The sequence below is a fragment of the Plectropomus leopardus genome, chromosome 9 (genome assembly GCF_008729295.1).
Source record: "Plectropomus leopardus isolate mb chromosome 9, YSFRI_Pleo_2.0, whole genome shotgun sequence".
Taxonomy (NCBI): Eukaryota; Metazoa; Chordata; class Actinopteri; order Perciformes; family Serranidae; genus Plectropomus; species Plectropomus leopardus.
In genome coordinates this window covers 2837145-2909233 of record NC_056471.1, presented here as the reverse complement: position 1 = coordinate 2909233, position 72089 = coordinate 2837145, and positions in this window count along the sequence as shown.

The following is a 72089-nucleotide window of genomic DNA, read 5'->3' as shown; positions in this document are numbered from 1 at the left end:
CCTCCCTCCGCCTTTGGGTGGGGGGACGGATCCTGACTGCTGTTTGTGCCTATGGTCCAAATGGCAGTTCCAGAGTATCCACCCTTTTTGGAGTCCTTAGAGGGGGTGCTGGAGAGTGCTCCTTCTGGGGACTCCCTCGTTCTGCTGGGGGACTTCAACGCTCATGCTGGCAACGGCAGTGAGACCTGGAGGGGCGTGATCGGGAGGAATGGCCCCTGATCTGATTGTGGGAGGAGTTCAGTGAGGCCATGGAAGACGACTTCTGGCTTCGAAGAGGTTCTGGACCACCATACGGCGTCTCAGGAGGGGGAAGCAGTGCTCAGACCCTGCACCAAGTGGAGGAGTTTAAGTACCTCGGGGTCTTGTTCACGAGTGAGGGAAGGATGGAGCGGGAGATCGACAGGCGGATCAGTGCGGCGTCTACAGTGATACGGACTCTGCACCGATCTGTCCTGGTAAGAGGGAGCTGAGCCGAAAGGCAAAGCTCTTGATTTACCGGTCGATCTTCGTTCCTACCCTTTCCTATGGTCACGAGCTTAGGCTGCTGCCCCCGCGACCCAACTCCAGATAAGCGGAAGAAAATGGATGGATGAATTGGCATTACATGTTAAAAAAACATTTTCTAAAATGTCATTTAAAAGAAACAAACATTCACTGCAATATAAAATGTTTGCCAATAATTTGAAAAACTGACAAAAAAACAACAAACCCTAACAAACAAACAAAAAACCCAACAATTCAAGTGTTTAAAGGGACAGTTCAACTCATTAAACATTTTTTTTTTCCAAGTGCCATCTTGTTCCATTACACTGGGGAGATGGCAGACATCTATATGCTGATATCTCCAACACTCCCATATATATTAACCCTTGGAAACCTGGATCTACATCACTTTTCTTGTGCTGTGTTCGGACGCCTTCATAAGTACTTAAACCATCGCAATTAGAGCAAATTGGTTTGCTTTCTTTTAAGACCATGTGGGAAAAGGCAATGAGCAACAAGGCAAAAACTGTTTTGCAAATTGCAATGATTAGTGGATTTAAAAAAAAAAAAAGCAACATTTGTCAAAAAAGAACATTCATAAATATCAGAATTAAATATGAAACAATATTTTACAGTTATTATTAAGGATTTTTTTTCAGTCCATCCTTTGTCTTTGTTTTAAACTATTTTCTTTACCCCCCCCCCCCCCCAATGTTTAGATAATTTTCTTTTACGTTTTATGTTTTTGTTTTTTTTTTTATTATTTATTTTTGCTTATTTTATGGGTCATATCTTACTAAGATGCTCATCGTCTTTTTTTTTTTTTTTTGAAATAAGTCAAGCAAATTTGCTTAGGTTTCAAAAGTTTAATAAATAGCACTGCAGGTAGGAGGGAAATGTGTATGACTTAGGAGTGATCTGTCCATTTAAGAAATGTCATCATTGTCATAACTAAAATATTAAGTCGTAAATGCAATGTATGGATTATGTAGTGTTTGTTTTCATTAAGTTAAGTTGCTTTGACTTGTGGGGACAAGCAGTATCTGCCATATTTACTGCTACCGCTGATCTTTCAGTTGGTGAGGTCTATGAAATACTAATATTTCTATTACCATATAGCATCAATTGTTACCCGCACACATATTAGTACATCATGCAGTGTCCATCATATCCAAGGTGGTCGGAGATATCAACACTCAGCTGTCAGTCTAATAGTAGCAGAGGGAGAAAAGGGTGGAGGTGGGGGACATAATCAGTGTGTGGCTGGTTAGACATGATGGTATTTGATGCCTGTATCCACAGGTAAAGTATTGGGAGGGAGGAGAAGGGAGGACAGAAGGTACGGCGGGGGGACAGGAGGGATCACAAAGCTTGGCGAACACAGCTGGGACATGTCAGAGCACTTTGTGGCTACCCTGACAGGCAGACTGTACCTATCACACACACACACTGTCTGCAGCGGATGTGAGCGAGGGACAGTGGGGTAGATGGGTGATCCGAAAAGGTCTTGGCAGCTCCGGCCTGGTGTGTGTAGGCGAGTGTCTTCAAAGGTATATGTCAGTGTGTGTTTGTCAATGTGTGTGCATCGTTTGCTGAAGCGTACATCTGTCTGGCCACTGTACAGGCTGCTACACCGTGTATGGAAAGGTAAATGTGAAGTGACAGTCTTCTTTTGACAAACGAATCTTTGGTCAAAGCACAGTCATACACTGAACATACATCTGAAATATTAAATGTACATTTTTGTGCTATAAATGACAAATAACCCCCTAGGCAGACGTCTGCAGTTCCTTAACATGAGCTTTTTCAGTGCTTCAACATTTTATGTCTCCAGCGTCCCTACAGTGAAATCAGTGGACCTCGATATCCAGCCTGCTCTCACCCGAACTCGCCAAATATGTCCACTCTGTCAGTGCTCTCAGCTTACAACTGTGACACCAAAAGCCACATAGCACATACATTACAATTTACATTACGGTTTACAATGTGCTTTGACAAACACAGCAAAGCAGAGGCAGTACAAAAATAATGTCACACAAAGTCAATCAGTCATTTTCTGTAACCGCTTGTCCTTGTAAGGGTTGCGGGGGGGCTGGAGCCAATCCCAGCTGTCATCAGGCGGAATGCGGGGTACACCCTGGACAGGTCGCCAGACTATTGCAGGGCCGACACATATAGACAGACAACCATACACGCTCACACCAAAGGGCAATTAGAGTCACCAATTAACCTGAGCTGCATGTCTTTGGACTGTGGGAGGAGAGGACACACAGACATGGGGAGAACATGCAAACTCTGCACAACAGTCTGCGGCCCCCGCCCGCGGACCGTTCCAACCGGGTTTCGAACCAGGGACCCTCTTGCTGTGAGGTAACAGTGGTAACCACGACGCCGCCATGCTGCCCTTTTCATGTAAATACATACATACATACATACACACACACACACACATACCCCCACCCCCCAACCCCACAATCCATGGTCAAAGTTAGAAAATGTGTCATAAAGAAAAACTCAGTAAGAGAGTAAAAAACAGGTACTGACGAACTGCGGAAACACTATATTAAATTCCTAATGAGGAAACACTGGGGGTAAGTTTAAAATAAAAAAAATAAATAAATAAAACAACTCAGTAAAATATGCTAAAATAGACTATAAAACACTAAAAGATGTACGTAAGAAGTACTCACTATTCCATCTGTGTGTGATACTAGTTTGTGTGTGACAATAGTGCCTCGGCCATCGGTGTGTGAAGGTGTGTGAGAATAGGTGAATGTGGCATGTTGTGCTTTGAGTGGTCTGAAGCCCAGAGAGCTGCTATCCATTTAACATTTCCCAATCGGAAACATGGCCAATTATAAAGCAGCAACCAACAATGTAAGAAGCACCAAAAAGACTTAATTACAGCGCACAAATTAAAAGACCTGACAGGATCCAAGTCAATGAAATACCTTGAATGACTTCATGGTGACAAATAAAGGATTATTTAATTTCATTTCTTATCCGCTCTATAAAGAAGCATGTGTGGAGTTCTTTCTTGATGAAAAAATGTAACAGATGTCAAAAAGTTGTGTGAATCAGTGTTTGAACTCATCTGGCACATATGGTACTTCAGCTTTGCGCGTCATTGACTGCATCAAATATAACAAATCATCTTAAAGTTATTTGATTAAAGTAATGGAAGGTCAGAAATAAAAACACTTTTCTTTCATCTGGGAGCGATGCATCTTTATTTGACCAAGTGCAGCTAATTTATTGTAGCACCCACTCACATTGGACATGAAAAAAAGAAAGAAAAAAAAAACATTAAGAAAATCTAACAAAGCCATTAAAACTGTGGCTAGATCTTTGGTGTTATTAATTAACTCACCCTGAAAATTGGATGAAAAATTAGAAACTTGGATCAGCAGCATTGTCCTTCCTTTCTTAAAACATTCTCTACATTAATGTCGCAAACCTAAAAAAAAGAAGTTGTGTTGCCCCATGTAACTAATAATAGACAAAATCTGTACTGGCATGTTACCTGTTTACCCAAATAAATGATTGACGTCTTTTAATTATAGGAGTAAAAGTGATGTTAAATAATGGAAATGGGTCAAATTATTCTGAGCTATAATGGGAATGTTAAATTAACATGCCAAGGAGTCAACAATGTCATTGTCAACAAGTGCATCTTCACTGCAGCTGGAAGCAGTTTCTCTTGGAATAGTTAATGACATACCGCAAAAAAAGTTAGTCATTATCTAAAGAATGCAGCTGTAGAACAAGCAGGTATTTTGTCACTGACAGACAGACAGTAGCTTTTGTTCCATTAAACTACTGCAGAAACACTGATATGTGTAGATCAGTTGAACCATTTGAAACTTGGCTTAAAAGCATGACCCAAAAATTAGACAAAAAAAACTACAAGAAGATTACCTGAAAATCAGTGGGGCAAAAAAAATAACCTGCAAATGACCTGGAAATAGAGCTTAGAAATGTATTACAATATGTAACGTTATGTTAACTATGTAATTTAAATAGATACATACAGTTTTTTCTAGATTTTCTTTCCTTTTTTTCCCCTTGACCGTTTTTGCCCTAGCTTTTTAAAAAACATTTTCTAAATTTACTAATTTTTTACAATTTGTGGAACATTTCTTCCCAAGGTCCTCATTGCCTTTTTTTAATGCCTTTTTAAAGGAATCCTATCCATTACCTCAGGGTTCAGAGGGTTAAATACTGGTGAAAGGCATCTGAAAGCAGCATAAGAAAAAACTGATGTCCCACTGGGTTACAAAGGCTTAACATATTGAAAAATATATGAAGCATACAGTCCATGACTTCCATAATCTATGATACGTTAAGAATATGAGCATATTGTGTTTCTTCCCTTGAAAGGATTTGTTCATAACCATTAACAGACACCAACTTTTTTGTCAAGATAGAAATAAATGCTGTAAATGCTGCAAGTTGATGCAGAACCTGGGCAGTCACATAAAGTAGAGGCAGTCATATAAGTCCAAAAAACTGGCCTTTCAGAGCATTTTGCCCTAATTGCCAATTAATTCCCAAATGCCACTTACTACAGTTTTCTCTTTAACTAGTCAGAGAACACATTAATACTTAACATGTCAGGCAAATTCGGTGTAGTAAAAGTATGGTAATTACCTTAGATTTTTGTGTCCACTTAGTAGGCAGAAAAAATGCTAGTTAACAACTTCAACATGTAAAGACTCAGGGCCCTTCCACACCTACCTCGTTTGGTCCAAACTTTTGGAATTTTCAATTTGATCTGAACCAAAATTACAGGTGTATGGGGAGACACATAGGTGATGAGGACAGGACATCTGTGTATCATGTAGACTTATATTACTTTATTGCCCTCCAACACATTCTCATCGTCAGTGACCTTCTGCGTCTACTTATGATGTTTTAGTTATCCTTATGTGTTTGCTGTTTACGCACCGGGATGCCATTTACGTGATGTTGTTTACATGATGTCATTTACATGTCGACGAATGCACATGGTGGGGATGACGAAGCCCATTACCAGGATGTCAAGAAATAAACATGGTGGGATGACGCCAAATGGTCCTTATGTTTGGACAACAGCACATGGAAACCAACGCGGACCATCAAGATGGTTAGGATTATGCAACAAAGTCATGGAAAGTTAGGTTTAGGAGTAAATGAAGCACATGGTAGGTTTAGAGGTGTTGGTTGCTTGTGGAACCCGTCTACCTTCCTTCCCACCCAACCTATTAATGTACCCACGTTACCCATGTTGTTACTGGTACGATACTACCTGACACTGTCCTTCAGCGTTTTATGTGCACGTGACCAGTGCTGTATAATAACAACGCCACCAGGTTTGTCTGAGCATGTTCTCATCTGACACCATCAAGCCACATTCCAGTTGGATGTGAAAGGTTTTGTTGTCCTCATATGCTGAAAGCACTGACATTATTACAATAAGTCAGGTCAAGTCAATTTTATTTATAAAGCCCATTATCACAAAACATGGTTTGCCTCAGAGGGCTTTACAGTGTATGACATCCCTCTGCCCTTAGACCCTCACATCACCCAAAAAAAACCACCTGAAAAAGAACCCCTGTACGGAGGGGAGGGAAAAGGCAGAAACCTCAGGAAGAGCGACAGAGGATGATGAGGGATCCCTCTTCCAGGACGGACAGACGTGCAATAGATGTATTGATGAATTGAATTACAACTATGACAAAAAGGAAAAAAAAGATAGAAGGGGGAGGGAGAGAGAGGGGGAGAGATGCACAGCAATAATGGAAACAGACGCATGTCATTACAATAATGATAGGTGTAAATTACTAAATGCACTCTGTGATAATATTGTGGGTGTGAGTCCCGTGCTTATATTAATAGTGGAGGCATGGCTAATAACAATGGCAATAGAATAAGAAGTCAATGAAATGGGGTCAAACGTACATAATGTAACAAAAAGGTGAACCTTGGTCCAGACTTTTCAGTTTGATCCTAACCAAAATTGGAGGTGTTACAGCCAGCTCTGTTGTATGTAAATTTGGATGTGCAGTCCCCTGCCCTGGATTGTTTCTTCCTCTAGAGGGGTCTGCCCTCCTTGAGGTGAAGATTGTGAATGAAGCAGGGTCTTATCTAGCACCTTAAATCAGATGGGTGCAGCGGAAGCTCAAGACTCTACATTTGCCTGACCAGTCTCACTGTCAGATTGACTGGATACCTGCTGCCCGCCAGCGTGCCTCTTGTTCATGTTGTTAAGATATTGTAAGGTAGAAAACTTTGATCTGTTAATGTTCCGAAGCGCTGGAGGCTTCAGTATTAGATTAAAAAAGTGACTACACACACAGAGCATAACTCGTTGTGTTAGATACACTCAATGCACGGGTGCTGTTTTAATGTTTTTTGTTTTCACCAAGCCATTTAGATGGTCTAAGTGGCATTTAGACGGTTTTCATTTCCACTTAATATTTGTTAAATAAGGTTAGTAGCTCTTGTTTTGAAGAGCCCTCTTTTTGGGTTATTTATTTCTTTGAGCAGCACTCACGGCACTCTTCCTTTGTAGTTTTGCCTTACATTTTGTGTGTCACAATAATTGTAATTTCTTTTGATGATAAATAACTTTATTTTACCCAAATCCTTTGATTTAATTTTTTGTCCCTTTCTCTTTACCAGCTAGGTTATAACAGAGGTGTGAAACCCTCCTAGACTATGGTCCAGAACAACCAGATGGAAAGAGGTGGTTTTGGTCTGGTGGTTTTTGGTAGATCATTTATCTACAAATCAATCAGTGTCAACTATAGGGAGATGCAGCTCATGTAGGTGAAGAAGGCAGGACATAGGTAGTCATGCAAGCCAGTACCCCAGGACTGAGTCGTAAAACTAGGACATCTGTTAGCATTTCAGCTCATCTTGTCTCAAAGTCTTTTTTTTCAGTGGGTTTTTGATTAGGTGTCTGAAATAAGGTCTGTGGTTAACACAAACTAAAGAGACTTTCAGATTTTGCTCTATGACATAAAACACATTTGGGAATAACCCAATAAGAACTTTAGAAGCTTGCATGTGTCTTTGAAAAGGCAATTGTGAACAAGTGAGTAAATACTACAGGGCATCATCTCGCCAAACACAGCTTTAAAGCCTCATAGTGTTGGCAACGCAACAGTAGTTTAGTTAAGTTATAGCTTGATGTTAACTTTTTATGTCTGGCAACTGCATTAAGCCTTCAAGAATGCTTAAAGTGGTGTTCATTTGTAAAGATTATCTTGCTGAATAAAACTTTTAGGTAATATAAACATTTGTTTACCACATTTGTTTTAAATTTAATCAAAAAGTCACAAAAATGCAAAATTTGGATTGGACTTCCAGGTGGGAAAAGGCCTTTTCATTCATTAGGTGGCCTCTCTCCTTTTAGCTCTGAGTTTGGTCCTCACCAAAAGACAAATAAATCTCTCTTTAGCTGGTAAATGCCCCACTATGCTCACCAGCTAGCCTCTACCTGCTGTTTCTGTTTGCTGCTGAGCAGGGAGTGTACAGTGTACAGTGGCTTCATCAGAGCCTTTTCTCTGAAATCAGCTGCCTGCTGGAGATCAGGCTGATTAAAAAGGAGATTGTGGACTCAAAATCGGAAACAATCAGGGCAAAGGAGGTTAGTAGAGATGAGTGGGTTTTTTTTTCATTAATTGTTTGATGCATTTTGGTTTGGTATTATCTTATTCAAGTTTAATCTCATTCAGAAGTGAGCTGTTGTGATATCATTGTGGGTAGATGGGGGTTAATAGGACAAATAAAAGACAGAAGGAAAGGTTTTAAATCAGGGAAATAAACTCTTTTGCTAGAGCCAGGAGATGGTTTGCTTAAATAAGCATATAGTGTTGATGTCTTTGCAACCTCAAGTTGACAACAAGACTCACAAAGCCAATCCCTGCATAAAACTGGTTTCAGGGCATAATTCCCTGTAAAACCACAACTTATAGTTTCTTCATTTCCAATAGACAACAAGTTCTCATCCCAGGCTGTCAAATATCAATGTTTTGTATCAATGCCCCTCCACATGTGAATCCAGTACCAAAGGCACCATTTTACATCTATATAAGATGTAGCCTTAAGCGTCTATGTGAGGTACAGCTCACATAGACAGTCTCTTGGGTAAAACCAACCTGTTTTCTTTCAGATGTCAGATCTTGTTGTCTAAAACCAATACTTTGTCAGTGATTTTGGGGTAAGATACTGATGCAAAATTAGTCTTTAATTGTGGTATGTTAAGCGTGGCCAGCCAGCTTGGCGCAGCTGTATGACTCCACACTGTTGAACACCCTTAGTTGGTAATGTAACAGGAAAGCACCTGGCGCGGCTGTATGATACACATAAGGATGGCGTTTGTTGATATCATGGCTGGATGGAGCCTGTCATGATACGCTGCTGGACGTCATCAGGATAAAATGCTGCTGGTTTTGACATAGGAAAAGTAGTGAAAGGGTCACTATATAGCAGACGAGAGGGGCAGTGGATTGGTCCAAAAAACTCTGGACTGTCACCAAAAAGACTGTTTTTTGCTTCCCGTGTGAAAATTGAGCCAAACTTGATATAATCTAGCAGTTGTTTTTAGGACCCACAATGCAGACGCCAGAGGTAGTAGTAGTTTAGTCAGTTTAATGCTCAGTTTGTGATATCTAAACAGGGTGGCAACAGGGTCTCTTCTGTCCCAAGTGTGAAGATCCATAGACCCTCACACTGTGGAGATGTTCTGCAGAGAGAGAGGCAGGAGGGAAAGCTGGGTGTGGCTGAACAGGGCTGGGGAGTTTGGCAGATCTGAAGCATAAAGAAGAAGACAGGTTCAGGCAGGTTTCCAGAAACATAGCAGACTTACTACAATCCCACAAAATAGATCAAAATGAAGGCTGAAGTGTTGCCACTGAAGGGTTCACAATGACCTGGCAAAGGCTGACGTGAAGGCCTGGCTTAAATCAGGTAGCAGGCAATCAGAGCAAATGATCAGCAGGTATGTGAGGACCAGCAGGTGTGTGAGGAGTTCAGCTGGAGAGCAGAATGGAGGTCAGCCACGCCCAGAAGAAGATGAACACACAGACAGACAGCAGAATTCACTGGGGACAAACATTCAACAAGAAGGGAGGGGAAAAACACTGGAGAAACAAGGGGATACAGACAGAGTACTGCAGATGCTGACAAAAACATGATATTTTCTTCCTAATCCTAACCACATGCTTCTATTGCCTAAACCTAACCATGAACTTTTGTTGATATCCCAACGTTGGTTGCAGTGCCCTGGATCGTCAACTGCAGGAGCATAATATGTAAATGTGAAAGTCCACTGACAAAGCAGCAATATTTTATGATTTAAAGAAAAAAATTATGCAAATAAGTGATGAATGAATATAAGTTCATATGAGCCATATAACCTCTTGAAAAAACTCAACTTCAAATTCAATTCACAATGCATGTTCCCGTTTCCACTTCAGCTCTTCCAGCCTGTGTTTTACATAGCGTTGACTGGCAGATTTACTGTGCTTTTTAGCAAGCAAAGCTGTCAAACTTCACCAGCTTTTCAAAACAGTGCAACAAAACCCTGCAGCTCTACAAAGACGGCTGTCTGCGAGGACACAGCCTATCAAGTGCACATATTTACAGAAAGGCCGGGAAGCCTGAGCAGAAGGAAGGTCATTTTTTAAAAAATTGAAACATGTCTATAGTACTGAGAGGTGGATTTGTAAGTGCAAATTGTCCATGACTGCGCCCATAATGTTTGCATATGTTATTTGCATTTCATAGCAATTCCCTGTCCACTTGACAAAACAAGCATTGTGTTTCTAAGCTTACATTAATTAGAGTGGCTCCTAACGCAGCTCTATCATACAGTAATTAGGTTAGTGTAAGCTCCATACCCATTCCAAGGGTACAACTCATTTAAGCGCTAGGAACAGCATGCACTTTGCTTTTCTGTGCAGACTAAAGTGAGTGGGCTAAAGCTGTCTGGGTGTTCCTATTCCCCATGTTGAACACATGCACACAGAAAGAAAAGCAGTGGATCGTGGGATGTTTCTCTGTGTTGGGTTAAAGTCTGTATGTCCCCAGTCAAGTGCCATGGAAATCCCACTGGGACTGAGCATAGCTCCATTCACTGCAGCCTAATCAAGTGGTATCTGAGCTCCAATCCTCTTATGCTGCTTGACTGGACCACACTTCTCAAAGGCTGGATTGTAGTTGCCGGCTGGAACTCCAGAGAGAGATGGAAGGCGAGAGAAAGATGGAGTGCCTTTGTTTCTCTCTCTGCCTCACTCTTAAACTTCGCCCCTCCACTTGTTAATGCATGCGCGCGTTGGTAACACGCACCAGGAATTATGCATCTGTGCCGGCTTTTGTCATGACTTGATCAACACGGCTATGCAAAGCAAGAGCAGGCTGGAAAGAAGTCCAAAAGAATCCCTTCTTTCTCTCACACTCCAAATCTGAATACCTCATCTTTTTTTGTCCGACTCCAATTACCTTTGTGCGAGGTACAAAGGTTGGCCCTGCTACCCTGATGAGCTCTTTTCATATAGAACGCCGTAACCCTGAAAAGCACAGATACAGAAGTACACGGCTCTCGAGGAACCTCTTGGACCAAGCCACTTCAGTGAAAACAATCAAGCTCATTTCATGCTTTTTTATTGTGTAGAAATGCTTTCACTTTTTGAGAGGCAATAGAAAGGCATCATTTGAGGTTCAGGGCCCCCTGTTCATAAAAGCTGAAAAAAAGCATAATAAAAAGACATGACTCAGGTTTGGGTCGATGCTTGGATGAATTGGAGGTAATTAGCATTCCCATGGATGGAAACTATGGATCCCATGTTGCGTCCAGATGTCGGGGCCAGTGCTTGAGCTGTTAGCTCACTGGTCCATGAGACTTGATCCATAGATGGAAGACAATGACCCCAGCCCTTATTAGCTCCACCAGTCAAGTGTCCCTAATTGGATTATGGGCCTGGCTTTTTGGGAAACTGTGTATCCCACACAGAGCAGGAACTGACAGGGTGCACAAAGGGACCCTCAGTAACACATTCAAACACTTACAATCATGTGGATTTCTCAACACATTACACTTAGTTTTCTCCTGGTGAGATTTGAAAATGCAAAGTGCAAAACTACAGAGACTGCTCAGACTGGTGTCTTTATTTCCATTTGTTACTGAAAAGCAGATAGCTATCACATGTTCTGCAATGACATACTGGAGATGCTTGTTTGGCATGCAAGCTAAGCTTCTCTTTGCCTCCAGAAAACAAAAGACGTTTCACTGAGCCGCAATACACTGAAAAGGAAACAGCTTGCACAAAAGAATGAACAAACCATTATATAGCACTGCATGCTTTATTCATCATTTGTTTGAACATGGCAAGGTAAACAACGGAAATTTGTGTCTATTCAATGGACTATAGAAGAGAGAGATTAATGCAGTGTGAATGCAGTGACAGTGGTTAAGAAATGTTGCATATCCTTCTTTTTTCTGGTGTTTGTGTGCATTATATCACGGGATTAACAAGATCATAATTATTCCTTTTTACTATCAACTGTAAGTTAAGGATCAGTAACAACTGCTTCACTAAGTGAGTGTCTTTGCATCATGCACAGCAAGGCTACAAGTATGCATGTGTGTTCAGGGAATGGTATTATCTTTGTGTTATTTACAGGCGCATATGCACTAGGGATTTGTGACCAACTCTGTGGGTCTATGTTAGGGAGAACCTTATAGAAATGTGACTGTTTGGCCTGTTTGACCACCATCTGAACTTTAAATCTCATATTACAAAATTCAGTCATTCAGACATGTTCTTATATAATAGCATTCATTTCAATGTCTCACTATGGGATACACCTCCTTGTGTACTCCTCAGAAGCATTTATCTTATTGCGTCAATCCTGATTGGCTGTGATTTTGACATCCATGTCAGGTGATACCACCTATCCTTAAGTAGCTTGTACTGACACAGCATCCTTTGACATAAGCACCTCTTTTTGCTTCACCCCAGCAAGAAGGGTTGTCTCATGCTACTCCAAAAACCGGAGTAACTTGCATAACTCCGGTTTTCATAACAAGTAACTTTTCTTTTAATTGTTCAGGGTAGAAAGTGCCACAATACTCCATGACAGTCACTGTAATGACAGTGCAGAGACACTGACATACTGAAGGGGGACAGATGCTAAACAGAGCCATGACCCTACGCTAGGTACGATTTGTGGGCTGTGACTGTCTAATCGGTCTAAACCAGGAAACAGTAAAGAGAGTGCTGTTAGTCAACATCCACATTACTCTAATTTAAATTAAAGACACATCAGTATTGCTACATTTTACCCTGTCATGCTCACTAATCCAGCATTTTAGCAGACATGAAACTGAGCAGTTTTATTTTGAAAAGACTCTATCCTAAATTCAAAAGGGAGTAACGTGGATGTAGCCTTAATAAAACCTATCACTAGACATTTGTCACATCTTTAGGCAAAGCACTACATCTGCTAAAACCAAAAAAATCCCCCACTTTAATGCAGGGGTGAGGAGGAGGCCACTGTCCAAAGACTTCTGTGGGCTGGTAAAGAAGAAATACACTGTATATCTGATGTAATGTGGAGCAAGACCATTATATTAGTGATCTGCGAGTGCGTGGAATCTGACCCCACTTTCCATGGTGTTCATTTCGTTGATGTACACACTGCATGTGTCAGTGAGCTTTGCACTCTATACCATATAGGCTAACACTCCAGTACCATACTATGTCAGTACATATTGCATTATGCAGTAGAGAAATCCACTGGTAGTAAGTAACACTATTTTTTTAATGAATCACACTGACATGATGCTGTGAAAGTTTAGATCAGAGTTCTTCAAACTTCAACAACCTGTGCAGCACCAAACACACTGAAAACCTCAGAAGGTATACCAGATGAAAAGGCCAGCAGGCCCTGGTCTCATGGTTAGCAGACTTTGCCTGCCCCTCACTCACATGACTTACAAGACGTGTACATTCAAGACCACCCAATTACTAAAACCTCTGTGAAAAGCATTTATATGGTAATTACGATCAGTCTGGTGCAATTACTTACACTGATTACCTCAGTCCTCAAACATGCATTCACACAAAGGTGCTTCTACTCTCAATGAGTGAGTGACAGCGTGTTGAGGGCTGAGCTGCCCATGACATGGTTTGGGGGCTAAAGGGGAGTTGTGCTCTAGTAGTGTTTTTCAATACATATGTGCTGGCTTGGCTTGACTAAGCGCATTAGCCCAGCACAGCAGGGGTTTGTGTCTCCATTACAACAGGGCTACTCGTTTGAAGATGCGTCTTTGACTGTCATCGACTTGTCTTGAGTCAGTAACGTTTAAAAGGACAATTAAAGTTCCCCATTAGTTTGCTGTAAAAGAAGTGTTCCTGTTGGAGGTGAGCTGGTTGTCTGCAGTTCTTTATCAAACATGTCGTTGTGGCTATTTCTGCTTTTACTCCTTCTCCTTGGGGTATTAGCAGATTTGTTCATTACTAAAGAAAATCCACCATCAAAGCACAGCTAATTTGGTGATAAACACATTTGATTTCTTATACATTATTCATAATAAAAGTCACGTTATGTTTTTGTGTAGCAAAATCAGGAAATGTTGGGTGTTCATCAGCAATATTTTAACTGACTTCTGTAGGCTGAAACTAAACATGAAACAGTATAATATCGAAGGTAACAGCACATTATCACCCCAACTTGTCACATGTTGCTGCTTTGTCAGCGGAATTTTGCGTCAACATATTACACACTAGTTATCCATCTGTGTCTGCTGTTGATGTTCCGGGTTGCCACTACTGAAGCTGGGATGTCAACAAAAGCACATGGTGGGATAATGCTACAATAGCATATGATTATGTTTAGGCAACAAAAGCACGTGGCAACCACCAACAGGCCATCAACAAAAGCACATGCTTAAGATTTGCCAACAAAGGCACAGATGGTTAGGTTTGGGCAAAAAGGAGCACATGGTAAGGTGTAGAAAAAAACCCCATCACATTCAGATTGGACGTGAACACCCAAAACACCTTCCACCCTCCCTAATGAAGCTTTATTCTCCTAATACTACATTGTTACTGTCAGCCTTTCGACACTTACACTGTCCTGCACCATATCTTACAGAAACAACAGTTTCTGATCGCATGGCACAACTTGTTTAAACTGAAGATGGAAACACAAATCTGCATGGCATGGTTTGACATGGTGTAGCCAACAGAGAATGGAGAAGCCATACAGAATATATACCTTTGGCCATTGGATGCTGCAATCTGTCCAAAAGACTTTAAAGACGATTTCTTTATGCTGATGTTAAAGAAGTGATGGAGTATTATTATTATGATAGCAGTCAACACATGTTTGACTGTCCTGAGTTTATTGGCATTAAATAAGTACAAGGCCCTTCATCTTTTCATAGATAAATAACCCAATTGTATTTTGTTTCATGCAGCTTCATTTGTGTCTTGTCATCATCAACATTAAAAGGGTTTCCTACACAAAATTGGAAATGTGAGTCACTTGAGAGGATAAACAGAGTATTTGCTCTGATGAAGGCCTAAATGGCTGAAATACTGTACATAGTCTTGTTTTGAATTACTGAATAGCCATGAGATAGTCAAAGATTAACCCTTTTGAGTGCCTCAGATTTCGACAATTTAGAACTACCTGGATGCCCAAAGTGAAGAGCACCACTGGGACTAATATTTTACTTTCAAGCAGCACAAGCATACTGCTTTGTGATTGGGATTTTAACTCTATTCAGGTTTCAGTACAGGTATGTCTTTGTCTCTTGATCTTCCACATGCTGATTGGGCCTCATTTAAAACCAGTCATTGTTCTAACTGGGGATAGGCATTTTAATTTCTGTCCATTATGTATTTTAATTGCATGATTTCGATTTTTTTTTTCAGCTGATCAAAGACAAGAATGAGATACTCAGTCAGGGACAGAACATTTCTTCACACATGAAATCCTTCTCTCTGTAATACAGTGTGCAAGTCAGAAACCTTGGCATTAACTCTGTAAACAACTCAGTTTTTAAAATTGCATTGTCAATATCACAAGAACAGCTATTTATCACTGCTGTAATGCTTGATGTCTAGGGTTATCCAAAAAATCAGTCCCACAGCCGCAAGACATTTAGAATTCAGCAGCCAGTTTTCTTAAACATAAAAATTTTAACATATTACTGCGGTACTCAAATCACTTCACCGGTTCCCAGTACAATATAGAATGTTTCAAAATCCTGCTAATAGTTTATAAAGCACTTAATAGTTTGGGTTCCCAGTACAAATCAGACTTGCTCACTGATTATAACCCTGTGAGGCCTCCCGGGTCATCAGGCAGGGTTTTCTAGCTGTGCCCAGAAATAGATCCAATTCAGGTGCAGGTGCCTTCAGTTATTGTGGTTGTGCGCTCTGGAACAAGCTGCCTGCTGGTTTGAGGTCCAGCACCATAGTGTCCACATTTTAAAGCAAACTTCAAACTTGTTCTTCATTCTCTCAGGCTTCTGTTCTTTTATAGTGCTTGTATTCACTGATATGATCATGATTTTTTTTGTTTGTTTGTTTGGTGTTGATTGCTAATTTAAGGAATTCCCATATCTGAGCACTTATTATTTTTGTTACCTCTATTACTTACTTATTATTATACAGGACTTGCCCCCCCAAAAAAGAGAAAATAAAGAAATTCTAATTAAAGTAAAGTGTTGTGAATTGCCAGCGACGGAAATCTTTGAAATGTATTTGCCGTGTTAAAAACTATATCATTGTTTACAAACGGTCACATGACTCGTGCAGTATAATCCCCAAGTTTCAGTTATCCAGTCATACGCTCAGTACCTCTCAAACCAACATGTTCTCATCTAAAAGCTGTCACATGTTGCCACTTTGCAAGTCAACATCCACATCTACATATTATGCCTATTATGCTCTAGGTATCCTTTTGAGTCTGCTATTAACATTCAGTGATGCCACCCCCAATGCCAGGATGTCAACAAAAGCACATGGAGGGATTATACCACAAAAGCATGCGATTATATTTAGGCAACAAAAGCGCATGCTTAAGATTAGGAACAAGGAAACAGATGGTTAGGCTTAGGCAAAAGGTGCGCATGGTAAGGTGTTGAAAAAAAAAACAACCCCAAAAACATCACAGTCAAATGGAAGGCGAATACAGGTCTCCCGGGTGAAAGTCTGGTTTGTTGGACCCTTCTACCACCCCTCCCACTGGCTCCATATGGACCTTTAACATTACATTGTTGATGACAGCGTTTTCACCTGATGCTGTCCAATGGTGTATAATGTGGTCGAGACAGGTTCAGTCCGGCCCGCATTCTCAACTGACGCCGACTGTCCACGTATCATGCTAGAGTGGCAGGTGCCATATGACCATAGCAACACTGCAAGCAGTTCTGTCCGGCCACATTCTCAGCTGCGACGCCTGCTGCCTGGCTTTTGGCATCAGGATCTTGCACCAAAATTACTGCAAAAGCTACAGTATGTGACTTCAGAATGTAAACAAGCTATCCAAACACATGCATTGACACTAAAAAAACTCAGCATTGGATTCTGACTTTGAATCAACCATAGATATGTCTCACTTATAGTTCAGTTTTAAAAAGTAGCTTAAAGTGCATGTATGAAAGGGACTTGCCTCTCCTCCCATGGAATTGAAGTTAAAACCTGCCGAAGCAATTAACCTGTATAGGCGGAGAAACTGTGAGGATTTACCTCTACTAGACCGTCAGATTCTGGAGTTATTGTCAAAAATGTGAATCTATGTTTAATAGCAGCACTGTCTGACCTTCCTGACTCATTTTTGTTTTGCCTGTGGGGTGAACTGAATCTTTTTTTTTTTTTTTTTTTAAATGTTGCCCTTGGACTTACAATGTCTGAGTAACAGCTCATTTAGGGAGACAAGAAAAGAGGAAGAAAAAAAATACAGCTTGCTGATTTGTAGCAAGTGTAAAAAGGGACGATAAGTTGAAGAAATAAAATTTAAAAAATAAATTAAAATAAAATAAACTAATAAAAAGTGTGCTTTTTTTAACCTTTGATGAAACTTCACATAAAAAGCCAACATTGAGTTGGTTTGTTGTCGCCGTCATGACACAGCAAACAGATGCAATAAAATGGAAAATAAAGTACTGAGGATGCCAATGATTCAAGATATGGGTGAACTGAGTTCAAAAGACATCAGTGCAGACTTCTTAATCAGAACACGTTACTCATGCTAAGAAACATAAACCCCAGTCTTATTCGCCCCACAATGGTGTGGAGGGCACCTGAGAATGTGTGTATATGACAAACATGTATGTGACTCTCAATTGAAATTCAATAACTTATGGTACAATGCTAGTCAGTTAGTTGCAAGTGACACATATAACAAATACTTACAGGGACTGACAACACTATATCAGCTGAGCAGGCACTCAACATTTAATACAAACCATGGAGACTAACATAATGGAATGTTGCATGTGAACATTCCAACAGCGTTGTGTTTAACTTGTAGTAAGGCACAAAAAACACTTGGTTTGAGTTCTGATGTAATCACACACAAGGGACTTGAGAGTACATCAGTTTGTGACAACCTAGATTACACAACAAGTAGTTCAGATAAAGTTTCTGAATGTAATAGCTAAAAAAAATTGTCAGCAGATGTCTTAGTCAAAACAAAACTGAACAAGCTTAGCGCATACTTTTGTTTATATCTGGTGTATTTATTCAGTATGGGATCTCAAGAAAGCACAAGCACAAGTTGGCCAGTGGATTCAACAGGGACTAAACAGTGTGTCTACAGGTCGTTACTAAGGTTCGACCTACTTACTGAAGTTGTAAACTAGGTTTCATTACATAGTTTTCTACTGACTTGACTGATTGTTTTCCAGTTATTAGTAAGACTCTCTATATTTCCATAGAAACTAAGGGTAACAGTTGCAAACAGCTTTTTATTTTGAGTGCTAATTGCCCCAAAACATGAACACATTCTGACTATACATTTATATTTTGTTGGAAATAGTTGTGAAATTGCAATATTACACTGGAGGTTGTGCTTTAACGTCATTCGAGCATGACAGTGGTAGCCTACTCACGGACCTCGGAGCAAACGCCGAGGTCCTAACCACATCATCGTCTTGCTCAGCACACCCTCAAACATAATATTGCTTAAATGAGAATGTGTGACTGCGCTGCGTAAGCAACTGAATACAGTAAAACTGCTTGCTTACCATGTTGTGAGCCAGTACGGATGGCTGTGGCTCAGAGGTAGAGTCAGTCGTCCTATAATCGGAATGTCAGCAGTTTGATGTCCGGCTCCTCCAGGCAACGTGTGGAAGTATCCTTGGGTAGGATACTGAACCCCAAATTGCTCCCGATACTGCGTCATCAGAGTGTAAGTGCGTGTGAATGATTACTGAGTAGCAGGTGGCACCTTGTGCAGTAGCCTCGGCCACCAGTGTGTGAATGTGTGTGTGAATGGGTGAATGTGACAGTGTAATGTGAAAGCGCTTTGAGTGGTCAATAAGACTAGAAAAGCGCTATATAAGTACAGTCCATTTACCATTAATTTTGTTCACCAGTCTTAAACACTCATGTACATCTTACATGTGCTGTAAAGTGGTCTACAAAGGATGATTCATGAAAAAGCTGCACTTGCTGTGTATTTGAATGCTCTTGACCTACAAGTCCAGACATGAGCAAACAATGCACCCCCCGCTACAAAATCTCCAGGTCGTGTTATCTGGGCCAAGGGTCTGCTGGTTTGGACCTTTGGCAGATGGCTGGGTCTCCACAGCCTGAGGCAAGCCCCCCTCTAACACACAAGAGGCCCTGGAAGAGCGAGGAAGAGGAGCGCTGTCATGATGAGGCTGATAAGCTGCAGCATGTGGGCTGCAAAGGGACCAAGAGACCAGCAGGGCATGAAAGATTTGGGAGCCACCGAATCTTTCAGCTGCCTCTCAAAACTTGTGGATGACATCCTGCACAACTGGGATAAGAGGCAGCAGTGGTAACAGGCACTCTGAGGGGCTTTTAACTCATCCAGAGTGAGCCACAGATTATGGCAAGTCACAACTAAAAAGCCTGAATTCCTCGAGACACGGCCTAACATGGGACCTGTAATGCCTTACATCACGGAGTCATTGTTCATATGAAACACATGGGCTAATAGAGCGGAAAAATGTCATTCTTAAATGTTGGATGTATCATAGAGTACATTCTCACAGGGAGAACAGTGCTTTCACCAACCTGCTAGTACATGTCAAAAACACTCTTGCTTAAGAAATGTATGACTGATCATACCAGAAGTGAAAGCACTTCCTTTACTTAAGTACTACTACCACACTGTCAAAACACTCTGTTAAAAGTGAAAGTCCTGCATTAAAACTGTTACTTACGTAAGTAACTATAATCAGGAAAATGTACCTGAAGTATGAAAAGCACCTAATATAGAAAAAAAATCCTAAAAATCCGAAAGTATATAAAAAAAAAATTAAAAAAGCTTACATGATTCTTAAGATAATTGGTACCCAATTCAGAAAAAAATAAAAAATAAATAAATTAATTAAAAAAACACACACAAAAACTCAAAAATATTTAAAACAAAAAGAAAATGTCTGAAATATTTACTAAAATAGTTGCAAAAGTACCAAATTTAGAAAAATTCTAAAGAGACTCTCAAACTCAAAAACAAAGGGAAAAAAGTGAAGGAGAAAATGACTGATATTTATTTAAATAATTGCCAAAGTACCTAATTCAGAAAAAGAATATGAACACACCCAAAAACTCAAAGCTATTTTAAAAACAAGAAAATGACTGAAGTGTTTTAAAGTAGTTGCCAAAATACCCAATACAGGAAAACATGAAGGAAGACTCCAAAACTCAGGAATATTTAAAAAAAAAAAAAAAACTGTGAAAAAAAATGAAAATGACTTATGTGTTAAAATAAATAAATAAATAAATAAATAAATAAATATAACAAAAATCCAAGCTATTTTAAAAAAGGGACAAAAAAAAGTGTAGAAATTTCGTACAAACGTAAGTAAACATGAGGAAATGTCCTGAGAGCATGAACACACTATGGTGACAATGACAGTCTGGCAACTGAATGGATGTAACACTGGGCAGAAAATACACATGGGCTGATTACTGACTACACTACAGGTGAGTGAAACAGGTGGACCACATAAGGCAATCAAAAAAGGCAGGAAAGCTGAGGAAGTAAAGGTAGCATTAAATACGATGAGAACACATTTCGAAATAAAACAGGAAGTGGACACAAACACATGAACATTAATTAGACAACACATCACACAATGAGTAAGTGTTTATTCAGATAATTTCCAAAGTATCCAATAAAAAAAATGAAGAAAAAAAACACCCCTAAAATCTAAATCTTAAAACAAAAGTAAATTTAAAAACAAGGAAATGACTTAAATGTTTATCAAAATTGATTAATTGGCTAATTATTTCAGTTGTACCTCTGTATAATATTGGGTAGTTGAATTTATAATATAACATAATATTTTATTCTCTCCTTGTGTTTCTTTAGCAAAAAAGTAACTAAAGCTTTCAGATAAATGTAGTTAGATAGAAAGTACACTATATCCCTCTGACATGTAGAGGGGTAAAAGAATAAATTGGTATGAAAAGACAAGACTCAAGTAAAGTTCTGGAAATTTGCTCCTAAATACAGTACTCTGATTACCACTGGATTATAATCATCACTGTCACATCATGGTTCAAATGAATAAGATGGCTTTGTATTTCATGCGGGAATAATGTCAGTCTAAATGGCCTAAGATCCAGACTCTTTTCTTGTAAAGTTTTAAATAAAGATGTTCCTGTTTGTGCCTATCGGAGTGTGTTTTATTTACCTGGACACATTGGTTCCATTTGATAAATCTCAATCACTGTGAGACTGAGCCTGGTTTCCACGCTCACAGTGTGCCATACACGGATGTAAACAAAGCCTTGATCATCCGTTTGTACATAGGCTGTCCTGCCTGTTCCACCTGTCAAAGAAAAGAACTGCAAAGAAGTCAAAGTTCTCTGATGAATAATCAATGATTTAGTTTATAGCGTTCATATCCAAACAGACTTTACAAAGTGCCTCACAAGAAGGGATCAAATGTAAAGAGCACAAACAGTAGGGAATAAGATGACGTCTCTGATGTTAAAGACAAGAATCATAATCAGGCAAAAGTCATTAATGCACTTTTGATGGAGATTCTACAGAATGCTGTGTAGACAAAATGAATCACACTATGAAATTGGTTTAACAACCTTGAAAGACAGGCAAGATGCGGTTTTATTATTTAGTTTTGTCCATCGTTTCATTTTCTCTCTTCACCATATCACATTATATCTGTATATTGCTTGAGAAAAGCATGCACACACTTTGTATTATAGAGCAGTGAGTGCAGTCATTCTCGCTGCACAATCTGTTTTTATGCACAGGAGGGAGCTTATGCACGCCTCTTGTGCCTAGATACATCTGGCCCCTGGACTTTAGCTGTAGGCGGTTTAAGTATCATTTTATGGGTAAAAAGATAGATGACAAATATCCAGGTGCTGTGAGGTGCTTTTCAAAGCTGGCTATGTAGGGAAAAAGGGTACATGTAACCCATAATTCACTGACTCCAGAAAACCATGCACTTACCACATGATGGTAATTCTGGGTAACTTACTGTATGGCATGAAGCAACTGTGCCATAAACCTGTAAATTAAGAAAAAAGAACCACAACTTAAACCCTACCATGGGTTCAAAGGGCTAAAGACTGGAGGAACTTTTTCATAGTTCTAAGAACATGGTTGTAAGAACCCCCCTTTGTGTGTTGCAAGAACTGGGAACAATTGTATTTCTTTGAACATCGTTGTCAACTTTTTTTGGCTCCCATTTCAGAATACATACTAGAGACTGCATACAAATAATGGATGTAGCCACCACGACGTCGCCCATTGGTTTGCATCTGTTTTTTTGTAACCAGAAGTGGCAACGGTTGGATGAGAGGTTGGAGCTGTGAAGGAGCGAGGGGTGAATCTGACTCACAAGGTGGGTTTCAATTATAGATCTGTGCAAAACTTAAGCGATATTTTCAAAATTTAGATAAAACACAGTTGCGTTGACTGATATTGTGCAACTTCTCTTGCAATGTTAAGCAACCTTCCTCTTGCTACATCGTCCATGAAGCATTTCGATGGATGTCCAAAAATTGGCAGGTTCATTTCTATTGTAGCCACTCAGTAAAGCCAATCTAATATCGCCATTATTTCTTTGTCTCTTATAAGAATTAAGAAATCTCAGTCTCTTCCTCCATCCACCTCATGCAAGCACAAACATTTATTACGATAGCTGGGAGTTTCCTGTGTCGGTGATCTTCTGCATCTACTTATGACGTTGTAGGTATTCTTCTGTTTCAGCTGTTTATGCTCCAGGATGCCGTTGCAGTGATGTCAACAAATGCACATGATGGGATGAAGCAGCACAGTGCAAGGGGTTAGACAAAAGAGGCACATGGTAAAAAAAAAAACAAACAACAAAAAACATCCACACGGGAAGCAAACTCTGGACTCCAGACGAAAGTTAATTTTTTTTGTGGGACTCATCCACCTTCCCACCTGCCCACTCTATAAGCCCACTCATACACCATATATTGAGTCATTACTGGCAGCGTAATTACCTGACTACACTGTCCTTCAGTGCTTTGTGTGGCTCACCAGCTCTGCCTGCCACAATCACAAGTGACGCCACCCGTGTGCATTGCCTGTGGACGCACCAGGTGCCATGCAGCCATCCGCCAGCACACAATAACCATACAACCAGTTCTGTCCAAGCGTGTTCTCATCTGATGCCTTCTGGCCGTGTTCTGGTTGGAGGCTGAAGGTGGCTTTGAGAGCTACTTGTACGCCGAAAGCAGTGACAGAGCGGACATATCTATTTAAGAGTTCGGATTGAGAACGGGCTGACGGTTCATGTCCCTTGCTCTTTTGTTTTCTTGACATGATTGGTGTTAGATCAGATCTTGCTGGGCCAAAGGAAAATGAACGAGATGGGTGCGGGGAGGATCACAGATCACAAAAATGAGTTCAGACAAGCAGAGCCACATATGATAGAAACTCTGGCTTTGTTATGGCCTGCAGGCTTCTCAGATTTCAGACTTGATCTAGCAGAGATGACACCTGATATTTGTGCTGCAGCTTCCTCCATCATGTTAATAAGCCGCCGCCCTCCGGAGTTCTCCTAGAAGGCCGTTGCACGCTGGCTGTCACTGCGGGGACCGCTGCTTAAACAAGCTCACAGGATGTGATGTCAGAGGCACAAACGCACCGCAGGAAGAGTTAGAATTGATAGGCGACCCCTGCCTGCCTGTATAAATGACTCTGATTACTCTTGGTGGAAACTCAGCCTGAGTTAATTACATACTGTTGTTTTTTTTTAAGCTGCTGTTGTTTTCTCATCCTTTTTTTTTTTTTTTTTTATCAATCATTACATTCCCCTCTTGCTGTGTCAACACCCCCATTCGATTCCACCCAGCTGATCCTTGTTTTGGTGTATAATAATTTATTTTCCTTTGAAAGTTCAGAACCGGGTGAGAAAACTACAACAGCGCGGCTTACTCACAGGGTGCAAATCAAATACTAATTTGCTGTGTGAATTCAGCCTCAGTGGGATGTGTTTTGCCTCTAAAAACCAGACTAATGCACAGACTTCTGTTGGTGACAGCAGGAGAGGCAGCAGCAGCAAACCCACGTAACAGCTCTCGTTTACGAGCTGTCATATCTTCCTGTTTGGCTGAAACTGTGACAATTTAAAGACTTCCTTTAACAGCGAGCCGCTGCAGTAAATATGGCTGATGCTGGGGTAAAGTCAGAGGTTTCTCGCTATAATAAGATTTGTTTCTGCGGATTTGTGGCTCTTACAATTCCTCCTCACAGGTTCTTCTCTCGTCCGTTTGATCACCTAACACGAGATTACGTTATGGCTCGGGATTAGCTTCAGAGGGAGCGGCCCGGCATCCTAGGTGTGTCTTTCTGCACCATAAGAGGCTTACTGGAGAAATATGTGCTGGCTAATAGCCTTATTTTTTCAGCTTTTTCTTTTTTTTGAAGAGAGAATCAGATTTCTCTTCCTCCTCCCTCCCTTAAAAGTTTGTCACGTAGACGCTGATTTGTCATAGACACTGCAAATCCAGTTTTACTGTGTAATACGTCTGAACATGCCGATAAAGCTTTGGCTTTAAGTCTGACTACACCACAGGAGAGAGGCTTTGCCGCAACGCAGGCCTGTCAAACTGAGAGTTTGAGTATTCTCATGCAAGCAGAGGAGAGAAAAAAGCTGCGTGTTGAGTTCTCTTTCAGGGCCAAATGTTCACCCTCGGGTCATGCTACTGCATGAAAACGGTGAATTTGCTTGTGCTATAAGAAAGCTACAATCAAAAATATACGGATACTTGAACAGAGTGGCCACCTGAACATACACTGTAAAGTATCGGAAAATATCAATAGCTGTATTCTCTATGTGTGCAACATCAGTTACTACAGCCTGTTTTTAAAAGTTTTATGTTAATTTGCTTTGTCCCTATCAAATGAACAAAATCTGACAAGTTAATTTTATTTAAAAAAAAAAATATATATATATATATATATATATATAAATATATATATATATATATATATTATAGTATATATATATATATATAAGTAAAGTTATTGCCGTTTTATTTTAAGTGGATGTAACTTTTAGTCCTAATTTACGTTTACTTGACATGTAATCGTAAATTTTTTTGATTTTTTTTTTCTTAATGTTATTTATTTTATAGGGACAATGCAAACCGACACAATACAACTTCAGCCTTTTACAAACAAGCTGTAGTAACTGATGTTTCACATCTAGATATTATAGCTATTGATTTTCCAACTCCTGTCCCTAGTGAGGCTTTTAGTGAAGAGAAAGAAAAATGAAAATGTTCCAAGGTTACGCACAACAACATGCAAACAATAACAGTTACGGTAAAAGCAAGTTTCAAGTTAATGCAGCAGAACCAGAAATATCTCCTTTTTTAACTCCACACATTGTTCTTCTGTGTTAAAACCTGGCAGTTAGGCATTTAGGGCATTTGGGTTGGTGTTCTGCTCGGAGCAGGTGAATGGAGCCTGGAGCCAATAGCCTGCAGCAGAGATGAGCAGAGGGCTGCAGAGGTCAAATGAGATCACTTATGTCTCCACACCTGCAGATTGTTTTCATTTTAAACTTGTAGTCTTCAGACCCAATGGAAGCTGTCTCGTGTGACATCACTTAAGGACAGCCTTCACACATCTTCCCCAGGACCAGCATTGCCAGCTCCTCTATAAGGACAGCTATTGGCTCTCCCAAAAGTTGTTTGAAGTAGCTAGATGATGTAATCAATTAATTTGCATAATATGAAATTCTGAGTGAGGCAAAACTAATAGAAAAGGCTAACCAGGTAGTTTACAAACTATCTACCGACTTTATGTATTTACACAGTTGTTTTTGTTGCCATATAACTACAATGTTATTTTTTTATTTATCTATTTTTTATAGTTACCTAATGAATGCAGAGTAAAACAAAAACATGGTCTTGTAGCTTGTATTTGGATAGAAGTGAAGAGGGACAAGAAACTGAATGAGTGTGTGAGGGATTTTGGGGTGTAAAATAAAAAAAAAGAGTGAACACTTAAACAAAAACGTAACCTCTCTGCTGTACAAAATCATCATCTGTGACTGGTTGTAAACTGCACACGCGTGATTCATTTGCCGGACAGGCAGCTCTTCCTCAGAGCGGTCACGGAGTCCACTGCAGGTTGGGACTGCAGGGCTGCTGGTCAGACTGGCTGCATGAGTGCTGTGTGAGTGGTGAGGAGGATACGGCAGCCGCCCTCGCTGTACTTGGTTCTCGTGAGCTTGGTTGTAATGTGAACTGTGGAGCAGAGTGTGTTAGATGCTTTTTGTTGAAGCTTTGTCAATACAAGTCGCTAGATTTGCTTTGTCAACACAATCATTCCCCAAATGACCAGAAAAAAAGTTGCTAGATTTGTCGCTGGTCGCTTTTGACCAATTAAGTCGCCAAGTGGGTTTGGAAAGTCGCTAGATATAGCTACAAAGTCGCCAAGTTGGCAACACTGCCCAGGACACCCCAAAGCAGAGATAATCATTGCTCTGCTTGGGGGCCACTTTTGCAAAATGACAGGACGCCAGAGGCCAGTTGCAGCGGCCCCATGCATGTTTCTAGAATCCAAGGTTTTCTCCAGGATTTTAGGACATTTCTAGTATCTCAGAACATTTCTAATATTTTAACATGTTTCTAGAATTTAAGGACGTTTCAGGGATTTTAGGATGAAACTGGGATTTTAGGACGTTCCTAGGATTGTAGGACAGTTCTCTGATTTTAGGACTTTTCAAGGATTTTTGGATATTTCTCAGATTTTAGGAGGTTTCTGGTATTTTTAACATTTCTAGGATATTAGCATATATATAATATTTTGGGATGTTTCTAGGATAATAGGACATTTCAAGGATATGTGGATGTTTGTAGGAGTTTAGGACATTTCCTGGATTTAAGGACATTAGGGTCTAAGCTAGGACCTCTGTTAGGGGGTGTGGGGGATCCTCCACTGGCCCCTTTTTTCGATAAACAAGCTCTATGCTGATGCTCTTTTTGCCCTCTGGCACCTTATGTATACTAAAAGCACAAAAACAATTCCCACTTTATTTTTATTGTAAATGAGAAAATGGTTTTGGGGGGCACCCGGCAACCAATCAGGGGCCAGATTTGTCTTGCGGGCCCAAAGTTGAGTATTACTGCTCCAAAGGCTTCATAACACTAGTTCACATATACAGTAGAACTCCATCACACCTGGAAACACACTGTGTTGTGTACCATTGGTGGAGTATTCCTTTCACTTTTGTCAAAGCAGTGGAGCATCATCTGGCAACAAACTGCATCAGCAAAGCAAATACATAGATAGACAGATAGATAGAACTTTATTGGGGAAATTTGTGCGTTACCGCAGCTCAGATACAGATGAGAGAAGGAAAACAGCAATTTAAAAGAGATATACATAAGAAGAGTAGCATTATATACAGCAATTTAAAAATAAAGATATCAAAGAAAAAAGACACAAATATACATCGTTAGCTGAAAGTAATCTATATGCATACACAGTATGCATTATGGGCAAAGGGTTGTGGAAATATGTAGATAATAAATAAGTATACATATGTATATGTACTATATGAATCTATGTAATATAAATATGTGCGTGGGGGTGCACTGTGTGTGCGTAAAGTGGGGACAGTGGAGGTAAAGTGTTCGAGTGGCTCAAGGTAACGCAAAGGTAATGCAAACGTGCTGCTAGATTACTTTGTGACATGTACTTTATAATTATAATGTTTATCACTAAGACATTTTTGGAATCTTATTAGCCTTCAAATGCATGGATCTCTTACTTTCAACTGTATCACCACTACCTTAAAATGAATGACGCCACTGATGCTGGTCCTAAAATATATGGGCTGTCCATATACTTTTGGCCATAAGGTTTATGTGACTACTGTCCTCTTTTTTCCTCCTTTCTCCTCCTTCTTCTTGTCATTCAACTATTTTTTTCTATATCAGCTGCCCATTTTTCATTTATGACCCCCCCTCACCTCCTCCCCCTCTTCGCTTCAGCCTCACCATCCCTCTTCTCTCCCTTCATCTCTGCATCGCCAGCCAGAAAGCGAGCCTGCCTCGTCAGCAGAATCAACAATGGCGGGGCCATTTTGCAGCGGGTCCCATGCATTGCTAATCAGCCTCTCATTCAGTGTGGATGGGATTAGGCGGCAGGTACATGGAGCCCTGTATTGTACCAGCGTAAATCAAGGTCCCCGTCTAAAAAGCCGCAAATTACTGGCAAAGCGGCCTGTTTGGCGAACCTGGGGAGCGCGCTTACACTGCTTCACGGTGACATCTCCTGAACTCACAGGCGCATTTGCTCAGGAAAAACACTGAAAGAGCACATGGGCACACGGGCGCTCTGCACTTGCAGTCAATGTTTCGTCAATATAGGCTCATAACAGCGGACATTTATGAGCCCATGAATTATACGATGGCCTCTGTGCACGCTCTCAAAGGCAGAATGCAGTTATAAATAGGCCCATACACGGGGTTGTGTCACAGCAGGTTTATAACCAGCCAAGGATGCTAGAGGGCTTTTGTTCCTGTTGCTTTCTTCGTGTATGCTCACCGTTGTGACATTTATCCTACACGGAGGAACAACCGAGCGAATCCCCCCACCGCCCTCACCAAGCACCATCACCGCCTTCAGGTCACACTTCCGTCCTCAGTCAGACTCAAATGTCAGCCATGATCTCTCTGTCTGTCTGCCTCTGTCAGGCCTTGATGACTGGGATCTCTTTCCTGCCACGGCACTGATGCAATGGACTGGATTCCTCCGGTCTCTGACATTAGGCTAACATTTACCTGATGTCTGATGAACCCAGGGGAGGATTTCACATCATAGTGGACCTCTTTAAAAAGTTTTACTCACAAACAAGAAAGATCTCTATGACAGTAAAATAGATAAATAAATTAAAAACAAGAAAAAATAGGGGGCAATATTCTGAGAAAATAAACTTCAATTTATCAGATTATCGCAAATGTTCAAGAAAAATATTGGCTATTCTCTGAATTTATAAAGTCGCAATTTTTTTTTATTAAAAAAAAAGTCAGAAAAAATAGTGTGGGTTTTTTGTTTTGTTTTGGGTCAAAGAACCACACCCCTTGACAAATTTGCAACTTCATAAACTCAGGGTATTTTTTTGTTTGTTTTTTATCACAAATTTGTAACATTAAATCCTCAGAAAGAATCTTCTGAAAATTATCTTGCTTTTCAGGGCGTACACTGTTTCAGATTAATACAAAACATTAAACCAAACAACAAAACTATACTACAAACACATATCAATGGTTATTTTGAACAAACTACCTGTTCAATTGAGCCTGTGGAACTCTAAATCGTATGTGTGATGGCAAAAAAAATGTTGTTAGTAAAGATAGTCAGACACAACATTATTTTAGTATATGCAGTTTGGAAACTTGACTCGAATGTTTGACTTGCAACCTTTAAGCAGATCTGTGGAAGTGGAACAAAGAATAAGAACAAACAGTACCAAGCACTGACTCCATTATGCACAACACTTATAGAATTATAGATTGGAAAAAAACAAAACAAAAACAATGACAAGTCCTGTGTATTTGCTCCAAATGACCTCAGTCTCTCAGAACATAAATGTGTTCGGCATCAAGGATAAAGCAGCACAGATGAAATATTTATAGATGGAAACTTGTGTGATTTGGACAGTAACTGGTAGAGGAGACAGGAGTTCACTGGAAGACTAAAAGTTATTAATGTGTGTTTTCTTTGGATTAATATTTGAATTGTTGACACAATTTCACCAATCTATACATACAATATAGGACCCTCTTCAGTGCCAAATGAGGATAGCAGTGTAGCATCATCAAGTTTACAGCAGCCTGCGGTGCTCCTTCGTTGGTAATGATGGACACAGAATATGTCTAAATACATTTGACCATCTGTACTTGTAAAGAAATGAATGGTACCACTGTGTCAGATAGTGATTACCGTCTAGTATCATCATCTATTTCAATAAAAGCTCTGGCTCAATTGTATTAAATGTGGATTTTGCATCCATGAACAGCTGTAGTCTCAGGCTTGTTTAATGCTTCAAGGTGCATCTTGTGCAATAATTCTGCTTATATCTGCCAAAAAGTCTAGTTGCCTACCTGCACCATGGACTTGGTGACCTAATGAATCATAATTCTTTTGAAGCTATGGGACATGTTATGTCATGTTAGGTTCTTTAGGAAATGCTTTCTTTGGGTAAGGTAGGGTATTCTATGTGGCCTGATCACAGATAACAATGAGAAGGTCTGCCTGAAAGAAGAAGAGGGCCTGACCCGCTGGTGTCAGGACAATAAGCTACTCTTAAATGTCAGCCACTATCAGAAAATAATAGTGGACTTCAGGAGACATCAGCCGAGGAACTACACACACCTCAACATCAAGGGGTCCTTCACGGACATTGCAGCACATTATCACTCCGAACTAAAAAACCTAACTGTCTGTGACTTTGTTGCCGAATCCTAAACCATCATTATTATCCATGTTGGTTGCCATGTTCTCATGCTGTGTAAACTTACGGACCATGCTGCCTCACCCCACCATGTACATTTGTTGACATTAGGCTAATGGCACCCCTGGGCATAAACAGCTGATGCAGAGGGATACCTGAAATATCATAAGTACATGCAGGAGGTCACTGACAGAGCAGCACCATGTGAAGAGTTGGGATGGAATGGTGCAATAAAAATGTTCATAATTGACCTTGTTTGCAGTTGGAGGTGTCCGGTCAAGTAAACATCTTTTTTATTATGGTGGTCTACGGGGGAAAATGCTTTCTGCACTAATAGGGATCTTTATTTTTTTTTTTTTTTTTTGCTGCAATAAAGTAAGTGGCCCTGGGAAAAATTTGCTGAAAAGCTGAGAAGCTTTCTGAGAAAATATGGTCACTTCTGGCTCCAAAAACCAAGGTGGCAATGGCTGAAATGCCAAACTCGAGGTTTAAAGTGGCAGACAAACCAGTCGGTGATGTCATGGTTGCAACGTTTAGTATTTCTGCAAATTTTTTATCATACCTATGAAACAATACTTTTACTCATTATCTGCCACTAATGCTCTCTGCGTGGCAGACAGTCCCATCATCCCCTTCATAATGGCAGCATTTTCCAATTTTAGCTTGTGCGCTGTCTTTGCTTCCCATAATTTCTCCCTCAAATCTTTTTTTTACATGCTTTAATTCTAATTTCATTATCAAAAATACCAAAACTTCATTAGCTCCAGCTTCTTATATGTGAATCTCTGCTTTTCTTTGTCTTCTGTGATATTAAATGGAACATCATTGGTGCTTTGGGCCGTTGGTCGGAACATAACAAGATTTTGATTAAAATTCATATCAAAATGTGATCGTGTCAAGTCAGGGTCTGGAAAATTGTGACGGACATTTTTCACAATTTTCTGGCAATTTATAGACCAAACAATTAATCATGTAATGGGGAAAATAATTGAGATTAATTGATAATGAAAAATTCATTAGTTGCAGCCCTAATTGGAATAAATGCACACTCTATCTCAAAGCCCAACACACACACATGCAGTCTGTGTCAAACACCTTTTCACGGACATGTTATAAGGGCTGTGTTAGGTGGCAAGTTAATATGGAGCACAGTTCACTGACTGATGTCACCACCACACAGTATCACTCTCAGCTTTTCACAGCGTGTGTATCTCGGTGAGCGGGGCCTTTTCACTCCAGAGTCTTCCACTGTGAGGAGTGAAAAGCTCAGCAGTGGTCATTCTCAGGATGTCTTTCCGTTTCAAAGGATCCTCTCGCTCTGGCTGACCAGCGGGTCAATGATTTCCCGACACGGCCTCGTCGCCATTGTGCTCGGGGACTCGCGGATCCAAAAAGTAGGTCACTGTTTCCTCGACGCTCTGTTCCGCACGCTGCTCCAACTCGTAAACATCATCCTCCCACGAAAGCCACAGCCGTCCCTGTGTACGATATGACTAAAGCATCTCAGATCAAGTGAAGGATGACAAAAGGCAGGGAAAAAAGGAGGATGTTTCACTCTGACATACCAGGGGAGTTGCTTTGTTTACCTGTGTGGGCTTATTACTCCGTGGTAGGTAAGGCATAGAAACAACACCAGGCCCAATAAAGCGCGCTGGAAAGTCATGCTTTCTTCTTGACGAGCTGCATCCTCCTCACCGCCTTTTGAAATGTGTAATTAATGCGCACAGAGTTTGTTTATACATAGGTTTATTTATCTGCTTTTTTGCCTTGTGTATTAGTTTTTATTCCCCCTGAGTTCTCTGGAGGTTTGAATAATTGAAGTGATTTGTATTCTCTTAAAGGCGGTAAAGGAAGGGCCCGGGGGAATGGCTGAGATTGAAAATACACAGGGCCTAAAGTTTATCTCCATCCGCCTCCTTAAACACCCCTTTTACTGTTTAAATATCTCTTATGAGTTTTTAATATGAAGGGGAACAGAGGGGAGAGAGCAAAGGATTGTAACTGACATGTTTTTCAAGAGCCCGCATGATAAAAAGGAATAATAAACATTTGTTTTAAAAATAAATATACACTTTTTCCTTGAACCCTAAATATAGACATGGCTTTTTTTTTTCTTTTTTTTTGATGTAGTAAGCTGTATATCGTTGCCTGCCTGGGAGCCTCTCCCTGCACAGAAGGTAAAATGTTGGCAGAGACAGTATTATTCAAATGTTGCTCGGAGCCTCTGCAGCGTTTTGAAAGGTTAAACAGCACTTTAAACGTAGGCTGTCCAAATGTTAAAAGCACAGAAATATTGCTTGCCGCAGCGTGCTACATGAAAAGCACAAAAACAGACGAGTGCCCACACAAACAGGCTCTCAGGCGAGAACCGCGAGTCAACACGCCATAATGTGTTAGAGCCGGTGACAAAGGTAATCATACACGCCGCCCGTTAATAAGACACATTTAGTGGAGAAGTAAGACATGTCTGGAGTACAGAGCAGCAGTTTGATACTACTTTAAACAACATCCACTTAACCCTTAACTACCTACCTACCATACCTAAAGTGTTCAGTGACTGTTGCACCCCGTTTAATGTCATTGTTTTTAATAAGGTTCTAATGTCAAAATGTCGAAAATGATGAAAAGCATTGTTTTCCTATGTTTTCCTCTGAAGAGTATGTAAGTGTTGATTTGTTAAAGGCAGTGTTGCATTTTCTATTTATGGTATGCTGCATCAACGCATTCTCATTCCAACTCCACACATATCACCGCTTTGTCAGTGAACTCGCTGCTATGTTACGCTGTAGGTGTCATGCATCTGGCGTTGACCTTCTGGGATGCCGCAACCAATGTTTTTTTTGTTTGTTTGTTTTTTTTGATTGATTTCTTCATTTTGTACATTTAAAATATAACAAAAATAGTGATAAAAGTCACATCAGCAAAAGAAAGAAAAAAAAGGACATAATGAATTCCATCTGCAGATTGCATCAATTTACAATTGTAAAAGGGAGTAGGAAGTACAAACTTATTTAATCCGACCCCTTTGATACAAGTACATGATTAGGTTTAGGCAACAAAGGCTCTGGTGGTTATGTTTAGAAAAAAATCATGGTATGGCTCTATATTCACACAAGATGTGAATACCAGGCTCCTGAGTTAAAGTCCGGGGTTTGTTGGACCAGCCTATTCTAATTTTGAAGTTGTAAAATACCACCACTTTGACAGTGCTTTTGAGTGGGCTGCAGAAATTACACATACCAGTGATACTCAACTTACTGACCTCGGGCCAAATCTGGCTCTGGATAGGGTGCCGGCTGGTCCCACCAGATATTTTGGAATTCACAATAACAGTGAAGTGATTCACACTGGGAAATGTTTTTAAATCCCATAAACATCTTAAAACTCCAGAAACATCATAACTTCCTAGAAATATCCTAAAATCCTAGAAATATCCTAAAAAAGTTCTGAAATCCTACAAACATCTTGAAATCCTTGAAATGTCCATAAATCTTAGAAATGTCCATAAATCTTAGAAATGTCCTTAAATGTCCTTAAATCCTAGAAACTCCCTAAAATCCTTAAAACATCCTAAAACTATAGAAAAATCAACATCCTAGAAGTTTCTAAAATCAAAGAAAAACTCTCAAAACCTAGAAACTGCTGCTGAAACTGACCCCTGCCCCCCTGTCTTTTTTCAAAAGTGCCCCCCAGCAAACTGTTTTAGATGTGCAGAGAAGTGTTTTCCTCGATTATGACAATTTTGACAATCAGCAGCTCTTTTTTAAAAATGAGGTCCATCTGAGGCCACTGATGATAAAGATTTTCTTTTTTTTTCTCTTATTAATCAGTTAACTTAAAATCAAAACTTTGAGAATAAGAATAATGATGCAGCTTAGACCACATGAACTCTGAACAAGTAGGTAAAACTGATGAGGAAACCTCATATTGTTATCTCAACTTTCTCAAACTTGCTGCTTGCTACTTGCTGCTCCTTTACATCTCCTGGCCAAATTTCAGACTTGGCAGGCCAGAAGATCTTGCAAGCATCACATGTTCTATGCAAAGCTCAGCCTCCAGCTGTTGTGGCCATGCCAAGCAACATGATTTTAACATATGGCTTCTTCTGGATAAGTGCCAGCTCGCTAAACACCCGAGGTATGTTGGAATATTTTAACAAACAACCGTGCATGTTGTGAGATGTGCAGTTTGCAATGTTTGCATCTTGACTCATGATTAAAGCCATTTTCAGACAGACAACCTTGAAAGCCGCCCTGATGACCAAACTGAATTGCTATTTCATGCCAACTTATTACTCATTCTGACACTGTGTTCATGTTATTCCATTTTCCAAGGTGGTTATTTTCCCCTTACCAATCAGAGTCAAGTGATGGGTTTTTAGATGTTGCAGTAGCAGCAGCTATAACCCCCGTTCCCCAACTGGGGTTAAAAGGGGATTAAGACTACAGGGCCCTGACATACAGACGGCCAACAAACATAGCAGAATGAATGAAAAAAAGTGCCCCAGGGACGATGTTTTTCTGTTGGCTGATACAGAAGTTAGCTTCACCCTGGTTCCCTTGTCAAAAAGCCTGTGAGATTGATCCATTGGATTTTGGATTGTTGCAGGAAGTAAGCTCTGTGTCAAACAAACATTTATGATACATACATGTTTTCTTCAACAAGGTAATCTCCACAATCAAACATTACTTTTAGGATTGTTTTAGGGCTAAATGCAATTGCCAGAAGCTAAAATCTATACATGAACTAACCCATGGTTGCATGATTGGACATTGCCATCACAATGACCCTGTAAAGTCATTAGAGTGCAGCGTAATGACATTCTGTACTCTCATTTGGCCTTTTGTAGCAACCACATTTTCATAGGCTTGAGCAGTATAATGATATTATGGTATACCAAGGTATTTAGAAATCCCGAAGGCATCCCATTAAGCATTTTTTTGGTTCTGAGAATAGTATGATGCAACCAATACAATGTTTTAGTAATGGTTGGCAGGTTTGGTGGCAGGTTTTCTTTTAGTCGCAGAATGATCTTAAAGCTAGGGTAACATTCTCTAAAAACATTAAAAAATAAAATAAAATAAAAATAATTATATATATATATATATATATATAATATATATATATATATATATATATATGTATATATATATATATTAGGGCTGGGCAATGATTAAAAGCATTAATCATGATTAATCCCAGGGAACTTGTGTATAACAATGCGATTAATCACGATTAATCGCATTGTTATACGCATAATCCATTTATATATGTTTACACATAAACACACTATTTCTTTCTTACATGCACTCAGACAGGATAGTTAGAAAAATGATGTAAAATATACCTGCAAGGCTACAGTAGCGTTTCCAGCCTCTGCAGTTTGTCCATTTCAGCTGTAGTTGGCATGGCAATCTTGGTGTGTGTGGTGAGGATCCCTCAGTAGCCGTTCGTTTCTGTGGATGCTTTTTATCATGCCCAGAGTTGAATTCCATCTGGTTGGAATGTCTTGCACAAGCGACTCTTTCTTTTGTCCATGTTCAACTTGTTGTTGCTCTAATTCTGCAGCATTTGCTGGACTGTGTTTACAGTGCCCCACAACTTTTCTGCACTTGGCCAGGATTGTCCATCACACTGTTATGCAGAGATACTGTGATAGAACGCTGGAGACTGTGCGACGCAGGGGACATGTTCGTGACGACTCGTGTATTCTTCTTGAGATGGTGCATCTTGAGGGAATCTTATAACTGCCGTCATTTGTTGCGATTCTGAGAATGTTTCTCAGACCGACATCTTCCACAACATTAATCAGCCTGCAATTTGTAGCTATCTACTATTAATTAATTATAATCAATTAATTAATGAGTTAACGCAATAATAATGCATGACCTCCTTAACTGTGAGGAAGTTTAATTCAAAAGGTGCACAGTTGTATTTCTCTTTTTAATAAAGAAAACAAGTGTGAGGATATTAATTTTCTTAACATTTTGTGGGTTTCTATTTTGTATATTACAGTGTGTAAAGCAGCAGTAAGTAGAGCACTTGCCCTCGGGTGGGTGAGGGGGATTAGCGCTGCACACTTATACTGTCATATACCATATACTGTAAAATATCTAAAAGGTATGAAGGTATGAAATATTACATAATGCACAAGCCTTTACTATTAGTTATGTCACATGCTGCAACTGTCTTAAGTGAGTTTTTATCTTTCTTAATCTCATTTCTATTTTTTTTTTCACTTTAACTTTTTTTTTAATTGGTGAGATTATTTTATTAATTTTCCTGTTCACTTTCACTTGTATTTTTGTGTGATGTACTTTTCTCAATGTCATTGTAAATTAGAGCTTGCTCTTAATGATCCATTGATACTAAATAAATATTGAATTAATTAATTTCTGACAATTCAATGTCAGAATTTAGAGCTTTTCCCCTGGATATGAGCAGTTATCTAAAAATTTTCAATGTCAGTTTTAAAGTTTCATTTCTTTAAACCTGCAGTAAGTGAGCAGTTCTTATTGGATAAGTGGTAGTTCAGGATTTCAAATCTATTGGACAATACACAAGTGGGAATTGCTATCATGGATGCCACAACCCACGCACCACAAACTCAGCATGAGCAAAGAGACACAAAGATTATGTTTAAGATACCCATGTGCTTTATATTACAGTGAGACATACAACTTCTCAAGTTCACCCAGCCTCATCAAATTAAACAACAGGATTTTTCATGCATTTAATTATAATGTCAGTCTTAACATGGCCTTGGATGGTCAGTGTCTGATGAGCTCCAGCTGGCAGTCAGTGTGCAGGTCATTCCAAATGTGTTTTGCTTGAGGTTAGAGCCCAAATGATAAAACAGTCAGCAGATTTTATGGATGGATAGTGGCCCATCACAGATATATTGGCATTGGCTTATTTGTTGTATGATATTAACAAATAAAATGTTTACTTTTAACAGAACATAGTGCAGAAAAAGATGCCTTTGAGAAAAACAGAATTATCAAATTTCCATTGACTCCCTATTGTGTGAGTCCACTGATGTCAATTTTGATAATAAAGTTTATTGAAACACTGTAAAATATCCTGCCACTATTAAATATCCTTGCAACAAGTATTTAATAACAGTGTCTGAGGGATAATTGCATGTATATGTACTGTATTGTAACATATCATATTGTATCATATTGTATTGCATTGTATCGTATTGTATTGTAATGCATTCATCATTTCATATCGTATTGCATTGCATCATATCATATTGTATTGCATGGCATTGTATCAAATTATTCTTTAGCTATATCATATTAAGCTGTTATTCACAAAAGAAAACAAAGTAGTAATGTCATCTTTTCTTGATAAAAGGAGACGTAATCCTGAAACACCAAATCTATATCTGGCATATTTTACAACTTCTGTAATATCATGTTTGCCGTAAAATGCATAATCCTGTAAAATCAATTGTTTGTCAAATTCAGTACCGAGAACTTTTTTTTACTGGGGTGGCCCAAGGGGACGCTGACTTATGCGGGGGTGGCATGAAGTACACTGTTGTGGGCACATGCATCAGCATAGCTTTCATTTACCATTTTTGTAAATTCCTATTTATAGTTTCATTTAAAAGACAAATAGACCAACCAGTTACAACACAACAGTGACATCACAGAAATGTAAAAATAAACTCCAGGTCAATGTAGATCTTCTTTCTCTTTAGTGGCTTTTTCGGCAGGTTAGACACTTCTCTGGCACATTACTACCTCTCAGGTTCAAGACTGAATTGCACCTATAAACAAAAATTCAGTTTACTCATCAAACAGTTCAAACTGACTGGGCAGGTAGCCAGTCATCTTCGGGTGGGCAATCAGTTTTCAGGGGTGGCCCGAGCCACCGCAGGCCACTCTTCAGACACGCCCCAGCAGATTCAAAGAGAATGTGATAAGCTGCCAGTGTTTGGAGAGCACAACACAAACGCTGCATGAATGCAAGGCATACATAAAGAGACTGCCAGAGCACTGTGACTATAAAACATCTCCCATTGATTTCCGAGGCAGCACTCCTTTCATGGCAGAGGAGCAATAGCCGCCGTGCCGCCAGGCTCTGACCCCGCAGACGCATCATAGCGTCGGCTGTCTTCACCCACTCCTCTCCACTGTGAAGCTGATATAGCAAATTTTGGCCCGAATAAAAGCCAGAACTGCCGCCACCACTGGGACCATTGGGATGAGTTAGGCCGTTCCTTGTGTGCCCCCATGTATAATCCTACCCATAATTTATAGCCTAATGGGACACGTTAAATATTACAGCCCCATGATTTCTACAGTTTCCAGCAACCGTGGCTCCCCTCTTTTTTTTAGATCCTGTTTCTGTCATGTCATCTGCCAAGGCCTGAAACAGGGACAAAAAAGAGGGGAAGGTTTGTGTGTGTGTGTGTAATATTCAGCCAGCACGCAGGTAGTAATACTATACCAGGAGAAAAGCACCTTTCACCACAGCGATTTGGATTGGAAACAGCCTCAGTTTAATGTTGGAGGCGACTATTATGTGCACACACACACTTACAGACAACTGGTATGACACACACACACACACACACACACAAGCTTGAATGATAGTTTTACCTGCAGTGCAGCTTTTATTGAGCAGTGTGGTTTCAGTCAACCTGATTTCTATTGATGAGCACTCTATCTCAGAGAGGAATAAACAGACACCACAGATGGTGTTGACTAACTCTGCTGCTGATGATGGTGTGTGTTTCTGTGCGTACATGCACACACACACTTGTGAGCCCTGATCTACAGTGATACAGTGTTTTTGCCGCTTTCATCTCAGACCCATCACAGTAAACAGGACAAATTAGACCTTCACATTTCACAGACTTTCACATTTCAGCTGCGTTTGTTTGATTTGCTTCACAGTGTTGGGTTTTTCCAATGGCACGGCTCCCGGCAGCAGGGGAGCAACAGGCACCTGGCACCGCTTATGGAACCTCTGAATGTATTTATTTACAGCTGTGTTAAGAACTTGAAACTCACCAAATGTTACAGAAACATGGTTCGTTTGTGACGGATCCTGAGAGATTCTGCGGCACCTGCATCTCTACTGAGGCCTTTTAGTTAGAGTGAAATGTGAAGGTGCAGAAATTCATAAAGTTTCAGACTTTCTGGAGATTTGTACAGAATTTTGTATGTTAGCTTACTGAAATAGTGACTCTTAAAGCTGTGGTGGGCAGAAATCTAGAAAAGTTAAGAAAAATAATACATTTGAAAATACCATGTACCATATTATTCAGACATTTCCTATATTAGGGTCAAAAAGGGGCCCCAGACTTGCTCGAAAACATCTTCTCTACCCATAATTCTCTGTGTAACACTTTCAAAAGTGGCCATTTTTGTCATCAGTTCAATCCATTCCCTAAAATAGACATTTCCACTGTCTCAGTACTATTCTCCATTCTGATGGGTTTTTTTTTGTAAAGCGACCTTGAGTTCTTGAAAGGCGCTATATAAATTCAATGTATTATTATTATTATTATTATTATTATGATGATGTTGTAGGCAGACGGACCCATAACCTCCTCTGTTCATTCATAACAATGTTTATTGTTTTGTCTTTTAGTTGGTGTTTCAAATTGTGTCAAATCATGTTTGCACAGTATTTTATGTTTAGTCTTATGTATTATTAAAGGCCTATCTAGGGACTATGAAATGCTGTGGTATGTTGCATCAGTTTTATGCTATATACTTGTCCCTATACCGATAAACATGAAATAGAAAAAAAGTAAATAATTACATTTTATAGTAACAAACCTAAGATGGTTGTTTGTACTCTGAACTAAAAAATTATTCACGTTTTGCAGCTGCTGCTCTGCAATAATTATACATCAGAATCTGAACACCCCTAGCTATTATTAAAGTTATTAGTTATTATTAAATCATTGTTGCAAAATAGCCCCCTTTAAAGCAATCTGTACATGGACATGGAATTGACATTAAGTCTGATGATCAAGCTTGTATTCAGTAACCACAGTCCCCAGAGGACAAATATGTGTTATGTGTTGATATTATTGACCTCGTGGAAAGGAAGTGGACATTTAGGGTGAAGTTGCAAAAGCAGCATAATGACAGCATAACATTTTTGGGAGCATGCAATTTTCAGTGTGCGGACCAAGTGTTCGTTTCCTGACCTTTCCTTCTGCACATTTTCACTGATACACAGCACACATTAGAATCTAACAGGACCACACCCATTAAATTTGCGGGGAACATTTATTTTTCCTGAGCAATTTGTATGCTGCTTTTAGAGAGAGAAAAAAAGTGTAGGAAAAAAAAACAAAAGAAGAAAAAAAAAACAATCTGCTGTATGTGCTGTTCTCCAGCAGATACAACTGAAACATTCATTTCCTGTCAAGCACTTCGCAATCCATAGATATTTGATCTGATGTGCTCCGCACATGTACGACATGAAAGAGAGACTCTGTCAGAGGCCAGGAGAGAGACGGAGTGAGAAATGAGGAATTAATTTCCAATGCACCAAATCATTAGCAGCAGGCTGTTCTTCATGAATTAATGAACACAACAACGTGTTGCTGTTGGAATTCAATTACAAACTAGGTCAATAGCACATCCCAAATAATTAGACCTGCACACTAATAGATTATCTAATATTTCAGTGTAATTTAATCAAGAGCACTTTGGCATGTCACACAGAGGTTGATGTATCTGAAGAGGAAAATTCCTCAACCTTTATTTGTTTATAACTTGGAGGGTTGACAAAGCAGGTAGGGGCTCATCGTAAGGTGTTAATTTTAACACTCAGTCAGGCTCAACAGTCTCGGTGGAATAAAAGAAGTTATCAGATTGAGGAGAAAACAGTGAGAGTGACATTGAAAGTGAAACAAAGGAAAGCCAATCAGCCTGTCTTTGAACCACAAAAACGTAATAATGTAATCAACCACACTCCCATCAGGCTGGTTATTATGGATTAGAATGTGTGTCTGTGTGTGTGTACATGTGTCCTTTTCAGTGTGTGTTTATAGGGGTTTGGTTAGCTCAGTGTGGATGGCAACTAAATAAGGCTCAATAAAAGTGCTTGGCGAGTGCACACTCACCTGCTCTGCTTTGATAAATGCCACGGCTAGCTGCGGAAAATTGCCTGCTAAGGACAGGGTGACTAATTCCCTTGCAAAATGTTGTAAGGGCTTTTGTGCGCCCATGCATGTGTGTTTATGTTTGTGTATGTGCATGTGTGTATGTGTGTGTGTGTGCGTGTGTGCATGAAGGACTTACAGGTTGTTTGAATGAAAATGAGAACTGTTCAATAATACATAAGGCTGTCTGCAGAGCACTATTACCAATGAATATGTTTTATGAAAGCCCCTGTAAATGGTGGCGCTGGATATTTCCACGCTGCCATATATTTTACAGATTTGACAAATTGCAGACAGGAGTCGATATTGCATTTGGGTTTCACGCTTGGCCGCTTAATGTATTCCCTCAATTCTAAAAACATTGAAAAGGGGCTAAGAGAAAATATTAAGCACATTTTTTTCCATTATATTACATTATTCTGCTGGTTTGTAATCTATGACATCACTTTACATCATGGCTTCCCTTACATCAGGATATGGAAATGAAACTGCTAGTTAGCCAGCCCTCTCACCTGGGTTGTAAACCTAAAACCTTCTTGTCCTGTTAATCCATCAAACACTTGTATCTGTTAAGTTGAAACACCTTTTTTTGTCTTTTTGGCTTTGAACTTTCTTTACTTTAGCATTGCCACTGAAAGTTCAGCATATAAACAGTAGTCACATCTTGTACTACAACATAAATATTACCAACACGTTCTCATCCCAGCTTGTCACATGGTGCCACTCTGTCAGTGACCCTTTGTGTCTACTTATGAAGTTTTAGGGATCCTTCTGCATCAGCTGTTTACACAATGGGGTGCCGTTATGGTGATGTCGACAAATGCACATGAAAAAAATTCCCACATAAAAGTCATTTGTTTGTGGGACCCATTCACCTCCCCTCCCACCCACCCCATAAGCACACGTCATTACTGGTTGCGTTATTATCTGAACCTTTCCTTCAGTATTCTATGCGCATGCCCCCGGTGCCATTTGGTCATCCATCGGCATATCACAACAATGCCACCAGGTCCGTCCGAACACATTCTCATCTGAAGCTATCCAGCTGTGTTCCAGTTGAACGCAGTCAAGGGCATTCAGTGTCATGTTCATAAGCCAACATAATGACAGAGCGGCACTATTTGATGATTTCATAGTGAGAATGGGCTTATATTACTGTGCAGAGCAGTATGATTCGATTTGTTGTTTGTTAAGTGTGCAGCTTCTATGATTAACTTCTACATCACAAGGCAGCATTACCATCTAAAGCTAAGAGCAAAACTGCCTGAAAGCACCGACGTGAGTTTGTGGTAATTTATTGTATTATTATCAATGTATGAACAACTACCATCCCATCCATCCATTTTCATTCACTTTTGCCTGGTTGTGGAGGCAGCCAGGCTTAGCAAAGTATTCCAGACATCCCTCTCCCTAGCAACAGTTTCCAGCTCCTCCTAGGTGATCCTGAGGCGTTCCCAGGCCAGATCAGATATATAATCCCTCCAGCCTGTTCTGGGTCTGCCTTGGGAGCTCCTACCAGTGACATATGCCCATAACACCTCTAACTGCAGGTGCCCAAAACGATACCGTTCAGATGCCGAAAACAACTCAACTGGCCCCACTTGACATGAAGGAGCAGGGCTTGTCAGCATTAACTTTACCAAGCAAGATCATGCTGCCCAGAAGCCAAACCCATTTGATTTTGGTCACGAACAGTTTGTTTTTTTGTTTTTTTTTTGGTGTATCATTCTTGGGTCAAAATGGTAACTTTTTAGTATCTCGTGATTAACGGGCACATGTGTCATGAAATCTGCTCAGCATGCTTGCAAAAGAGGATGTACCATTTTGGTTTTACGGACATATTTCTGGGGGAAAAAAATCCCATATTTATACATTGGTATAAGCAACATGCAATCCTCAGAGAGAATATAGCAACTTTGTTGTCAGTTTTTTGTTGTTGTTTTTTTACATGCATTACACTGGCATAGCCTCCTTCTGAAAGGGATGTCTGGGTTACATTCAAGTGTTGATGTAACAGCTTTGGTTTTTGATACCTGTTCCTTCAGTTCAACTGAAAGTGCAGCTAACTGAGACTGGTCAAAGCTTTGAGACGCCCGCTACAGAGTGGACGACTCTAAACTGCTTTAAGGAAAGTAATGAAATTTAAAATGTGCTGCTGTTTGTTGTGATTTAGCCTTGAGCGTTAAATCCTTTTGGCTGAAGGAAGTTACAGGGACTCAAGGCTGCAGGTACCAGTGAGTTTATCCTTGAACAATATTGTAGTCTCAGAGAACATTAATCAGTGTCTACTGTTTCTCCCTTTTCTCTTCTTTGGATATAAGGGAAGTATGTCTTGTTGTCTGCTTTGGTGTCTGTCTATGTGCAATTTTCAGGGTTAGTGCAGAGGTTTCAGAAAGTAAAACAAAAAAGAAAATCTCTCTTATTTGTAACTTTAAATAATTCAGCACGTTCTTATTCCAAAATTGTACTGCCACTTTTGTAGTAATTTCAGTGTACAATCCAGGCTCCAAAGGCCATGTTTGACGGCCATATAATACGCCCAAATGTGGCCGGACAGAACCATTCGTAGTGTTATGATACCCCGCTGGTTGACCAGATAACACCTGCCGCAGGGCCATGTCATGCCTGGGCCACGTCATTTGAGAATGCAGCTGGACGGAATATACCTGAAGACGGCATTGAAATGTTACAGGTAACTCTAGGGAGCATGACGGTTCCGATAGGGCTGGAGGTGCAGTGGATGGATAAAACAAACCCCAGACTTGTGTATGAATCAGATTTTTGCTTCCTGCCTGAATGTCATGTTTTTGTCTAAATCTTGCCATGCGCCTTTTTTGCCTAAACGTAAGCGTGTGTGTTATTTTACAGTCTGGCGTTGGTTGTCATGTGCTTTTGTTGACATCTGAGTGTCAGTAGCGGCATTCCATCAACAATAGACACAAAGGAAACCAAGAGCGTAATATGTAGACACAGAACTGTACTGCAAAGTGGCAATATGTGATGACTTCAGATGAGACATGTTGAATAATCAGCACTGTGAACAGTTTATTAGGCACTCATTTCTTCAGAAAAAAAGAAAAAAAAAGTTCACATGAAATCTCTTGATATGTGCCTATTGATTCTGCTTAACAAGCTTTTAAACTGACAGAAAACACTGAAAGATAAAAAAAAAAAAAAAACTGATTAAAGTTTTATTGAACTGATACACTTGTTTTTGAAATAGTATCTTGTATTAAAAAAGTAATGAATGGTTTAATTAAAACAATATTATTTTTATGAAACCAGAAGCAGTTTTTTTATAATAAAAACAGCCTTGATTTAATAAACCTTTGCATAATTTATCACCACTCTGTTTGCCATTTATCACTAATGTTAACTCATACAATTAATCGATTTGTTGCATAAAATCATACAAGGTAGAAATCCAGTAAAATGTAATCCCATCAGCTCATCAGTTTTTGAAAATACATTTCAAGTCTCATTTTTGCCTCTTCTTACATAGTTAGCTGTTGCTTTATAATTGTTTTGTCCATGATCTGTTAATCCATAGTTTTCTTGTCATGTCAGTGTAAGATCCTGTCAACAAAAGCCACCTTTCATGGCTGTATGATACGCTGCTGAACAGTGTCAGCTGAGAACATGGCCTGACGAAATCGTTGACGATATTATTATATGCTGCCGGACAGCCAGATGGCACCGGCAGTGGCAGCATGATACACACACATGCTGCCTCCTTTTTTTCTTGCCAAAATCCTCTGTCCAGTACAAATTTAGTGGAGGACCATGTAAATGCTGGTGCTGGACAGGTCTGTGCCTTCATTTCCCATTGGGAAAAAAATGAAGCCAGTGCAGAAGTGTCATATTCAAGTGCAGGGCCATTTGAGTGACAGGTTGTGAGTATGTGTATAAGTTAGGTATAATTAACAGCGGGATATGCTATCATGAACTACTGTTCTCTCTCTCTCTCTCTCTACGGAGAGAGGGCAACGCGACGCCCCGCACACTGATAATGAGATTCCTCAACTACAGGGATAAGGAGGCTATATTAAACGCAGCAAAGGCTAAAGGGGACATTCAATACGAAGGACAGTGGATCCGGCTTTATCCGGACCTTGCCGCAGGTGTGCAGCAGCTCCGGAAACGGTTTGACTCTGTTCGGGAAGATCTGCGTAAACTGGGACTGAGACACGGCGTGACTCACCAAGGGAAGCTACTGGTGACATACCAGGAGAAGACTTATTCCTTTATGTCCCCGGATGAGGCACGTGTGATGATAAACAAGATTCAGAAGAAGGGAGAAGACAATAATATGATGGACTGAAATGACCTTCTGTATCAGCAGTGAGTAATCCTAAATTACTGTGTTAAAGTGAAGAATGGACACTAGTTTTCATAAGCCGAGCTATATTTTCGTTTATTATCTGTTTGATGTCTGCACAAAGCCAAAGAGATTGTATTGGTGCCTATGGGCATTATTGCGTATATCTTTAGGATGTAAGACGTTTATATAATGAAGACTGACTTTTCATGCAAATTACTCTATAGATGAGCGGTAAAGAGTAAACAATTACTTCCAGTTAAAGCGCGAGCAGCGGCGGGGTTGTTTGGTTTTGTCTTGGTTAGAGTAGAGTGGTTAGACTGCTCCTCACATAGTGTGGAACAGCCACACGCACTAACGGGAGGTGTAAAGAGGAGGGAGGGTTACCTGCAGAGGTGGGGAATGGGGAGGGGGTTTGTTCCGGTTGGACGTGTTCTTGTGTTGGGCCATTATAAGCTTCTTAGAAAAAATGTTGTTCTATTTTTATGTGTCATTTACTTGGATGAGCGAGGTAGCATTCAACTTTTCGTTAAATTTAATTTGAACGGTTAAAATGGTACATGGAAAAGATATTAATTTTGTTACATGGAACTGCAGGGGACTTCAGAGTTTTAAAAAGGTAAAGCAAGTCATGACGAAGTTAAAGGACATGGACTCTAAAATTATACTTCTGCAAGAGACACATTTAGTGGAGGAGGATGAAAAAAGGGTTAGGAGAAGGTGGCAGGGTGGTGTATATACAGCAGCATTTTTCTTCACGGTCAAGAGGAGTGATGACTCTAATACATGAATCAGTTCCATTCTGTGTCAACAATGTTATTAAAGACAAGAGGGGCAGATATTTGATCATTCAAGGATCCATGTTGCTAGAAAACTTAAATTTGGTAAATGTGTACGGCCCTAACTCAGATGACTCAGGGTTCTATGAGGACCTGTTTCTTTTGCTTGCAACACTGCCGGGTAAATATCTAATCGCTGGGGACTTTAACTGTACGCTTGCTCCGAGTTGGGATAGGTCTACAGGTACAGACCAATCTCATAACAACAGCAGATTAACTATAAAAAGATTCATGAAAGATTTACAATTGCTTGACATTTGGAGAGAATTACACCAACAAACCAAAGTTTACTCATGTTACTCTGCAACATATCAGACATACTCACGGATTGATTATTTTTTAATCTCTTCTGATTTATTATCTAAGGTAAAAAATTGTTTATACGACAATATTGTAATTTCAGATCATGCTCCGTGTCGCTTAGTTTATAGGGATGAAACGATATGTACTGATCCACCTAGATGGCGTTTTCAGCATAAATGGTTGCAGGATGAGGAGTTTGTCAATTATATAGGGAAGCAAATAGATGAGTTTTTTCAAATAAATACTAACCAAACATCAGCATGTACAAAGTGGGATACCTTTAAAGCATTTCTTAGAGGGCACATTATTAGTTATATAGGTTATAAATCTAAAAAAGCAAAGCAGGATAAACTACACTTGGAAAACAAAATAAAATATACCCAAAAGAAAGTCTTTGAAAAAAGTGATCCTGAAGCCGAAAAGGAATTATTGCTTTTAAGGGCGGAATATGAGAAGCAATCAAGTTTCAAAGCAGCATCCAGTCTTTTAAGGCTGAAACAAACGTTTTATGAACAAGGGGACAGAGCAGGAAAACTATTGGCGTGGCAAATTAAACAGTTGGAAACCAAAATATCAATAACGTCAATTGTTGACAAAGGCCAAACAATAGTAAATCCAAAAGATATCAATGATGCCTTTAGGGATTACTATCAGAAATTATATGAAGCCAAAAAAAACTGTAGCTTACAGGACATTAATGTTGCGTTAAACAGGTTAAATATCCCAGTCATTTCAGACGATGCCAAAGCAAACTTAGACTTAGAAATAAGTAAAGAGGAAATAGCACAAGCCATTGATGGAATGAAATCAGGTAAACAAGCAGGACCAGACGGTATTCCTGCAGATATTTACAAAAAATTTAAGGATAAATTATTAATACCACTTCTAGACATGTTTAAAGAAACATTTGAAAAGGATGCACTCCCTGATACTTTAAATCAAGCATTAATCATTCTCCTTCCAAAACCGGGTAAACCTGCTAACAAGTGCGAGAATATGAGACCTATCAGTCTTCTCAACTCTGACCTTAAAATTGTTTGTAAATTATTAGCAAGGCGGATTCAAAAAATACTTCCTGACATAATAAATAAAGATCAGAATGGCTTTGTAAGTGGGAGACAAGGGTTCCATAATGTAAGACGGGTATTAAATATCCTTTATTATAAAAAAGAGGAAAAAGATACGGCTCTCCTGTCACTAGATGCTGAAAAGGCCTTCGATAGGGTTGAATGGCCCTATCTTTTTAAGGTTCTAGAGAAATTTGGAATGGGAAACAATTTCATAAAATGGGTTAAGATACTTTATAGTAAGCCTACAGCAGAAATTTTAACAAACAAAATTTTTTCCAAGCCAATAGAAATCAAGAGAGGTTGTCGACAGGGATGCCCTCTCTCTCCCCTGCTCTTTTCTTTAGCAGTTGAGCCATTTGCGTTGGCTATTCGTGCACACTCTCAGATTTGTGGAATTACTATAGGCCCCACCGAACATAAGATTTCTTTGTTTGCTGATGATGTGATCTTGTTTTTGTCAAGGCTCAGCTCTTCAATCCCGGCAGTGTTGGAAGTAATTCAGTTGTTTGGAATTATCTCGGGCTATAAAGTGAACCATACTAAATCCTCCATTTTACTGTTAAATACAACAGAACGAGCAAATCCTGCTCCACAAATAACACATTTTAATTTTAAAATAACAGAACAATTTGAATATTTAGGGATACAGATAGTGCCAGATATAGAGCAGACTGTTAAAATTAATTATGAAAAAAAAAGAGGAAATTAATAATTCAGTTGACAGGTGGATGAAGTTGCCTATATCGGTGATGGGAAGAGTTAATGTTCTCAAAATGACCATACTACCAAAGTTGTTGTATCTATTCCAGAATATTACTTTGCCTCCTCCTTCTGATTTCTTTAAATGGATAAAACATGTTGTAACCAGTTTTATTTGGAACAATGGTAAACCAAAACTCCGTCTCTCCCTCCTCTATTTGCCATTTGATCGAGGGGGGTTAAAATGCCCCAATTTTTTGTGGTATTACTGGGCTACACAACTTCGCTCTCTGACATTCTATTTTTCAGAAAAAGTTAATCCACACTGGGTAGAGATGGAGTCACATAATTTAAAATTACCTCCTCCATCATTTCTATATTCTGACACGGCAAAAAAAATGCTTAAACAGATCAGAAATCCGATTCTGAAACACATGGTAAAAATCTGGAATGTTGTCAGAAAATACCTGAATGAGTCAAACTTTTTGTCACAGTTTAGCCCAGTTTGGGGTAATCAGTCATTTATACCTGGGAGGGCAGATGTAACATTTAAAATATGGGCATCAAGGGGACTGAAAACGATTTGTAACCTTTACCCTCCACAGTCAGATGTTTTTATGTCCTTTGGGGAACTACAATCGAGGTTTAATTTGGACAGAAAACACTACTTCAAATATTTACAGTTAAGAAGTTTTGTCAATACCAATCAAGGTGGTCTTAATAAGGTTCCTCATACACAACTGGAAAAATTGTTTATAAAGAATGCTTTAAGGAAGGGTATTATTTCAGACTTTTACAATTTGTTGTTATGTAATACATCAGAAAATTCGACAAAGAAATTAATTTCTTGGAACGAAGACCTATCTGCCAATATCAATGAACAGGATTGGGAAAGGGCATGCAGTAAAGTCCATACAATGTCAATTAATAGTCGCTTAAGGATATTACAATTCAAATGGCTAATGCGTATATATACAACACCTGTGAAATTAAATAAGTACAATAGGAACATACCAGATATATGTATAAAATGTGGCTTAAAAGGTACGTTAATACACTGCATGTGGGAATGTGGCCAAATAAAAACGTTTTGGATAGAAGTGAAAAACGTAATTGAAAAGATAATTTTAAAACAGATCACGCTGGATTCCAAATTATTTATAATGGCTATATATCCGGATAAACATAACTTTAGTAAAGCAGAAAGTACCTTTATTGATTTCAGCTCATTGATAGCAAAAAGATGTATTGCTTTAAATTGGAAAAAAATATGAATGGACCTGGCACTTCCCAATGGTTAAAACAGATGTTAACTAGCCTACCTTTGGAAAGAATAACGTATATTCATAAATCAAAACAACATGTATTTGAAAAGATTTGGAGGCCCTTTATTGACTTTATTAAGGATTTGGATGTTTCTGATGACCTGACCAATTTTTGAATCCCTTGCAGCCATGCACTGTATCTAGTGATGATTACCTCCTAAACTCCAAAGAGAAGTAATGTTTGTGAAAGGCCCTGTTTTATTTTGTTTTATGTTTTATTTTCGGGTTATTTTATTTCTGTTATTGTTTTTTTTTTTTTTCTATATTTGGTCTATATATTTGTACAAAACATGTGATACTGAACTACTTTGTAATTACGAGTATAATTGAAAATTGTTTCACTTTGAAAAAAAACATAATAAAACATTTATGGAAAAAAAAAACAGCCTTGATTTAATAAACCTTTGCATAATTTATCACCACTCTGTTTGCCATTTATCACTAATGTTAACTCATACAATTAATCGATTTGTGTTGCATAAAATCATACAAGGTAGAAATCCAGTAAAATGTAATCCCATCAGCTCATCAGTTTTTGAAAATACATTTCAAGTCTCATTTTTGCCTCTTCTTACATAGTTAGCTGTTGCTTTATAATTGTTTTGTCCATGATCTGTTAATCCATAGTTTTCTAGTCATGTCAGTGTAAGATCCTGTCAACAAAAGCCACCTTTCATGGCTGTATGATACGCTGCTGAACAGTGTCAGCTGAGAACATGGCCTGACGAAATCGTTGACGATATTATTATATGCTGCGGACAGCCAGATGGCACCGGCAGTGGCAGCATGATACACACACATGCTGCCTCCTTTTTTTCTTGCCAAAATCCTCTGTCCAGTACAAATTTAGTGGAGGACCATGTAAATGCTGGTGCTGGACAGGTCTGTGCCTTCATTTCCCATTGGGAAAAAAATGAAGCCAGTGCAGAAGTGTCATATTCAAGTGCAGGGCCATTTGAGTGACAGGTTGTGAGTATGTGTATAAGTTAGGTATAATTAACAGCGGGATATGCTATCATGAACTACTGTTCTCTCTCTCTCTCTCTCTTTCACTCTCTCTCTCTCTCTCTCTCTCTATATATATATATATATATATATATATAATATTATTGTATTGTTACTATGCCTCTCTGTCTGTCTTTCTCCCTCTTTGTATCATTTTGTCACATGGATTACTGTAAAGTTTTTCCTTATTCGCTGTGAGATTCCAAGGACAGAGGGGTGTCATATGCTGTAAAGCCCTCTGAGGCCAACTGTGATTTGTGGTATTCGGCTTTATAAATGAAACTGAATTGAAATAAAATAACATGAAATGCATTTAACTAAAGAACTGAGCCCAATGTGAGTAAGAGTCAGAGAAGTGATCATTGGTTTTACTTCCTCCAACATTTCCTCTCAATTGTACTTGACAATGATAGAAATCTGGTTATGATTGCATCTGACAACCAAAATCTTTTCAGATGGAGGTCCCCTGAAGCAAAATCGTAAAGGGGCCTGTGACCTAATGTGTCTTTATTAAGAGGTCATTGATATGAAAAAGGTTGAGCACCACTGCACTGAATGACAAACCACCCTAAGAGTGAAACAGCTCAATACCTATTGAATACATTGCTATTGAATTTGCTTTGCATATTAATTAGGTTCTTAGAGAACATTCCAGTAACTCTTGTGATCCTCTGACATTTCTACTAGTGCTATATGTGGGTTTAAGTGTTCACTAATTAAATTAAATGTCTCAGAACATGCCTGATTGTCTGACACAAAATTTACTCACAAAATGAACTCATATGCATGTTCCCCAATGAAAGTATCCCAGCGACCTGTTCTCATTTCCTGGTAATCAAATAACTGTTGCACTGTTTACTAAAATAACAGTTCATCTAGGACATAAACACACACAGTGACTGAAACAATAATGAAAATAGAACAATAATAATGCAGTGATATCATGGACATTGTAAAAGATGAGCAGCGATGAATGTTTGTTGACAAACGTGTAGACTGTCATGTCTGTTGGCAACGTCACAGCAAGATTTTGTAACTCTAAAATTGCCTTATCTGACATAGTGACTGTCTAGTTATTAAGTCCACTGCTACAACAGTAACCAGCTCCGGTTTGGTCGAAATAAATCCTTAATTCACCAAGTTAAATTTGTGAATGTCCTGTTTTTTTTTCTTTCTTTTCAGTTGCTGGCTGCTGGCTTTGTACATAGTGTCTCCCTCCATTACTTGGTGTCACTGTGTCTTTCAGCTCAGCTGCTGGTTCCACCAGTAGAGATTGGAGACTAAGCACAGATGGTGGGTCCTGTGCACTACATACAATGGGTTTGAAAGAGGAGTGCCTGTATTTATGATGGTATTGAAAAACATATACTGTAGTTCCACCCAAACATTATCTTAACCTCAAATATCACGCATTTGGCATGCTGTACAATTCTTCTCAGATATACTAATTTCTTGCAAACGAATTGTCAGCAGTTTATAGCTGTATATCCAAATCCCACAATTTTGTCTGTATAGAATTTCTGTGGGAAGCTCTGTATTTTTCCTTTTCTGCATTGGAAGATCTTCATTGGTTTGTGGCACCGCATCAGTGCCCCTTGTGACTTGTACTGCTTTTCTGTAATACTCCTGTTTCTCTTTAACTTCTTCTGCTGCTGGGAGGTGGCACGATCCTGCATGTACTAACAATCTGCATGTATTCCCCGCAATCACTCTCTGTCTGTTGGCCACTGGCTGTTTACAGTCCCGTACCCTCTCCCTCCACCACTGAATGTTGCGAAGTCTTTCAGCTGCCTGTTCCACCAGTAGAGACTGGAGACTGAGTTCTAGTGGTGCATGCTGTGCACTACAGTGGGTTCAATAGAAAGAGGAGCACCTGTATTTATGATTGTATTAAAAAACATACCTTAAGAATTTCTAAGTACCCAGGTATACTGTGATACCATGACACCACCAAAGCCTGCTTTACTGCATACTATGGTGAGTACAATTTGATCAGAACTAATACAAATGAAGACTGAAATTATAAAATATGACCAAAGTTGCTTTAAAGGGGAATGTTCCTTTAAATCTTGATTAAAATAGGTCCTAATCAGCAGTGAGTTGGTGTTCTGTTGATAAGAAGGTGACTTTGTAGGTGTCAGATCTTTGCCTCTTTCAACTCATCTTTTATAAAAAGGCAGACTGTATGGTTTAGGATGCATTCTTTCTGCAATTCACTGATGTCAGCTAATACGATTGCAGGGTATTGATGCTCAGTTTTTTCAAACACTTATCTCTTGGTGTCATTTTGAGCTGCCGACAGGTGCCAAGTCCAAACACTTTCTGTTCACTTCCTCTGGTTTATTAACTTTTCTTCTCTTTTTTTTTCAGCTGGCGTGAGTTTCAGCCTTGACACCTCAGGAAGCCTTTAGCTGTTGGTGCTCAGCAGTGTGTAGGGCAGCAGCCAAGCAGCTATGTTGGTCACACATGGCTGTGTTCGCTTGATGGGGTTTTATTGCCTTGAAAATGCCAAGGAACGTGTCGCAGCTAACCTTTTCAGTAAATGCATGTGTGTGTATGTGTATGTACACTTCCCAGCAGCTTCCCACAAAACAACAAGCTTTCTTTACAGCTTCCCTCAGGGAATTGAAGTCACACAGAGAGTAATGAAGGCTGCTTTAGTTTCTGATGGTGAACTCTGGTCTCCAATCCAGGTCTACACGAACATCTTTTGCGGTTCTTCAACAATGGATTCTCAAACTGTTCATTAATCCTCAGAAAATGGAGACTTTTGAAGACTTGTTTTCATGTCACACATGTTCATTTCCTTGTGATTGTTTCAGTCTGGAGCCAAACACATTTTTTTCATCTGCACATGTTTTTTTATCCATTTTGATTTGAGAGGCAACAATTTGGGGCATTATGACAAACACATAAATAAATGAATCAAAGTGAAAACTGAATGCAGGCATTAAGTTAGGTCAAGACAGGCCACTATAATAGAGTCACACACATACACACACAAGGTATAAAAACAAGAATTCTGCTATTCCTTCTTGTATATGCTCCCAAGGCTGTTTGAGGTTGTTTTCATTATTGATGGATACGGAAATACAAGGAAAAGGTTTGTTTAAAGAGGAATGAACAAAAAAAAAAGCTTTGAGTGCCTCTTCTGTGGATTCTCTTGAGAAAGGTTCACTGCACATGTGTGTTTGTGTTGTCCTTGAGGAGTGTATTGTATGTAGGGGCGGACGCACGCCAACACCTTTATCCCACTTCTCAAAATGTGAAAGTGTTTACAGTGATTTCCAGGGGTGTGCAAGCAGAGTTTTATTGTGAGTAATTCTCGTGCTTGATTTTTGTTTTCCGCCAAGTCATGGGGTATCTCCATGTCAACACAGAGCAGCCATCAACCAAAGTCAACAAATCATCCCTCCTCTAATTCTGAACACAATAGCATACCACCAGTTTTAAGCTAATGTGTTTGTTTTGTTTTACACCATCAGTTAGAGAAACATCACTAATTTTACTGATTGTTTTCATGTAATTAATTGAAGTCCATTATTAATACTTCTTTAGCTCTGTGTTTGGTCTCTATCAACCCATAAGGGAAATATTTGACCCTTAAGTTGTTAAATGCTCAACTATGTTCACCAGTTATTAACAAAAAATAGGGTTTTTAGAGTACTGAGAAATCCCGTAGGTATATTTTTGTTGTTGTTTTAATACCATCATAAATACAGACCCCTATGATGACATCAATCAATGGTTCGGAGTTCCCCTCGCCCGGACGCGGGTCACCGGGGCCCCTCCCTGGAGCCAGGCCTGGGGGTGGGGCTCGATGGCGAGCACCTGGTGGCGGCTGGGCAAAGCCCGAAGAGGTGACATGGGACCTCCTTCCCGTGGGCTCACCACCCGTAGGAGGGGCCGTAGGGGTCGGGTGCAATGTGAGCTGGGCGACAGCCGAAGGCGGGGACCTTGGCGGTCCGATCCTCGGCTGCAGAAGCTAGCTCTGGGGACGTGGAATGTCACCTCTCTGGTGGGGGAAGGAGCCTGAGCTGGTGCGCGAGGTTGAGAAGTTCCGACTAGATATAGTCGGCCTCACCTCGACGCATGGCTTGGGCTCCGGAACCAGTCTTCTTGAGAGGGGATGGACTCTCTTCCACTCTGGAGTTGCCACTGGTGAGAGGCGCCGGGCAGGGGTGGCAATACTTATTGCCCCCCGGCTCGGTGCCTGCACGTTGGAGTTTATGCCGGTGAATGAAAGGGTAGCCTCCCTCCGCCTTCGGGTTGGGGGACGGATCCTGACTGTTGTTTGTGCCTATGGTCCAAACAGCAGTTCAGAGTATCCACCCTTTTTGGAGTCCTTAGAGGGGGTGCTGGAGAGTGCTCCTTCTGGGGACTCCCTCGTTCTGCTGGGGGACTTCAACGCTCACGTTGGCAACGACAGTGAGACCTGGAGGGGCGTGATCGGGAGGAATCCCCCCCCCGATCTGAACCCGAGTGGTGTTTTGTTATTGGACTTCTGTGCTCGCCACGGATTGTCCATAACGAACACCATGTTCAAGCATAAGGGTGTCCATATGCGCACTTGGCATCAGGACACCCTAGGCCGCAGTTCAATGATCGACTTTGTAGTCGTATCGTTGGACTTGCGGCCGTATGTCTTGGACACTCGGGTGAAGAGAGGGGCGGAGCTGTCAACCGATCACCACCTGGTGGTGAGCTGGCTCCAATGGTGGGGGAGGACGCCGGTCAGACCTGGCAGACCCAAACGCATAGTGAGGGTCTGCTGGGAACGTCTGGCAGAGTCTCCCGTCAGAAGGAGCTTCAACTCCCACCTCCGGAAGAGCTTCGACCATGTCCCGGGGGAGGCTGGGGACATTGAGTCCGAGTGGGCCGTGTTCCGTGCCTCCATTGCTGAGGCGGCCGACCGGTGCTGTGGCCGTAAGGTGGTTGGTGCCTGTCGGGGCGGCAACACCCGAACCCGCTGGTGGACACCGGCGGTAAGGGGTGCCGTCAAGCTGAAGAAGGAGTCCTATCGGGCCTTCTTGGCCTGTGGGACTCCGGAGGCAGCAGACAGGTACCGACAGGCCAAGCGGAGTGCGGCGGCGGCGGTTGCTGAGGCGAAAACCCGGGCATGGGAGGAGTTCGGTGAGGCCATGGAAAACGACTTCCAGATGGCTTCGAAGAGGTTCTGGACCACCATCCGGCATCTCAGGAGGGGGAAGCAGTACTCCGTCAACACTGTGTATGGTGGCGACGGGGCGCTGCTGACCTCGACTCGGGACGTTGTGGATCGGTGGAAGGAATACTTCGAAGACCTCCTCAATCCCACCGACACACCTTCCGTTGGGGAAGCAGGGCCTGGGGACCCGGGGGTGGGCTCCTCTATCTCTGGGGCTGAGGTTACCGAGGTGGTCAAAAAGCTCCTCGGTGGCAGGCCCCCGGGGGTGGACGAGGTCCCCCGGAGTTCCTCAAGGCCCTGGATGTTGTGGGGCTGTCGTGGCTGACACGACTCTGCAACATTGCGTGGACATCGGGGGCAGTGCCCTTGGACTGGCAGACTGGGGTGGTGGTCCCTCTTTTCAAGAAGGGGGACCGGAGGGTGTGTTCCAACTACAGGGGGATCACACTCCTCAGCCTCCCTGGTAAGGTCTATTCGGGGGTACTAGAGAGGAGGGTCCGCCGGATAGTCGAAACCCCGGATTCAGGAGGAGCAATGCGGTTTTCGCCCCGGTCGTGGAACTGTGGACCAGCTCTGGACCCTTGGCAGGATCCTTGAGGGTGCTTGGGAGTTTGCCCAACCAGTCCCACATGTGCTTTGTGGACTTGGAGAAGGCATTCGACCGTGTCCCTCGGGGAGTCCTGTGGGGGGTTCTCCGGAAATATGGGGTTTCGGACTCCCTGATACGGACTGTCCGTTCTCTGTATGACCGGTGCCGGAGCTTGGTCCGCATTGCGGCAGTAAGTCGAACTCGTTTCCGGTGAGGGTTGGACTCCGCCAGGGCTGCCCTTTGTCACCATTTCTGTTCATAACTTTTATGGACAGAATTTCTAGGCGCAGCCAGGGTGTTGAGGGGGTCCGGTTTGGTGACCTCAGGATTAGGTCTCTGCTCTTTGCAGATGATGTGGTCCTGTTGGCTTCATCGGGCCACGACCTTCAGCTCTCACTGGATCGGTTCGCAGCCGAGTGTGAAGCGGCTGGAATGAAAATCAGCACCTCCAAATCCGAGACCATGGTTCTCAGCCGGAAAAGGGTGGCGTGCCCCCTCCGGATGAAGTCCTGCCCCAAGTGGAGGAGTTTAAGTACCTTGGGGTCTTGTTCATGAGTGAGGGAAGGATGGAACAGGAGATCGACAGGCGGATCGGTGCGGCGTCTGCAGTAATGCGGACTCTGCACCGGTCTGTCTTGGTGAAGAGGGAGCTGAGCCGAAAGGCGAAGCTCTCGATTTACCAGTCGATCTTCGTTCCTACCCTCACCTATGGTCATGAGCTTTGGGTAGTGACCGAAAGAACAAGATCGCGGGTACAAGCGGCCGAAATGAGTTTCCTCCGTAGGGTGGCTGGGCTCTCCCTTAGAGATAGGGTGAGAAGCTCGGTCATCCGGGAGGAGCTCGGAGTAGAGCCGCTGCTCCTCCGCATTGAGAAGAGCCAGATGAGGTGGCTCGGGCATCTAATTAGGATGCCTCCAGGACGCCTCCCTGGTGAGGTGTTCAGGGCACGTCCCACCGGTAGGAGGCCCCGGGGAAGACCCAGGACACACTGGAGAGACTACGTCTCTCAGCTGGCCTGGGAACACCTCGGGGTCCCCCGGGAAGAGCTGGATGAAGTGGCCGGGGAGAGGGAAGTCTGGGTTTCCCTGCTTAGGCTGCTGCCCCCGCGACCCGACCCCGGATAAGCGGAAGAAAATGGATGGATGGATGGATAAATACAGACACCCCTCTTTCTGTTGAAGTCATTATATGTAGTGCACAGCATGCACCACCAGAGCTCATTGTCCAGCCTCTACTGTGGTTTGGTTGTAAAAAAAACAAAATAAACTCACCAAGTTAGATGTGAAAAAACATGCCATGATTCCCTCTTGCTGGTCACCAGCAAGAGGGAATCATGGCATGTTTTTTCACATCTAACTTGGTGAGTTTATTTTGTTTTTTTTACAACCAAACCAGAACTGGATTACTAGCAAGAGTAAGCAAGATGGTTTGGGTGAGTTTTTGTTTTGTTTTGTTTTGTTTTGTTTTGTTTTGTTTTGTTTTGTTTTGTTTGTGTTGAGTTTGAATGGCGTGCGTTTTATGATGAGTTAACAAGGCAGTAAAACCTTGTCAGTCTTCTGTGACCGAGAGAAAGTTGAATTCAAAAGATATGCAGTTGTGTTTCTCTGTCTGCTCCTGGAAATGACATTGTGGGAGAGATGAGGGTGAGACAAAACAGAAAAGTTGCAGCTGGACCAATAAGTAAAGAGCTGAAACAATCTAACTACCAGAATAAACATTGACAATGCATGTTTCTGCATACCATGGACACATCACATTTGCACGCATAGTTGAAACTTTGCACTTCAACAATGCTGTGGTTCACATGTTCAGTTTTAGGCACCTTGTTATAGTATGGTTATGGTGGAAATAATTATGCTTTGGCTAAAAATACCAGATTTTCCTGGCCCTATGCCAGCAGGAAACACAACAATGTATTGGTGAAGAACAACCTCCAGATGACAGTCAGCTCATATGCTATATTACTTTAGAAATGTTGTTATGATGAATATGAAACATACAAATGCAATGTGCTCTTTGTTTGCAGAAATATACAATGCCAGTCTCTCCTTTCTTCTTCTTAGTTTTGGCCTTTGGCCTGACTTCTACATTAGTCTGCATTAGTTTTAGTCATATTACGTCAACCAGAGGGGTTTGACTGGCATTGGTTTGACTGGCATTGGTTTGAGTGGCGCTCAGCCGTTTTCTCAGAAGAATGGGAGGTCATCCCTATACGAGTCACTGAGAGGGACTTCCAGACTGATGTTTGTGCCGTGCATCAGTGGCAGTTCAGAATTTAGCCAATAGCCTTCTGGCTGGGAAAAACTATTTTCATCATTATCATAGTTACATCTTTAAAGTTATTTTACAGAAAAAAATGATAGAAATAATAATAATAATAATAACAATAACAATAAACTTTATTTGTGTAGCACCACCCAACATGCTTTACAAGAAAGAAATTAAAAGCACTAAGTGCTTCAAATCAAAACATATAAAAGACAAAAAGACATAATAAAACCTGCATGTAAAAATATAATAAATTCAGAATGGAATACATAGACTGCATTTTCAAATGTGTAAAATCCACTTGAAATACTAGTAAGTAAGATAAAATAAGAATAAAAATTCAGTGCACAGAGTGCATAACAAGAAATGGAAATTGAAATAATAAAATATAACCCACTATATAACCCCACATTATTAATAGAATAAGCATAAAAACAGAGGACATAAAATGCATAAAATCAAGGAAAATGCAACATCTTAAAGTGAAGCAGTACGCAAGTGCAAAGCAGAATGCAAAGCAGCTAAGTCAGAGCTAGTTAAATGCTAAAGTGAAGAAATACATTTTTAGTTTTCTTTTATCCTAATATTTTTTTTTCAGGTCATTCCCTTGTTGGTTTGTTTTTTATTTGTTTGTTTTTACTACTGTAATTTACTTTTACAAATACTGCGCTATTCTTGGGTCATTTCTTCTGAAGTTGCTTATTGCATTGTCCCCATGTTTTGAAAGAAATCAAACCAATTTGCTCACGTTTCAAAGGATTAACATGCATTTAACTATTTTAAGGTTTTAAGTTGGAGTGCCTCCTCTAGGAAGAAGAACACATTTTTTACCCAGAGAGAATGTTACAAAGAAAATGGACAATAGAAAATATAGAAAGATAGGGAGGGATCTTTTAGATATTTTCTTTCTGTACTTCTTTTGCCATTTTCATTCACATTATTTTTTCCTATCTTCATATTATGTGTCTGACTCCATCTAGACGACAGAAAAAAACTAAATAGGGTGCTAAAAATGTAAAATGAGAAACTACTGTGCTGTTCATAACATCTTAAATTTATTGATAACAGTAATTATATAATCTGTCTTTTTCTTTCTTTCCCTTTTTTTGTCTTTTAATTTTTCACCAATATGCAGAAAAATATACCCAGTTCTCTTCTGTTTTGAAGAGAATTGGGGGGAAATTATCTTCTGTGCCCAAAGGTAACACCTTTAAGTAAACCCTCTCTTGGCTTGAGCTGCTGTATCAGCTGTGTTATTGCCTGTGACCTGTGACCTCACTACAGAGTGGGTGTGTGAAAAGTGTTTGTGAAAAGACAGTTTCCCAATGGAGATCAAGAAATAACAACTCCCATTTTTCATCTGACCTTGACTGGAATTACTGCAGAGATTGTCCCACTTGGTTGTGCCCTGTGGAACATAAAGCACTGACATACAGTACACAGTAAATTCTCTAGCATAAAATATGCAGTGTCAAAGGACAGTCTAGACACTCCGGGACACCCACCCCGTTCTCATTCCAAACTTGTCAAATATCTCTGCTTTGTCAGTGCTTTTGGTGTAATTGCGTGATGCCAAAATGCACCTTGCACGTCCACATGAAACGCTGCTGGATGGCGTCAGCTGAGAATGGGTGGACAGAACCAGTTATGTTGTCATTATATGCCAGCAGATGGCTGGACAGCACCAGGCGTGTCCATATGATATACATACGGCATCACTTGAGAAAACGACCAGATGGAATCAGTCACGTGCGCATGAAATAATATAAGGAGCGCAAGTGCACCTATTGGGTGGGTGGGAGAGGAGGTGGATGGGAATAACTGACTTAAATGTAGGAGTCTGGTGTCTGAATGTGATGTTTTGTTTTGTTTGTTTTTTTTCTACACTTTATCATGTGCCTCTCGTGCCTGATCCTAACCATCAGTGCCAGCATGTGCATTTGTTGACAGTCCACATTGGTTGCCATGTGCTTCGAGAAAGCAGACTTCAGAGATAGCAGACACGAAAGTTTCATCCTCATCCTTGTCGGAAAATGCCAAGGATAAGAGAAAACGTTAACTTTCATCAGAGACAGCTCATCGGGAGAAGGCTGTAACACTGTCCACACTGTGTAACACTCTGACTAACTGAAAATGTTTGTTATTGCTCTCAGATTTTGACACTAAGTTCTTTGACGGAGGCTTCAACAAAAAGCAATGTTTACAACTTTTATATTAAAGTTTCCTCTTTTTGCACAATTATAAAAGAAAATACACAAGAATGACAAAGACTGAACCAGCATTTCAACTTAGTTGTTTTATGCAGCTTAGGAGACTCAAGTCGGTTTTATCAAGAAAGAATTTAGAAACAGTTGTTCATGCTTTTATTTCCTGTCGTTCGGACTAATGTAACTCCCTATACACTGTTTTGAATAAACAGAGTTTACACAAGTTACATTTAGTCCAGAACGCAGCAGCCTGACTTATCACACACACACACACTAAAAAGAGAGATCACATTACTCCTATTTTAGCTTCACTTCATTGGCTACCTATACATTTCAGAATTGATTTTAAGATTTTACTGTTAACTAACCAAGCACACTGTGGACTTGCACCTGAGTACTTATCTGACTTCCTCATCCCCTATGTGCCCGATTGTAACCTCTCCAAGGCTCTGCAGGTCATCCTGCAGTCGAGGCAGAAAACTACAGGTGACCGGGCTTTTTCTGTCAGAGCGCCCACCCTCTGGAACAACCTACCTGAGATCAGATTGGCTCACTATCCACTTTTAAAACTCTGGATCAAACACAGTTTTACAGGTGTGCTTTTACAGGAGTTTTTAATTAATTGTGTTTTTATTCTGGTATAAACAGTGCAAAGGGTGATTGTGTTCCTCACATTTCTCAGGGTTGATTTAACATTCTCAAGCTGTTGAGTGAAGTCAAAGTGTCCTTAGGTTGTGAGGTGAGGGGGAAGCTCCGTGTGATCTCCATGTGCAATACACAACCAGTTTAAACCAAGGTGAGATCCTTCTTGTGAGGTCTTGAGTGATCGGTTGAGTGTGGGAAGCGAGCGGGTAGGCAGGCAGGCGGGCAGGAACCCAGACGAGTGAACACCACAATGGCTGGAGCAGGAAGCAAGGATCTGCTACGACTCTGAGACAAGAGGTGAAAAGACACAAGGGAATGAGCCACACAGGCAACAACTAGAAAAACTCAGAAACAACAGGTAATGCTGAGAGGCCGTGAGAACATCTACCACTTGGCAGGAGTAATACTCTGGTAACGAGAAGGTCTGAAGCCACAGCTTAAGTACTCCACCAGCTCATCAGGAGATTGCCTGCACCTGGCCCAGCCTACGGAGAAACACCACGCCCACACTCACACACACACACACACACAGGTTAGAGCACAGAAGGGTATGCAGACAGGGAGCTGACCATAACAAGTGTTATGTCTAGATAGCACAAACAAAACAAAAAATGGAGGAAAAAGTTTCACTTAACTTGTAAAAATGTACATTTTGGTGATTTTTTTTGTTATTCTTTTTAATTATCCTTACACAATAAATGCATTACTCTCTATATTGGGTATTTATCATGAGAGATTATAGAGTTATGAATCTGGAGGTCAAAATGAGCATTCAAGGTGTTTCTGGTCAGTATTGAACTCTGGCCTTTCTAGTGTTACCCTTACGCCATCCAGAGTCGTATCATACCGCCACAAATGGTTCCAACCGGCCACGTGTCAAATTTATGTTGCCCAGAGATGATTCATGCTGCAACGGAAGGTGGCTTTTGGCATCTGTGTCTGATGTTGAAATCACTAACAAAGCGATGGTATATGACGACTTCAGAATTAAAACGGTCTGGAATATTTCATAACAGGCTGCACTTTTTTTTTTTAATATTATTGAGTACATTTAATAAAACAGGTAGTCCTCACGAGTCCAACACACACACACACACACACACACACACACACACATATTGAAACACAGCACAAAGTAATACACACACTGTAGATATAAATTATAGGAGTGGTTCTCTGAATTCTGATGCTGGGCCTGATGGTGACTGTATGATGGAAGGGGAGGAAGGCCAGTAAATTCTCCCTAAGCGCTCATAACCAAGCAACACTGTCACATCAGATGAGTGAGTGAAGCCGTCGTAACTCAGCCTGTCAGGCTCTTTAATGGGCTTCAGCCCGTGAGTGTGTGTGTGTGTGTGTGTGTGTGTGTGTTTGTGTAACAGCTTGCTTGTGGGGCTGCGTCTCAACATCTGTGGATGTATTGTCTATGGTGGTTCTCCCAAACCATTATCACTAAGGGAGAGGGAAATGGAGGGTCAATAAACTGGCCATTAGCGCTCATTAAACATGTGTGCGACTACAGTGCACTGTGTTTGTGTACTGTACTACCTGAATCACAGCACACACCTCCACGTGTCACCATGCTCCACTCTGCTGTAGGAACAAGCAAGCACCTGCTCACGACTGCTGCTACAAGTCTGAACATCAATTCTGATACCTGCACTTCAGAACCTCTGCTCACTATGCATCTATTATATTATATTATATTTAATTATATTATCAACCCTTCTGAATTAAAATGGTCTGCCAGTGCCTAGACACTGGTATTTTTTGGAGTATCTTCCAATGCCTCACGTCCCTAAATGTTCTGTAAGTCAATAAACCATAATACTTAATGCAAATATTGAAAAAAACATCATTAAATATAATGCAAAAAAGCTGACAGATTTTTTAACCAAATTTTACAAATAAAAGAGCCAAAAAGATTTTAAAGTGCAGAAATATAAACAAAATATTTCCTATCACGTCATAACTTATTTGAACCATGAACATTTTTTTACTTTCGATATGCTCATTATTTATGAGCAGAATGCAAAGGTGTTCTGATGGAATCTTTTTTTTTTCCCTCAGACATCACCACACATACACAATGATGTCATTACTAATGCACAGCATGATGACGCAAAAGACAAAAGCCTTAGCTCTCCGCTGCAGGAAAAAAATAATGTTTTAGCTATTATGGTTTTCATTTTAGATGGATATACACAGGGTTATGCAACAGGGATGAATAACAGGGATGACATAGGACTTAACTTTCTGCTGCACAAAGAATAAATGCCCAAGTAATTATGGTTCTTTTGGAGAGATGCATTGGCCTCACTGCACAGAGGAGGGCGAACTTGACTGCAATGTGCACTGAGCTGCAGGGTTAAACCAAAATAGAGCTCCAAAGGTGTGAGAAGAGCATGTGTCCTTCATGTGCACATGGCTTTTAGTATTCAGTCAGTCTTAGGGGAAGGCTTTCATCCAGTCTATGAGCAGTTGCAGATGACATGTTCCAGTGAGAGGAGTCATTAATGGCATTAATCCAGTATAGCTTTGTGTGATTTAGGACATTTGGGCCTCAGCCAGTGAAACAAAAGAGGAATAAAGCACAAACGTAAGTGCACTTTACACGATGAGCTTCCCTGCAGGTGGGTGGAGGATGGTACTCTTTACACCTGAACTACAGTTTCTAGTCATATACCACCTACAAAGCACACAGTGAGTCACCAAAACACTACAGAGGTGCAGACCAGGAAAAAAAACAGCTCTCCTCTACAAAGTCTGCATCCATTAAAATAAAAATTCTGATTAAATAGTCTTACTATGTTGGCAAGTAAGCTTCAATGCATATTTGAATGTGCTTCCGCCAGTAAAAATGGATTTATCATCAGTTAAGTGTTTTTTCCTGCCCATCTGCTGACTTTATACCTCAAATCCGACAAGAACCTACTCTTCTGACTTGTGTTGCTGACTCTCAGAGAAGTCGACTGATTCTGATTACATGCTCGTCTAATCCAAAGAGATATGATCGAGAAGGTGACAGATGCTGACAAGAATAAATGGGAAACCCTGAAATTCATTCCAAGAAGGCGTCACATCAAGCAGCACTGTGTTCAAGCTCAAGGACCAACATCCAGCACAAGTCAGACAGGTCAGGTCAGGTCAGGTTTCTTTATTTATACCCTGAGGTAGATTTGGTTTGCATTAGATGTCTATACTTGTCTTGCTGCTGTCTAATTCAAAATATACATCCAAACAAGTGCTAATTTCGAGTTTTGATCACCTTTGGCTCATTTGGATGCATGAGCACATCCAACGCGATGCCATCCTGCACATATCGCATGATATGTGCAGGATGGCATCACGTTGAAACCCTGCTGATAAGGGCATAGTATAAGGAATGCAAGGGTGCCTTTAAGACGGGCAGTAGGGGTGGTGGATAGGTCCCATAAACACCAGACTTTTTTGTGGGAATCCAGCCCATTCTCACTCCAAACACATCAAATACGTCTGCTCTGTAAGTGCTTTGGGCATACGAGTGTGATGTCAAAAGGCGCCTCCTGCGTCCACCTCAAATGTGGCTGGATGGTATCCACTGAGGAATGGGCAGACAGAACCAGTAGCATCGTTGTTATATGCCAACGGATGGCCAGACGGCACCAGGCGCATCCGCATGATAGGTGTCACATAGAGCTGGTTTGCATGAGGGGATCCTTTTTTTGTTTTCTGAGCATATTTAATTACATACTTTTTTAATGGCTCTAAATGTTACTGTGCCAATCATTTGCTCTTACTGTATTTCTATTTTAGATTTAATGTTCTTTTTTATTTTTTATTTTATACTGGTGTTGGTGCCTATTACTTCTTGCTATAATTCACTATGTTGGCACTATGTTGGTAACAAGCCGCAATTATTGTTATTTTTTAAAGTATTTTATGATTCTGAATGATTGATTGATTGATTGATCGATTGATTTGATAGGACCTTTTGTCAGAAAGACTTCAAGCTAAATTGTTTTCATCTAGAAGTCATCGAATTTGTATCTTTTCATTCATAAATGCATCAAGTCAAACCTTTTCAGCTGCATCTCCTCCCATAGAACTCATATTTTTTTTGGATTAATGTTGGCATAGTGTTCTAAGTGCTATTTGTTATGTGACAACTTAAGACAGTTTTAACATCTGAGATGGAACACCATGATGTAAGTCTAAATATAGATATGATTGTGAAATAGAGATACTGCAGATTGGCTAAGGATCGAATTGTGTTAAGCTACTTGTTAAAAACTCTGGAAGAGTCCAAGTTTTGTTTTGTTTCTTTGTTTTTAGAGCATTAGTTTAGCTTGTGCTCCCTTTGGAATAAAGCAACACACAGTCAAATCCACCAGAGAAGCTAAAGTTCACACAGAGAAATAGAGGAATCAAACCATTTTTGGAGTCTTTTTGAAGCAAGTACCTTCTCGCTCTCCACTCCGCCCACACATTTAATAATACCCCCAAACCTTTTCTGCCCTCATGAGTGACTGAGGGTGTAGAGGTGTTCATTGCTGTTTCTTGTCTTTTTCTCTTTTTTAAACAGTTTCACATTGAGTCTTTGGTACTACAGCTCAGCGCCCTTAGACATGAAAAACTTGCAGAGGGATTCTGCGGTAGGAACGTGAGGAACGGAGGAGAGGGAGAGCCAACTTGAAACAGACAAAAGTGAGTTTTCAAATAAGAAGTAAGTAGAGTTTAAGGCAGGAGGCAAAGGACATACAGCCTGTGTGTGTGTGTGTGTGTGTGTGTGTGTGTGTGTGTGTGTAGAGGAAGCAGAGGAGGCGACAACCTTGATCTGAAGGAAAGAACACATCCTCCACTTCCTGAAAGGCAGGGAGTTCCACAGCAGAACAAAACGCTCGACGGCAAACGTCTTCAAATCGACTCAATAATTCATTTGTCTGCGAGGCACTTCTGAAGCGACGGCTCCTTTGAAGTGGTGGAGGCACAGATGGCCCGACCAGTGCAACACACACACACACACACACACACACTCTAACAAATGCAGGTGTAAGTACACTAAATCGCTGCAAAAGCTCACACATACACAGAGATGCGTGTGACATACCTGACTTTTTGACATATGGCTGTATACATGCTCCTGTTTCACGCCTCTCACACTCTGACACACAACTACACGCACGCACACACACACACACACACACACACACACACACACACACACTAACACAAAAACAGAAATATTCATTAACACTCAGGCTTATAGGTGGTCGACCTCACAGGAAGTAAACCAGCACAGAGCATATGGTGACATCATTGGCAGCAACACACACACACACACACACACATACACACACACACACACACACACACGCACACAGAGGTACATTAACACCTGACATTCACTAAAAGTTTGGGTAAAGCAAAAATAAATATGTATAATGAGTTTGTCACACGACAGAAAGATGTGTTAATAACCTTCCAGCCAAATTTGAGTCTTTTAAAAGTTTCCATTTATAGAAAATGAGGTTGAAAGGCTGAGGGTGTATTGCTGAAGGAGCTGAAACTATTTTTATGCTTACAACCAACATTAGAGTTCATAGCATTATAATGTAATATATTTGTGATATTTGTGAATTTCCAATACTTTATCATTCAAATTCATCACATATTGATGCTTTTAATGTGGATTTCCGTGTCTACATATTACACTCATGCGTCTGCTTTTAAGATTCAAAGATGCTGTAACCAATGCCTAGTCGTCAACAAAAAAAACACGGTTCGGTTAAGGCAACAGAGGCGCATGGTTAGGTTCAGGAAAGAACACCATGTTTTGTCTCCACATTCATGTGAGAAGCAAACACCAGGCTCCCGGGTGAAAGCCTGGCATTGTTTCTGTAATATCAGATTCTTATAAGTTTTTATGAGTAAAGGAAAGTTTGAACATCTGTAGTTCCATGGCAGCTGAGGAACTCTGACACATTTTTCTCCAAGTCATTACATATTGCCACTTTACAGCACCTCCACCTCTACCATCCATCTGCGTCTGCAATTGACGTTCCTACCATATGCTACTGTGATGTCAACAAAAGTACATGGTGGGATTACGCTACAAAAGGACGTGGTTATGTTAAGGCAACATGGAAACCAATGCCAGGATGTCAACAAATACACATGCTGGCACAGATGGTTAGGTTTAGGCAAAAGAGGCACATTGTAAGGTGTAGAAAAAAAAACAAAAACATCACATTCAGACAGCAAGCAAACAATGGCCTCCTACATGAAGTCTGGGGTTTGTTGGATACATCTTCGGACTCTCCCACCTGCCCTATAAGGACTGTCCCGCTCATTATATTATGTCGTTGTCGGCAGCATTTCAACCTGATGCCATCTAGCGGCATATCAAGTGTTCCTTGAGTGGGGACTCTTAAGAACACATATGTCAATATTTGAACATTTGTCATAGAATCCATCATTCGTCCACATGTGAATCACTGGTTCTGGGATTTTTGGAGCTAAAAACTACATTCTGGACTGCAATACTCAGCCGGGCATTAAAGTCAATATACATCTTGTTTAATTTATGCATAAGTTGACCTTATAACTGTGGCATGATGTAGTTCAAAGTCATTCAGTGTGAGAACTGTGGGAAACAAGTTGTGTGAAAATCACTGGTGGAAGAAACAAAGCATACACCGATGTTGTGAAAAGGTTAATGTGACAGCTTCATCTACTAAAACTGCTGCTTGCTGCAAACTGTTATACTGTAACTCCATTATTAGACAAACAGTATTATCTGTGATGTGATGGGAGAGGAGGATAGAGCTGGAGGAGTGCAGGGATGAGAGGGATGTGCAGGTACAGTCGGTGCGGTGAATCCCCGCTCCTTTTTTGACTCAAACTTGGGTGTATTTTCCGTTCTCTCCTCAGCGTCTCCATCTGTCAAACTCTTCATGTAAATGAGCTCTCTATACTCTCTATATTGTCTCTATCGTCTGCTCTCTGTCCCAGAACAAGGTGGGATTCCTCCACGGGGACTGAAGCTGCTTCACTTGTCAGCAAACAGACGGGATCATTGCTTTGTACTGGAGCCCTGTTATCTCTGGCTGTGTGATAAGGAACTCCACAGAGTTTCCCTATCTGGAGGAAGAAGAAAGACGACCCCGAGGTAAGCTCAGATTATGACAAGAATTTATCATTGCCATCTTGCCTATTTACATTGACTTTGTTCATGCTCACACACACTCGCAGAGAGACAAACACGTGCACTCTCGCTTGGCTCACGTGTCCACACTAAACCCAGACTTACATATCAGCTGGATTTTTAACATTTTGTTCAACGGCAAGACACCCAGTCTTGAAGAGCTTTTGCAACCCAACCACCAGAAAAAATGTTGACATTGTACATTTCTGCAAACAACAGATGTTACATTTGCCGGTTATGTAGCAGGTATGTTGAAACTCAACATTTCAACAAAATTGGCCAAAACAAGTTTTCCAGCTTCCAGGTTTATTTCTGCGGTATGTGGCCCACAGATCATGAGCAGCAGTGCTTCTCCCGCTGGTTTCGCCCATGACTTCCCGCTCGGTTCATAGACTTTACATTATGATGTGGTAATGCATTTGTAAATCGCTCCTCTCAGCTTGAGAGAAGTTTAACATATATAAAACCACCATGGCTCAAAAAGTCAGAATAGAAAGATTCAGAAATGAAGTTCTTTGTAGTTTGAGGTGTGTTGATTACTGATGTTTTTTTAACAGCAGTTGTCTGAGGAAAATGCTTTTTATTTTTTTCGCGGCAATACTGTGAGTGGCCAACTGGGAAAACTGACTAAAAAGCAGGGATGTCTCTAGAAAAAAACAACTGCTTTTGGTGCCTAAAAAGCTGCTTCAAACAGAGCAATGACTCGCTTAATCACAGTTTTGTTGTTTGTTGATTTCAAATTGTGGTTTGCAGTGATCTTAAGAATGGCAGGCATCTTGTCTGGGTGACACAACATTCACCAGGGATTTTTCTGATCAAGACTGTATCTGTCGATATCGAGTCCATCGATAATACAGCTGCAAAGTGCACACTTCAAGAACTTAAAGTTGAAAAATTAAATTAATCAATCCCAAAGATGTCCTAAAATCCTAAAAATGTTATAAAAACCTAGAAACACCCTAAAATCCTAGAAACACTAAATCTTAGACACATTGATAAATCCTAAGAATGTTATAAAATCCTAGAAATCCGAGAAACGTCCTTAAATTCTAAAAACATTCCAAACCCCTAGAAATGTCCTCTACTCATAGAAACATCCTAAATCTTAGAAATGTCCTTAAATCCTAGAAACATGTCTGGAGCTACTGTGACTGGCCCCTGGCTTCCTGTAATTTTGCAACAGTGGCCCCAAAAGAAAGCAAGTTGAGTATCACTGGTGTATAGTGTTTTACAAAGGGCTCTTACACAAACAGGAGCTCAGTAGAGAGGAGGAGAGGCAGACACCAAAAAGGTGAGGAAGGCTGTGCTGTTGAACAGCTGTGCTTTAAAAATTGGAAGTAAAAACTGCAGCTGATGTAAAACAAGGCTCTGATAGGACTCCATATAGCTGAACTCGATCATTTAAAATGCCTTGATCGGCTCTGATCCCGATCTTTAAAATCAAATCAGGTAAACTTTGCCATCCATTTCCTCCCAATGACAAAGTCAGCTGATATAGCATGTCATTTTGGAAACCTATTGTATGAATGAAACCTACAATCCCATAATTCTCCTTCTGCATCTGGCTGGCTTTTTTTAGCAGTATTCTGTTTCAGGGGAATCCATGTCAAACACATATTAACACACTTTGACTCTCACAAGAGGCAACAGGGACCATCTCCAAATGTCAGCGAGCCTCTTCCCAACAGGGCGGCTTTGCTATCTGTCCCCCCGAATATTATCCTCTTCTTTCCCACAATCCTCAGGGGCCTGGGCCTGACCACCTGGCGGGGCTTTTCTATGTTAGAGGAATGTCAGACAAAAAAGAGTGACCTTCTGCTTCACTCTTGGCGCAGCCTATCAGACCGAGGGAACAAGGGATTTTTGTTTGTACCTTGATGCCTTCAAAGCCGTCACTTTTATGTATATGAGGCCTATTGATGCACTGATACTTGATGCAGGGAAACAACTTATGCACCTGTTTTTCTTTGAAGATAAATCTGCTTTTATTCTCACACTGTCAACTCCTCGTTCCCCCTGTTTCCAAACCTTTAAAGCAGGTAATCTCCACTCCGGATCTGTCTTTGTTCGATGTTATCGGACAGGTGAAAGCAAACAGTTTGTCCCATGAGGTGAGGATTAGAGACAGGTTCAGTCGAGGGAGGAAAAAAGGAGGAAAAGTGGAATAGAATGAGAAGAGGAAGTTAAAATAACAGCAACAGAAGCTTGCTCCCTTCTCTAACTCTGCCTCTCATTTCGACATTTTTTTCTCTAGAATATTAAGACGTCTCAGTAATTTCCCTGAAATATTCAGCTCCCTCAGTGCAGTTATTGATGTATCGCGAGGTCTGTTTTCATTGTAGCCTGGAGTAAAAGCACAGCACCCTCTCACTCATACTCTCGGTGGATTTATCACAGAGATACGGTGGGCTTTTGAAAAGACTGTAAATCATGGCAGAGCTTTTCCAATATCCTGTGTCTCATGCAGAGCAGGAGAGCCAAGTGCGATCATCGAGTTTGTGCAGAAGTTGAAGGATGATTAGGATGTTGGAGGCTTTCTTTTAGATCAGCGGGTGTGGTTCGTTTAGTGCAGGCTTTGCTTGGAAAGCTTAACTCAGACACATGAACTTTTCTTAAAGACGCTTACTCCGACAGGCGCACACACACATTCACACGAGTCAATTG